At 41.8% G+C, this 72,089-nt stretch overlaps 1 protein-coding gene across 5 annotated transcripts; it reads left to right on the top strand.

The window, feature by feature from the left end:
• Window positions 1-25,646: 25,646 nt before the first annotated feature.
• OTULIN (OTU deubiquitinase with linear linkage specificity) lies at window positions 25,647-62,982 on the top strand. Of its 5 annotated transcripts, none has more exons than XM_072807300.1 (7): window positions 25,647-25,822; window positions 33,406-33,482; window positions 37,469-37,563; window positions 41,369-41,512; window positions 57,073-57,198; window positions 59,749-60,018; window positions 62,251-62,982. In XM_072807300.1, exons 1-7 carry the CDS (start codon window positions 25,671-25,673, stop codon window positions 62,443-62,445), a joined length of 1,059 nt encoding a protein of 352 aa, XP_072663401.1. In that variant the 5' UTR covers window positions 25,647-25,670; the 3' UTR covers window positions 62,446-62,982. The 5 variants fall into 5 exon arrangements, with proteins under 5 accessions (XP_072663401.1, XP_072663400.1, XP_072663404.1 ...); XM_072807299.1 differs by having other exon boundaries at window positions 37,466-37,563; XM_072807303.1 differs by lacking the exon at window positions 41,369-41,512.
• The last annotated feature ends 9,107 nt before the right edge of the window (window positions 62,983-72,089 follow it).

The raw sequence follows: 72,089 nt of genomic DNA, 5'->3' as shown, positions 1-72,089 counted from the left end.
AAGAGAGGAATTTAATATAATGAGGCCTTTTCTGATAACCTATGTAAAATGGTATATCTTATAACTCATGTCTACTTTACTCTGCTTTCCCCCCTCCATAGAACTTGCCACTAACACACACCCACACATCCCCACACACAAAAGTATTAGCTATTGTTCATTTCGCTAGTACAATATAAGATTCACAAGGAAAGGAAAATCACTATATTAACTGTTGTATTCCTAGTGCCTACCCTGAAAGATGTGACATGGGATGAATGAAGTGGCTAACTTAATAAGTGGACTTCAATATTGACTAAGATAGGAAATATAGAAACAAAGGTAAGTTTGCAATAGATTCAGTTTAAAACATGAAGATTTTGAGTTGTCACAGTGAATATATATGGTCTAGAGCTTAGTAGAGAAGATGGGGCTGGAGATTGACATTTGGAAGTCATGGGTGCTTAGGTATCAGTAAAATAACAAATTTCTAATTAAGGAGATATGATATATTTGGTGTGGATCTCAGAGTTTTGTGTGACTTCTGGCCACCAGAACATCTACCTCACTACACAGGATTTGAAGATAATGCTTGACAGCTGTTAAGGCCATTGGGAATGCTGTTCCTGTGGCCATGCCTAATACACAGCTGCCCAGCTATCCCTGTCTATTCTGGGATTAACTCTAGTTTATTTCAGAGGTGACAATATATGTATGTTTTCAGTCCTTTGGAGAGTTTTAATATTGTTTGCTGACTGTGTCTGTTTTTCCATAAATCACGTGAAATAACTAATCCCTAAACGTAAAACACATACACACACATGTCCATGGCGAATCATGTGATAAACCTTGAAACTAACAATGAATACCAATAGGAATAAGTAATTTGAAAACTCAAAGATTTCATGGAAATAAAGATGTTCCACAGTTCAATATTTAAGACACTTTAGCAGGCAGCCATGACATTCCTTGTTATCCAGTGTCAACTAGACCTCACATGGTTTTGTTCTTTAAAATAACAAGGGCATAATGGTTTGGTAGTAAGCATAACCCATGCCTACTCTCTTCTCAAGGTATTTCCCAATGTCACTTTCAGTTAACAATTACCTGGATGTGATAAGATAACTCTCAATTTGACTGCCGTTATGTATGCATCTTGAGCTCTCATGCTTCTCACAGTGATTTGATAGGCTTCACATGTTTCATTAGAAAAATACAGTATAATTCACTCCACTGGCTTTTAAGCAAATCACAATCATACAGTGTATTAAATCTCACTGGGAGTTGGATACAGTGAATATCAAACATTTATTATAGGCTAAGGCTGTTTAAAGTTAAGACTCATCTGCTGAGGTACAAATTAGATGGGTTATAGTGTTCAGTTATTAAATATTTTCATTAAATTTCAAATACCATGGGATTATTGTTTATATGACTATCAAAATATACTTTCCCAGTGACCTCTGTGTGTTATGCTCCTTTCAGGAAATGTCACTTTAGGATAGTCATGTCTATACTTAGAGCAAAAGTAGTTCTGAACCCTTTACAAATGTCAAATGATTACTCTATCAGATATCCTCTGATTGCCTCAACTGCCTCCTTCCCTCGGAAGGCACTGCTCACCTCCTAGACTGTGCTCCATCCAGCACTTTTGTTGCATGGGTAAGGATGGCTGAAGTCTGACTTGAAGGCCTAGGCTTGATGTCTAACATGCTATATCACCAGAAATCAACCCTGACAGTGCCTTGATATTGGATTTTAGTCTCATTGTGAGAAAATAAATTTCTATTGCTCGAGCTACCCAGCCTGTGGTATTTTGCTATGGCAGCCTAGCAGACTAATACAACTCCTAACACAACTCCTAAACCAAGTATAAGGTTCTGAAGACCTACATTAAGGCTGTGGCCATATGGGTGCCTGGGTGGCTCAATCAGTTAAGCACCTGACTCTTAGTTTTGGCTCAGGTTGTGATCACAGGGTCTGAGATCAAGGTTCAGGACAGGCACCAGGCTCAGCATGGAGTCTGCTTAAGTCTCTCCCTCTCCTTCTGCCCCTCCTCCCCTGTACTCTCTCTCAACTAACTAAAACTAACTAACTAACTAACTAACTAACTAACTAAAACTAAATATTTAAAAGAAAAAAAAAGAAAAGACTATAACCATAAAAGGGGTGGCTGGGTGGCTCAGTTGGTTAAGCATGCAATTCTTGGTTTTGGCTCAGGGTCATGAGATCAAACCTCTGTGTTAGGCTCCACACTCAGCAGGGAGTCTGCTTGAAGATTCTTTGCTTCTGCCCTTCCCCAATTGTGCTTACACTCTTTCTCTAAAATAAATAACTAAATCCTAAATATTTTTTTAAAAACCATATAAAAGGGCAGCCCGGGTTACTCAGCGGTTTAGCGCCTGTCTTCAGCCCAGGGTGTGATCCTGGAGTCCCAGGATCCAGTCCCACATCGGGTTCCCTGCATGGAGCCTGCTTCTCCCTCTGCCTGTGCCTCTGCCTCTCTCTCTCTCTCTCTCTCTCTCTGTGTGTGTCTCATGAATAAATAAATAAAATCTTTTAAAAAAAAGTATAAAAAAAAGACTATGACCATAATTAACGTAGAGGACAATTTTACTTTAAACTTTTAATCAGTAAATACCCCTTTAATGTGCAAATTTCGGAAGCTCAAACACTTGTCTGTATTAATGAAGATCATTTAGATTAGCATTCTCAAAATGTGGCCTGGGGACCCTTTCAATGGGTCTATGAGGTCAAAACCAATTTCAAGATCAGTTTTTAAGTACCAAAATGTCTTTTGCCTTTTTCGTTCTCAATTCCTCATTGGTGTATTATAAAGTTTTCCAGAGTATGGTATTGTAGCTGTTTGAAACCAGAAGTTCCATTCTATTAAGCCAGACATTAAAGAGATTTGCAGACATTAAAACAATGTTACTCTTCTCATCATATTTCATTGAAAATAGAGTTATTCTTCATTAAGATGTTATGCTGATGTATAATACATTTATTTTTCAAAAGAATAGTACATATTTTCAAAATCTATCAATTTTAATATCTAAAACAATAAATATCAGTATATAGAAGCTACATAACCAAAAGCTCATTGAGGTCCTCTTTTTATTTTTTTATTTTTTATTTTATTTTATTTTATTTTATTTTATTTTATTTTATTTATTTATTTTTATTTATTTATTTATTTATTTATTTATTTATTTATTTTTTTTGAGGTCCTCTTTTTAAATGTAGGTTTAATCATCATTTGGGTATAGTCAGGCCAACAGATCAGAAGATGACTGTCATTGAAGGGATGGTTTGTTCCCAAGAGTGGGAGGCATGCCTTGGCATATGAGGCCACAGGAGAAGCACCAGAGTCAGGAGACAGGAGGGAGGGGAAAGCATAGGTGAGAGCCTTTACTGTGTTCCTTTGGAACAGGTGAGTCAGGGTAAACAGATGTAGGGTTGGTTAGTTTGAATAAATTCAGTAACCTCTAGGGGTGGAGGGACCATCCTGTGTGGTCTAGTATCTGGCCCTGGGGGGATTAGGACAAGGGAATATTAGTCCAAATGTAAGAACCCTGTGAAAGCCTGATAAAGGTGGGGGCATGGTAGAGATTTTGGATTGCTTAGTTTGCATGTGAAAGGTGAGCTCACAGGGGAGTAGCTTGTTATCTCTAGAGATTACCTAGCCTGGGCATGCAAGGTCCTAGACGCCAGAGGGTCAAGAACACAGAAAACAAACTGGTGGTTGTACATGGGAGGCAGATAGAGGAGGGGAGAAACAGATAAAGGAGATTAGAACACTCATCTCGAGCACTGAGTAAGGTATACAAGTGTGGATCATTATATTGTACACCTGAAATGATGTTCTTGATTGTCTTTAAGAGTGTAAAGACTATAGAGATGTTCAAAGATAAAAAGTTTGAGTACAACGGGGATAGATAATGAGTAAGAATAACTCCTCCCCCCCCCCCCAGGCTCAATATCTCAACACAGCAAATGGGATTTTTCCCTTTTTAAAATTATTCTTTATATATTTTTTTAATTGGAGTTCAATTTGCCAACATAGAGAATAATACCCAGTGCTCATCCCATCAAGTGCCCCCCTCAGTGCTCATCACCCAGTTACCCTATCCCCCGGCCCACCTCCCCTTCCACTACCCCTTGTTTGTTTCCCAGAGATAGGAGTCTCTGATGGTTTGTCTTCCTCTAATTTTTCCCACTCAGTTCCCCTCCTTTCCCCTATAATTCCTTTCATTACTTCTTATATTCCTCATATGAGTAAAACCATATGATGACAGTCCTTCTCCGATTGACTTACTTCACTCAGCATAATACCCTCCAGTTCCAAACCCATCGAAGCAAATGGTGGGTATTCATCCTTTCTGATGGCTGAGTACTATCCCATTGTATATATAGGCCACATCTTCTTTATCCATTCATCTGTCGATGGACACCGAGTCTCCTTCCACAGTTTGGCTATTGTGGACATTGCTGCTATAAACATTGGGGTGCAGGTGTCTTGGTCTTTCACTGCATCTGTATAAAGATAAATCCCCAGCAGTGCAATTGTTGGGTCGTAGGGCAGATCTATTTTTAACTCTTTGAGGAACCTCCACAGTTTTCCAGAGTGGCTGTACCAGTTCACATTCCTACCAACAGTGCAAGAGGGTTCCCCTTTCTCTGCATCCTCTCCAACACTTGTGGTTTTCTATCTTGTTAATTTTCCCCATTCTCACTGGTGTGAGGTGGTATCATTGTGGTTTTGATTTGTATTTCCCTGATGGCAAGTGATACAGAGCATTTTATCATGTGCTTGTTGGCCATGTCTGTGTCTTCCTCTGTGAGATTTTTGTCCAAATCTTTTGCCCATTTCATGATTGGATTGTTTGTTTCTTTGGTGTTGAGTTTAATAAGTTCTTTATAGATCTTGGATACTAGCCCTTTATCTGATAGGTCATTTGCAAATATCTTCTCCCATTCTGTAGGTTGTCTTTTAATTTTGTTGACTGTTTCTTGGGCTGTGCAGAAGCTTTTTATCTTGATGAAGTACCAATAATTCATTTTTGCTTTTGTTTCCCTTGCCTTCATAGATATATCTTGCAAGAAGTTGCTGTGGCCAAGTTAAAAAGGGTGTTCCCTGTGTTCTCCTCTAGGATTTTGATGGATTCTTGTCTCACATTTAGATCTTTCATCCATTTTGAGTTTATCTTTGTGTCGGCTGTAAGAGAATGGTCTAGTTTCATGCTTCTGCACGTGGATGTCCAATTTTCCCAGCACCATTTATTGAAGAGACTGTCTTTTTTCCAGTGGATAGTCTTTCCTGCTTTGTCGAATATTAGTTGACCATGGAGTTGAAGGCTCATTTCTGGATTCTCTATTCTGTTCCATTGATCTATGTGTCTGCTTTTGTGCCAGTACCACACTGTCTTGATGATCAGAGCTTTGTAGTACAACTTGAAATCCCACATTGTGACGCCCCCGGCTCTGGTTTTCTTTTTCAGTATTCCCCTGGCTATTTGGGGTCTTTTCTGATTCCACACAAATCTTAAGATGATTTGTTCCAACTCTCTGAAGAAAGCCCATGGTATTTTGATAGGGATTGCATTGAATGTGTACATTGCCCTGGGTAGCATTGACATCTTCACAATATTAATTCTTCCAATCTATGAGCATGGAATATTTTTCCACCTCTTTGTGTCTTCCTCAATTTCTTTTGGGAGTGTTCTGTAGTTTTTAGGGTATACATCCTTTACCTCATTGGTTTGGTTTATTCCTAGGTATCTTATGGTATTGAGTGCAATTGTAAATGGGATTGACTCCTTAATTTCTCATTCTTCAGTCTTATTGTTAGTGTATAGAATTCCACTGACTTCTGGGCATTGGTTTTGTATCCTGCCGCACTGCCGAATTGCTGTATGAGTTCTAGCAATCTTGGGGTGGAGTCTTTTGGGTTTTCTATGTACAGTATCATGTCATCTAGGAAGAGGGAGAGTTTGAATTCTTCTTTGCCAATTGAATGCCTTTTATTTCTTTTTGTTGCCTGATTGTTGAGGCTAGGACTTCTAGCCTAGAAGTTGAATGTTGAATAGCAGTGGTGAGAGTGGACATCCCTGTTTTGTTCCTGATCTTAGGGGAAAGGCTCCCAGTGTTTCCCCATTGAGAATGATATTTGCTGTGGGCTTTTTGTAGATGGCTTTTAAGATGCTGAAGAATGTTCCCTCTCTCCCTACACTCTGAAGAGTTTGGATCAGGAATGGATGCTGTATTTTGTCAAATGTTTTCTCTGGGGCAGCCTGGGTGGCTCAGCAGTTTAGTGCCGCCTTTAGCCCAGGGTGTGACCCTGGAGACCCAGGATTGAGTCCTGAGTCAGGCTCCCTGCAGGGAGCCTGCTTCTCCCTCTGCCTGTGTCTCTGCCTCTTTCTCTCTGTCTCTCATGAATAAATAAATAAAATCTTTTTTTTTTAAATGCTTTCTCTGCATCTATTGAGAGGATCATATGGTTCTTGTGTTTTCTCTTGTTGATATGATCTATCACATCTATTGCTTTACGAGTGTTGAACCAGCCTTGCATCCCAGGGATAAATCCCACTTGGTCATAGTGAATAATCTTCTTAATGTACTGTTGGATCCTATTGGCTAGTATCTTATTGAGAATTTTTGTGTTCATCAGGGATATTGGTCTATAATTCTCCTTTTTGGTGGGGTCTTTGCCTGGTTTTGGAATCAAAGTGATGCTGGCCTCATAAAACGAGTTTGGAAGTATTCCATCCCTTTCTATCCTGTGGAACAGCTTTAGTAGAATAGGTATTATTTCTTCTTTAAAGGTTTGATAGAATTCCCCTGGGAAGCCATCTGGCCCTGGACTTTTGTGTCTTGGGAGGTTTTTGATGACTGCTTCAATTTCCTCACTGGTTATGACCTATTCAGGTTTTCTATTTCTTCCTGTTCCCTTTTTAGTAATTTGTGGTTTTCCAGAAATGCATCTATTTCTTCTAAATTGCCTAATTTGTTGGCATATAGCTGCTCAAAATATGTTTTTAAAAATCGTTTGTATTTCCTTGGTATTGGTTGTGATCTCTCCTCTTTCATTGATGATTTTATTAATTTGAGTCTTTTTTCTTTTGTTTTTAATAAGGCTGGCTAGGGCTTTATCTATCTTATTAATTCTTTCAAAGAACCAACTCCTGGTTTTGTTGATCTGTTCTGCAGTTCTTCTGGTCTCTATTTCATTGAGTTCTGCTCGAATCTTTATTAACTCTCTTCTTCTGCTTGGTGTAGGTTTTACTTGCTTTTCTTTCTCCAATTCCTTTAGCTAGTGTATTTGAGTTTTTTCCAACTTTTGGAGAGATGCTTGTATTGCGATGTATTTCCCTCTTAGGACTGCTTTTGCTGTATCCCAAAGATTTTGAACGGTTGTATCTTTATTCTCATTAGTTTCCATAGATCTTTTTAATTCTTCTCTAATTTCCTGGTTGACACATTCATCTTTTTTTTAGTAGGATGCCCTTTAACCTCCATGTGTTTGAGTGTCTTCCCAATTTCTTCTTGTTTTTGAGTTCTAGTTTCAAAGTATTGTGGTCTGAAAATATACAGGGGACAATTCCAATCTTTTGGTATCTGTTGAGACCTGATTTGTGACCCAGTATGCAGTCTATTCTGGAAAAAGTTCCATGTGCACTTGAGAAGAATGTGTATTCAGTCGTGTTCAGATGGAAAGTTCTCCAAAAGAAAGAATCAGAAACAGTACTCTCTGCCGCACAGTTACAGAATATGAATTACAATTCAATGTCAGAAAGCCAATTCAGAAGCAAAATTACAAAGCTACTGGTGGCTCTGGATAAAAGCATAAAGGACTTTAAAGACATTGTTACTGAAGAATTGAGATCTAATCAGGCCGAAATTAAAAATCAATTAAATGAGATGCAATCCAAACTGGAGGTCCTAATAATGAGGGTTAATAAGGTAGAAGAGCGAGTGAGTGACATACAAGACAAGTTGATGGCAAGGAAGGAAGCTGAGGAAAAAAGAGAAAAACAATTAAAAGACCAAGAGGAGGGCAGCCCGGGGGGCTCAGGGGTTTAGTGCCACCTTCAGCCAAGAGTGTGATCCTGGAGACCAGGGATCAAGTTCCACCTCGGGGTCCCTTCATGGAGCCTGCTTCTCCCTCTGCCTGTGTCTCTGCCTCTCTCTCTTTCTCTCTCTCTGTGTGTATTCTCATGAATAAATAAATAAATCTTTTTAAAAAAATCAAATGAGGGAGATGGAAATTAAAAAAAAAAAAGACCAAGAGGAAAGGTTAAGGGAAATAAATGACAGCCTCAGAAGGAAGAATCTGCATTTAATTGGGGTTCCAGAAAACGCTGAGAAGGACAAAGGGCCAGAAAGTGTATTTGAACTAATCATAGCTGAGAACTTCCCTAACTTGAGGAGGGAAGCAGGCATTCAGATCCAGGAGATAGAGAGGTCCCCCCTAAAATCAATAAAAACCATTCAACACCCCAACATTTAATAGTGAAACTTGCAAATTCCAAAGATAAAGAGAAGATCCTTAAAACAGCAAGAGACAAGAGATCCCTAATTTATATGGGGAGAAGTATTAGATTAACAGCAGACCTCTCCACAGAGACCTAGCAGGCCAGAAAGGGCTGGCAGGATATATTCAGGGTCCTAAATGAGAAGAACATGCAGCCAAGAATACTCTATCAAGCAAGGCTCTCATCAGAATAGGAGAGATAAAGGCAGAAACGGAAGAATATGTGACCACTAAACCAGCTCTGCAAGAAATATTAAGGGGGATTTTTTTTCTTGAGCATGCAGTCTTCACACTTTTAAAAGACACCGTAGTAGGAACCTGAGTGGCTCAGTGGCTGAGCATCTGCCTTTGGCTTAGGTTATGATCCCAGGGTCCTAGAATCGAGGTCTGCATCCAGCTCCCTGCATGGAGCCTGCTTCTTCTTCTGCCTATGTCTCTGTTTCTCTCTCTCTCTGTATCTTTATGAATAAATAAATAAAATCTTAAAAATAAGTAAAAGGCACCACACAGGGATCCTTGGGTGGCGCAGCGGTTTGGCGCCTGCCTTTGGCCCAGGGCGCGATCCTGGAGACCCGGATTGAATCCCACGTTGGGCTCCCTGCATGGAGCCTGCTTCTCCCTCTGCCTGTGTCTCTGCCTCTCTCTCTCTGTGTGACTATCATGAATAAATAAATAAAATCTTAAAAAAAAAAGGCACCACACAAAGAATAATTGAACACCAAAAAAAGGCTAAAATGTCAGAATAAAAGAAAATTGCTTAAATTTAATTACTTCAATTTACTGAGAAAATCCTTTTTATCCTTGTTTCTCATTCTCTCTTTTTTCTTCATGAATTTGTGAAATTTCATCACTTCTTGGAGTTGCAGGCCTGGATTTGGAAGTTCCTGATGTCGACATTAAAGATGGGGAAGACATGAAGGGAAGGAAAGACCCTACTTTGTCATTGGCTGAGAGAAAGAACTGGCAGAGAGAAGAGGTTGGAGGCATTGTGAAAGAGACCCTCAGTGGAAATCCTGGAGGAGTTGCAAGGACAAGGGAGGGAATGGTGTGAGACAGACATATCTGCCTCAGAAATTGGCTGGAAAGGAGGATGAGAAGGTGAAGTTGATGGTTAATTTAGTCGAGGGAAGGAGAGAAGCTGAGTGTGTCTGTTTTTGTTTGTTTGTTTGTTTGTTTTTTTAATTTGAGAGAGATTGGGGAGGGGACAGGGGAAGAAAGAATCCAACCAGACTCTCCACTGAGCATGGAGCCCAACACAGGTCTCGATCTCACGACCCTTGAGATCAGACCTGAGCAGAAATCAAGAGTCAGATGCTCAATTGACCGTGCCACCCAGGCACCTGGAGAGTCTTTCTTTCTTTTTTTTTTTAAAAGATTTTATTTATTTATTCATGAAAGACACAGAGAGAGAGGCAGAGACAGGCAGAGGGAGAAGCAGGCTGCCTGCAAGGAGCCTGAGGTGGGACTTGATCCTCGGTCTCCAGGATCACACCCTGGGCTGAAGGTGGCGCTAAACCACTGAGCCACCTGGGCTGCCCATCATGGAGTCTTTCTTGAATGACACTGGTTTTCTCTGTGAGTCACAGGCCAGCTCATTGCTAAACATGGGGAGGGTGTGGGGAGGAAAGGGATGCTTAGGGGCCACTGCAGGATTTGGGGAAGGAAGTGGACTGAGAACAAACAAGTGGCAGAACAGAACTGAGGCCCAGCTGAGTTTAGATGTTAACTAGTAATAGCGTGAAACCCATAGTACTTTTCTAACAGGGCTTCTTAGACCTGACATTTAGCAGACTAGGGATTGGGTGAGTGTAGGGAACTGACGTGTTTTGAAAGGCCATGTGGTATGATGGTTGAGGGCATGGGCTTTGAGGCTAGCTGACCTGGGTTAGAATCTTGACTCTGTTGTTTACTTTCCTGTTCTGTGAAACGGGCCGATAATACTCTTGTGGTGATGTTTTAATGTGGGTAATAATGGTTTTGCAGAGCTGAGTTAAGGACTTAAAGGACTTAATCTACTCTATGGATTTTCCTTCCAGGTCCCCAGCCCCAGATAGCTTTCATGGTTTTCTGCTTGGGTGAGTGTTGGGCTCTTGAAAAGCAACAAACCCAGCTCCTCTCCTGTCCTCACCCATTTTCTCTGAGGGCTGGTCCTGCTCAGGCTCCTCTTCATGGATGGTGGGTGAATAAGGTGCAGGTATACCCAGCTCTTTCCTATTGTCTTTTCAAGCTATGTTTTGGCATAATCTCTAAGTCCCACTTTCTTGGGGCTTTTGATTTTGCATCTCAGTTACCTATTTTAGAAGTAAACTACACTGCGCAGCCATTTGCACTCTAATAATCCTGGTCCACCCGTTCATCCACATGCCCTCTGGGTAGGTACCTCTGGATGCAGGGAAAGAGCACAGATATAAAAAGTGCTAAAGATAAAAGCATGAAAATATATTTCAAAAAAAATCTTGTTTCACCTGTTACCTCTCTTAATTCTATGAATAGATGTTCTCATCCCTTTAATATACCCAAGTCTGGTGCTCAGAGGGATTAATAATGTGCTCAGAGCTACACAGCTCTTTGTCAGTAGTAATTTAATTCTTTGTCTGTGCTCACTCCCCCAGGTGCTCTGCATTGCCTGGAAGAACCACAATGGTCCAGGTGGGGGACCCGGAGAAGTGGTGGGGGGCAGTTGTAGGAGTTGATGAGTGAGTAGCTTCTCACTGCAAACACAGAGGCAAGAAGAGAAAGGGGTTCTGTGGATAGAGAAAGGGAAACTGATAAACAGGAGAGGAGGAGGGGAATGAAGGAGCTGGAAGTCCCATTGACATTAATGAGCAGGGGGTGACTTCTGCCAGAGAGTGGAGTGTGAGGTTGACAAGTCTAATGGGCTTTACTTCCAGATGATGACAAGGTCTAGGGTGTAGCCATTGGACAAAGTTGCTGAAGAGAAGTTGGCCACCATCGGTGGGGCGGCCACTCTGAGCTGCGAGTTTTAGTCATTTTTCCAAGGGAATGTTGAAATGAAGGTATCTGACGTTGAAGTCCTTCATAAATGTTTGAGAGTGATCTTGGAGTTGATGAAGAATCTGCAAGGGGTCAGAGGAGGAAAGACCCAGAGCTGATGCAAGGCAGGAGCCTCCCCAGAAAGAACTTTGGTTTTTAATTGTAGAGCGTGGCCATTCTCATACGGTCCTCCTAGCAGTCCCATGGGAGGCACACAGGGCAGGAAATAGACTTTCTCCCCGAAAACCAGCTGTTAAGCATCAGCACCGGGATTCAGATTGTATCCTGACCTGATCCATGCTAGCTGTAGTTTTCTGTGAGAACCTTGTTTCTCTACATACTAGTTATGGTAGGAGTTCAATCCCTTAGAAAGAAAACCTATAGACTCTACCTAGAAAACGAAGAACATTTCTCTATGTTTTTTTTTCATCCAATTCTTTGCTAAAAGTGTTCAGGCTGTAAATAAATGGCGGGGACCAACTGTTGGATGGTCAGGAACTGGTCCAACAGCGGTTCTTATAGTGCCACCTAGTGTCCGTGAATGGACTTCCCACAAAGCTTTGACTATAAATACACACATACATATTTTTAAGCATGCCCATCCCCTATGTGGGGCTTACCTCACCTCCCCGAAATTAAAAGTCATATGCATGCTCTACTGATTGAGCCAGCCATGTGTCCCGAGGCTATAAATATTCTGAAAAATAATTCATTTAAGGAAACTGCAAGTAATTAATTAATTTTGCAAGAAAATAGCTATTAAAACACCTAATATTTCTCTCTCCCTACCAGGTAGATTTCTTAACCTGGTTTCTTAATTACCCTGAGGACTAGACCAGTTCAGTGAACTACTTCATTCCACAACACAGAAATTATGACCTTGCAAAGTCCAACACAGGGCTCAATCTCACAACCCTCAGATCATGACCTGAGCCGAAACTGAGCCATCCAGGCGCCCCTGTTTGTTAGTTTTTAAGGGAGCCCAGCCCAAGCTAAGTAAGACAATACCTACTTCCCTCAAGGTGCTTCAAGCTTGGTTAGGGAAATCAGTAATTAGATAAAACACGATCCAAGTTGCTAGGATAGATGTATGACTAGCTCATACTAGTAAGTAATTGCTTTAAAGGGATCCTGACAATGGGTGGGACTAGCACTGACAGGGTACTGCAGATGTACTCTGAGACAAATACATTTCAGAAGGATGACCTCTTGCTTTGAGGTCCCTCATCACTGAGAAACGTGACTTTCTCACAGAACCCCATGGGCCTTCTCTGCATGGGAGATGGAGCCAGTGATGAATGTGGTCTTGGGTTCTGGTTCAAGACAAGAACTTCTGGTCCTCAGTTGCCACATATATTAAATGAAGGGGTTTTCACTAGTTGCCATCTAAGGCATCCATCTGAATATTTTTGCCCACCTACCCCTGTAAAAGAGTTTTGGAAAAAGTCTGAAACCATTTCCACATTTGAAAACTGACATTTAAAATTTCCCATTAGAAATTTAAAGGATATAATTTCCACTGTATTATAAATTATTACTGATAATCAGGTGTCCCTGATTACTGATATTTTATAATAAGATCATCACATAACTCAAGTTTGCAATGGAATCTAAGTAATATATTTATTAGAAATTCACTCTCATTTATTAAAAAATACTGTGATTTTACATCATTCCCTTTTCCTACTGGAATCTCATTTCCATTCTCCTTTCCCAGAACTTTAACGCAGCATATTTTTATGTTTGAAAGCCTTTTATTATTTAAAATTACCTTAAAAAAATAAATAAATAAAATTACTTGAGGGACACCTGGGTGGCTCAGAGGTTAAGTGTCTGCCTTCTGCACAGAGCGTAATCCTGGAGTCCTGGGATTGAGTCCCACATCGGGCTCCCTGCATGGAGCTTGCTTCTCCCTCTGCCTGTGTCTCTGCCTTTCTCCCTCTCTCTGTGTCTCTCATGAATGAATAAATAAAATCTTTTAAGATTTTTTAAATCTTAAAATTAAAAAAATTACTTGAAAGTTTTAACTATACTTATAATTATTAATAGTAAAAATTTGATTACAATACATTGTGAAGTTTGATAATTATTACACATCCTTAGTAAGATTCTATTGATATATCCCTTTCAAAATCTATCAGTGAATGTTATTTATTGTTAGGAAGAGACAGGATTTAATCTCAGTTCTATTCCTAGTTTCAGGTTTTACAGATATAAGCACTGAGAAACACTGTTTTCATAGATAGATGAAAATGGATTTCTGTCATAACAAAATCATTAAATTCTTTCAGCTTCTCAATTGCATGCCAAAAGTATCAGCAATCTCTCATTAAGTATTTTATTTATTTAAATTCAATTAATTAACATATTGTGTATTATTCGTTTCAGAAGTAGAGCTTAGTGATTCATCAATTGCATATAATACCCAGTGTTCATTACATCAAGTGCCCTCTTTAATGTCCATCACCCAATTCCCCAATCCCCCCAACCACCTCCCCTCAAGCAACCCTCAATTTAAGTCTCTTATGGTTTGTCTCTGTCTCTGATTTCATTTTATTTTATTTTTCCCTCCCTTCCCCTATAATCCTATTTTGTTTCTTTTTGTTTTTTTCAAGATTTTATTTATTTATTCATGAGAGACACGCAGAGAGAGGCAGAGACATAGGTAAAGGGAGAAGCAGGCTCCCTATGGAGAGCCTGATGTGGGACTCCATCCCAGGACCCTGGGATCACAACCTGAGCCAAAGGCAGATGCTAAACCACTGAGCAAAATCATATGACAATTGTTTTTCTCTGATTTACTTATTTTGCTTAGCATAGTACTCTCTAGTTCCATTTACATTGTTGTAAGTGGAAAGATTTCATTCATTTTATGGCTGAGTAATATTCCGTTGTATACATATACCACGTATTCTGTAACCATTCATCACTGTCCATCAGGACATCTGGACTCTTTCCATATTTTGGCTATTGTGGTCATTGCTGCTATAAATGATGGGGTGCAGACCCTCCTTCTGATCACTATGTTTGTATTCTTTGGGTAAATACCTTAGTATTGCATTTGCTGAGTCATAAGGTAGCTCTATTTTTAATTTTTTGAGGACCCTCCATACTGTTTTCCAGAGTGGCTACACCAGCTTGCATTCCCACCAACAGTGCAAAAGGGAACCCCTTTGGGTTCTCCACATCCTTGCCAACATCTCTCATTTCCTAACTTGTTCATTTTAGCCATTCTGACTGGTGTGAGATGGTATCCATTGTGGTTTTGATTTTTATTTCCCTGATGCTGAGTAATGTTGAGCATTTTTCATGTGTCTGTTGGCCATTTGTCTGTCTTCTTTAGAGAAACACCCAGCCAGACATAGACTTGTCATGTCTTCTGCCCATTTCTTGACTTGATTGGATTGTTTTTTGGGTGTTGAGTTTGATAAGTTCTTTATAGATTTTTGGATACTAGCCCTTTATCTGATGAGACATTTGGAAGTATCTTCTCCCATTCTGTAGGTTGCCTTTGGCTTTGTTGACCATTTCCTTTGCTGTGCAAAAGGTTTTTAATCTTGATGAAGTCCCAATAGTTCATTTTTGCTTTTGTTTTCCTTGCCTTTGGAGACATGTCTAGCAAGAAGTTACTATGGCTGAGGTCAAAGAGGTTGCTGCCTGTGTTGTTCTCTAGGATTTTCATGGATTTTTGTCTCACATTTAGGTCTTTCATCCATTTGGAGTTTATTTTTGTGTATAGTATAAGAAAATGGTCCAGTTTCATTTTTCTGCATGTGGCTGTCCAATTTTCCCAACACCATTTGTTCTCCTAATTCTGGGAAACCAACAAGGGGTGGTTGAAAGGGAGGTGGGCGGAGGGGGGTGGGGGTGACTGGGTGACGGGCACTGAGAGGGGCACTTGATGGGATGAGCACTGGGTGTTATTCTATATGTTGGCAAATTGAACACCAATAAAAAAATAAAAATAAATAAATAAATAAAAAAGAAGACTGTCTTTTTATCCATTGGATATTTTTTTCCTGCTTTGTCAAAGATTAGTTGACTAGAGAGTTCAGTGTCCATTTCTGGGTTCTCTATTCGGTTCCACTGATCTATGTGTCTGTTTTTGTGCCGGTACCACACTGTCTTGATGATCACAGTTTTGTAGTATAGCTTGAAGTCTGGGATTGTGATGCCCCCAGTTTTGGTTTTCTCTTCAACATTCCTCTGGCTATTTGGGGTCTTTTCTGGTTCCATACAAATTTTAGGATTATTTGTTCCAGCACTTTGAAAATGTTGATGGTATTTTGATAGAGATTGGATTGAATGTGTAGATTGCTCTGGGTAGCATAGACATTTTTTTGTTGTTGTTAAATATTCCATGAGCATGGAATATCTTATTATTAAAGATTTGTTTTATTTTAAAAAATATTTTACTTTTTAGATTCTTCAAATCTATTCATAGCATGGAATATCTTATTTTTAAAGATTTATTTTAAAAAATATTTTACTTTTTAGATTCTTCAAATCTATTCAAAACAAGGAGTTACAATCAGAGAAGGACAAACATTATATGGTCTCATTCATTTGGGGAATGTAAAAAATAGTGAAAGGGAATAAAGGGGAAAGGAGAGAAAATGAGTGGGAAATATCAGTGAGGGAAACAGAATATGAGAGACACCTAACTCTGGGAAACGAATGAGGGATGGTGGAAGGGGAGGTGGATGGGGGGATGGGGTGACTGGGCACTGAGGGGGGCACCTGACAGGATGACCACTGGGTGTTATATGTTGCCAAATCGAACTCCAATAAAGCAAACAAACAAAAAACAACAACAAAAAAGACTTAGAAACCATCTGGATTACTGAAGAGTCTATTATTCAGTCATGAGAGCCCGTCCCCTTAAAACAGGTACTAATCTCATTCAGGAAAGCTCCAGGCTCCTGACCTCATTTAATTAATCTTAATTACCTCCCAAAGAACTGCCTCCTAATACCATATGGTATTTCAACCATATGGATGGGGGGCACAAATGTTTAAGCTGTGACACAAATATAGTCACTTTGGCAGTTAGGGCTTCAACATATGAATTTGTGTGTGGGGGGGTATATTTCAGTCCATAGCAGATGTTGAGGTATGTAAGAGTATGATATTCTATTTCAGAAGCTCTGTAAATAAATTAAGATTATTATCTATCTGGATGATTTATTTAGTATGAAATTCTATTTATCTGGAGGCCAATGACGAGTTTAACATTTTCAGAATCCCAAGTCTTTGAATAACATCATTCTGTCATCTCCTTATGTATGATAGATCAATGGAACAGAATAGAGAACCCAGAAGTGGACCCTCAACTTTATGGTGAACTAATATTCGACAAAGGAGGAAAGACTATCCACTGGAAAAAAGACAGTCTCTTCAATAAATGGTGCTGGGAAAATTGGACATCCACATGCAGAAGAATGAAATTAGACCACTCTCTTACACCATACACAAAGATAAACTCAAAATGGATGAAAGATCTAAATGTGAGACAAGAGTCCATCAAAATCCTAGAGGAGAACACAGGCAACACCCTTTTTGAACTCGGCCACAGTAACTTCTTGCAAGATAAATCCACGAAGGCAAGAGAAACAAAAGCAAAAATGAACTATTGGGATTTCATCCAGATAAGAAGCTTTTGCACAGCAAAAGAAACAGTCAACAAAACTGGGATCCCTGGGTGGCGCAGCGGTTTAGCGCCTGCCTTTGGCCCAGGGCGCAATCCTGGAGACCCGGGATTGAATCCCACGTCAGGCTCCCGGTGCATGGAGCCTGCTTCTCTCTCTGCCTGTGTCTCTGCCTCTCTCTCTCTCTCTCTCTCTCTCTCTCTGTGCGACTATCATAAATAAAATTAAAAAAAAAAAAGAAACAGTCAACAAAACTAAAAGACAACCTACAGAATGGGAGAAGATATTTGCAAATGACGTATCAGATAAAGGGCTAGTTTCCAAGATCTATAAAGAACTTATTAAACTGAACATCAAAGAAACAAACAATCCAATCATGAACTGGGTAAAAGACATGAACAGAAATCTCACAGAGGAAGACATAGACATGGCCAACATGCACATGAGAAAATGCTCTGCATCACTTGCCATCAGGGAAATACAAATCAAAACCACAATGAGATCCCACCTCACACCAGTGAGAATGGGGAAAATTAACAAGGCAGGAAACCACAAATGTTGGAGAGGATGTGGAGAAAAGGGAACCCTCCTGCACTGTTGGTGGGAATGTGAACTGGTGCAGCCACTCTGGAAAGCTGTGTGGAGGTTCCTCAAAGAGTTAAAAATAGATCTGCCCTACGACCCAGCAATTGCACTGCTGGGGATTTACCCCAAAGATCTGGATGCAGTGAAACGCCGGGACACCTGCACCCCGATGTTTCTAGCAGCAATGTCCACAATAGCCAAACTGTGGAAGGAGCCTCGGTGTCCATCGAAAGATGAATGGATAAAGAAGATGTGGTATATGTATACAATGGAATATTACTCAGCCATTAGAAACGACAAATACCCACCATTTGCTTCGACGTGGATGGAACTGGAGGGTATTATGCTGAGTGAAGTAAGTCAATCGGAGAAGGACAAACAGTGTATGGTCTCATTCATTTGGGGAATATAAAAAATAGTGAAAGGGAATAAAGGGGAAGGGAGAAAAAATAAGTGGGAAATATCAGAGAGGGAGACAGAACATGAGAGACTCCTAACTCTGAGAAACGAACTAAGGGTGGTAGAAATGGAGGTAGGCGGGGGGTGGGGGTGACTGGGTGACGGGCACTGAGGTGGGCACTTGACGGGATGAGCACTGGGTGTTATTCTGTATGTTGATAAATTGAACACCAATAAAAAATAAATTTATCAAATCGAAAAAAAAAAAAAAGAAAGTCTTATTTTCATGATAAATTTCATTATGACCCATACTTCTCCCAGGAAAACTCTTGGGGACAGTTTTGGGGCTTTCCAGGTAAATTAATACTGCTGAAAGATATTTTTTCTAATGAACTATTTCCCCTATTTTTTTCTATTTAAAGTTATTTCTTCTAGTTTCAGAACTGCCAAGACACAGTAGGTATCTCCCCCTGCCAAATCCTGTTTAAAGTGATGAGCATCCCACAATCCGGGGGTGGGCTGGAAAAAGGCCTGTCAAATTTTGGCTATTCCTAGAGTAGTTAATTTTTAAGCAAAACTAACAATATTTCCTTTCAAGCTTGAGAAGTATATAACCTATGAAACTAGAATAAACTAAAAAGTACCTTTCCTGTTAATACTTTTGAAATTGATGTACAGAATAGTTGAAATCTATTTTTTTATTGCTGTGACATCGGGAAATTCCATAGAGTAAAAATGGGAGCAAAATTTGACTTTGCTGTAAAATGTAAGTTTGTGGTATTGAATGGGGGGATATGCATCCAATTAAGTTCCTTTCAGAGAATTAATCAAACTAAGAAAAAAACCACTCTAATGGTTTGGCCCTGTTCCTTGGGAAGTTATTACAAATAAGGGCTGGTGTTTTCAAAGTAAAGGAACTTGGAGTCTTTCACGAATTAACTATTTTAGGCAAGGCAGCTGAAGAGGTAATTATATCAATTCAAGGTGATTAAAAAATGTAAGTTACCAAGTGTAAGGACTTACAGATTATAATGTCATCATATAATTTTTTATTACATTAATTAATTAATTAATTAATTTATTCATGAGAGACAGAGACACAGGCAGAGGGAGAAGCAGTCTCCATGCAGGGAGACTGACGTGGGACTCGATCCCGGGATTCCAGAATCACACCCTGGGCCGAAGGCAGGTGCCAAACCACTGAGCCACCCAGGGATCCCCAACACCATATCATTTTTAGTTATCAAATTAGGAAAGAATCAAAGGGGAAGCCAGAAACTAACTGGGTTTGTTCTAGCAATGTCACTGTATAGGCTTATAGCTTTTTGTTATTATTTATTCATCTTGACATAAGACTAGACTAGTTGTAATTATATCACAGTTCATAGGTTTACTTTTTACAATTTCCTCTAATTTTTGACTTAAGAAACTCTAATTTTTTAATTAAGTCTAACATACTTGCCCTCTAATAATTTAGTTCTGTGATGTCAGAAAAAATTCAGTGTATCTCCAATGTGCACATATATATTAAAAATGTATGTGTTCCTCTGTGTTTATTATGTTTATGATAAAAGATACACAATAGGAAGTTTAAAAAGGTTAAAGATGAAACGTTAACATTGAAAATTTTCTATTGAAGTGCAAAATAAGAACAATGTGACTAGATACTCTTCATTATTTAGGAAAGTCTTTGTTTAACAGTTTGTGATGTGATTTGATTTTTTCTGTATAATAGGCTTTATTTTTTTGAATAGTTCATATTTACAGAAAAATGGAGAAGAGAGTTTCTATATACCCTGCACCCAATTTTCCCTGCTGATAACATCTTACATTAGTATGGTACATTTACTACAGTTAATGAACCAATATTGCTACATTAATTTTTTTGGAATATTTATTTTATAGAGAGAGTGTGTGTGCACAAAAATGGTGAGAGGAAGAAGGAGAGAGAAAGAGTTTCAAGCAGGCTAAGTGCAGAGCCTGATGCAGGGCTCAATCCCAGGACCCTGAGGTCATGACCTGAGCAGAAATCAAGAGTTGGATGCTTAACTGATGAGACACTCTGATGCCCCAATACATTATTATTAACAAAGGTGATAGTTTACTCCACTTCTTTTAAGGAAGGAGGATTTTGTTTTGTTGTTTTGTTCCAGGATCCCATCCAGGACACATTACACTTAGTTGTCAGTCTATCTCCTTAGGCTCCTCTTCACTATGATAGTTTCTCAGATTTTTCTTGTTTTTGATCACCTTGACAGTTTTGAAAAATACTAGTCAAGTATTTTGTAGGATGCTCCTCTCATGGAATTTGTAATTTGTCCAATGTTTTTCTCATGATTAGACTGGGGTTATGGGATTTTGGAAGATCACATGAGTGCAGAGCCATTTTCATCAGATCACATCTATCAAGGTTACAATCCACTGACATGATTTATTGCTGAGCTCAGGTCACATGGTAACTTGTGACTCATGGATAGGCATTCTTTATCTAGTAAGGTCCAGTAACAGTCCGAGAGGTGTTTCTCAAAAGGAGAGTAATTTCCACGAAGGATAGCAGGGCTTTAGTTCCAAATCCTAGAGGTTTGCCTTGTGATTCACTTAAAAATGCTTGCTAAAGACTACAAGTAGCATCTCTATCTGCCACTTCCACTTCAAACTCCATTGATCTACTGGATCTTATGACCCAAATGGCAGAGCAACTTGCACAATAGACTGGACCTGTGGCCAACTTCTCCTTCCTCTTCCTTTAGTAATGACTTATTCTTCCCCTTAGAAGTGTTATTTTGATATTCCCCGTACCACTGGATCCCTGGTAATTTCACCATGGAAGAAGGCCATTGAATCCTGGAGGATTTATTTTCCATTCTCTAATGTGCAAATATCTTACCAATATGTGTACAGTAATCGCTACTTCCTGCCTACCAGGACTAATCAGTACTATCATCTTCAATGTAATGGGCTAGTATGATTTTCTGAGGAAGGGAAAGGAGGTCTTTGTAGATTAAATCATTACATAGGGCTGAAGAGTTGATGTATCCTGTGGTAAGACAGTGAAAGTGAATCACTGGCCTTGTCAGTTGAAAGTTAATCCCTTCTGGTAGACTTTCAACAGGTGTAGAGGGGAAAAAGCATTTGCCAGTTCAATGCCTACATACCAAGTACTAGGAAACAGGCTGATTTGCCCAAGCAATGAAACCACATCTGGAATAGCAGTTCAACTAGAATCACCACAGAATTCAATTTATGAAAATCCACTGTCATTCTCCATGAGCCATCTATCTTCCGTACATGTCAAATAGACAAATTCTTGAAAGGAATGTAGTGGCTATCACATCTCTAACTCTCAAGTCCCTGATGGTAGTACTAATCTTTGCAATCCCTCCAAGAATGTGGTATTGCTTTTGGTTTACATTTTTATAGGCAGAAACAGTTTTAGTGGTTCCCATTTGACCTTTTCTACCATAACAACCTTCACTTTACAACTCAGGGGAACAATGTGAGGATTCTGCTCGTTGCTGAGCAAGTCTATTTTAATTGCACATTCTGGAACTGGGGAAGTAACCATAGGATGTGTTCAGAGACCCACCGGGCATAATGTGAGATGAACCGGAGCTAAAACTCCATTAATCATAAGCCGCTACACTCTGATTGGTAGATACAATGATGTTCTGGGTTTCTATGAATCAGTGTCAAAGTAGACCCATTGTCTACTAATCTCTCAAAAGTCTGATTATTTCCTTTTCCCCAGTGAGCAATCACCCTGATAGATGGCCATAGGACCCTTTGGGGAAGGCTGGGAACAAATTAGTAATATACATTTTTGGCAGTGGAACAAGGTCCTTCCCCAAAAGGACTTGTTGGTCTCTCCTTCATTCAAAGAGTTCTGAGGGTATAACCTGGCTCAAGTATGAAAAATAGTGGAGGGGATGTGACACACTGTTCTGGTGGTGCAAGTTAGGACTTCTGTTTGCTAGACCTAGAACTCTTCTGCTCATACCAAGTATGAATTTAGTAGATTGTCCATTTCTTTTTTTCCCTAGGGACACTATGATCAAATGGCCAATGTCATAGGTCTCTGCAAGTCAGACAATTCTGATTACTCTTTTGGTTCAGCTGTCCATTACAGTAACCACACCTTTCTAGTTTTTGACAATTAAGTGCCGCCTCTTGGTTCCTGCATTCCTAGATTCCCTTATCCCCACTGCATTTAGGAATCTGAGTTTGATGGTGGTAGTTTCCACTGTAAGATGTATCTGACTACAGAAAAGAGCAATTGCGTATCTTCAAAGATGCTGGGGCTTCCCTCGTATATTTACTTCTCATAGTCATGGTGAAGGGTAGTGTCCTTTGGACACTCCAGGGGTGGGTGAGCAAGTCTTACATGATAAATCCATTCTAACGTGTCAACCCCACTTACCTCCAAGGCTTAGGATACCTTCCTCAATAGTCTCCTAGGCAGTTCTGGCATCTCATTTAGTGTAAGCACTTTGGGGTGGATGGAAGTCAAGTGATCAATAGGATTTCACTCAGGTCCTTCTTATAGTGGGCTCAGTGGGTCCCTAAACCCATCTTATGATTATTTTCCCAGATTCACATGCATAATAGAAAAAGACATACTCAGTAACCATTCAAACAAATTGTTAGCTTTCTAATCCCTGGAGGTAACATGTTGTATCTAGAATATCTGCTTGGTGGGCCCTTATTAATAAATTCAGCCTGATAGAATTTTATAAGTCTTCATCTGTTACTTTCCTAGAACTGCTACAACAAAGTACCACAAACTGAGGGCTTAAAAAATTAAAAATGTATTTTCTCATAGTTCTGGAGGATAGATGCCTGAGATCAAGTTATCAGCAGGGCCACGCTTCTTCTGAAGGCTCTTTGGAATTATCTTTCCTTGCCTTTTCCTAGCTACTAGTGGCTCCCAGCATTTCTCCATATATACTCACAACACTCCAATCTCTGCCTTTATCTTCACATGTCCGTACTTCCTGTCACTATGTATTTCAGCATCCTTTCCTAAGGATACTAGTCATTGGATTTCTGGCCCAGTCTAACCCATTATGACCTCATCTTAACTGATTACAACTACAAAGTCCCAATTTCCAAATAGGTCTCACTGAGGTTCCAAGTGGACATGAATTTTGGGAGACATTATTCAACCCACTATAATCCCACTTCCTTAATAGCCATTGGAAATATAACTCCTATATTCTTTTGTATGCTCTGAATATTTTTAGCACATGCATTTATTACTTTTTCGAATTAAAGGAAAAAATCCATCCCATGGTTCTTTCCTCAAAATACAAGTATTTTTTATCATTTTTTCCAGTTTTATTGAGAAAAAACTGGTACACATCACTGTATGAATTTAAGGTGTATAGCAAGATGCTTGGTTTACATATATTGTGAAATGATTACTGTAATTGGCTTAGTTAACAACTATCAGAGAGATACAAGAAAAATTCTCCTTGTTATTAGAATTCCTGAGATCTATTCTTTTTTTGTTTGTTTTAAAGATTTTATTTATTTATTCATGAGAGACACACACACACACACAGAGGCAGGGACACAGGCAGAGGGAGAAGCAGGCTCCATGCAGGGAGCCTGACGTGGGACTCGATCCCGGGTCTCCAGGATCAGGCCTTGGGCTGAAGGCGCTAAACTGCTGGGCCGCCAAGGGATTCCTGGGATCTCATCTTTTTTTTTTTTTTTTTTTTTTTTTTTTTTTTTTTTATGATAGTTACAGAGAAAGAGAGAGGGAGGCAGAGACACAGGCAGAGGGAGAAGCAGGCTCCATGCACCGGGAGCCGGATGTGGGATTCGATCCCGGGTCTCCGGGATCACGCCCTGGGCCAAAGGCAGGAGCCAAACCACTGCGCCACCCAGGGATCCCTGGGATCTACTCTTAAAAGCTTTCCTAGGTACCATATAGCAGCATTAGACATAGTCATCATGTCGTACATTACATCCCTACTAATTATTTAGATAAATAATTTAGATAAATAATCTTGTAACTGGAAGTTTGTGCCTTTTGACTACTTTCCTCCAATATTCTTGGAGGAGGAAATAGTCTCTTTTCCATCCAGTTTCTCCCTTTGATGCCCACTACTCTCCAGTCTCCCCAAAACTGGACTTCCAGCCTCATCCCTTTCCAACCTTTTCTCTAACAAAGTGGTCTTTTAAAACAGTCACCACCTCCCTCCCCCACAAGGGACACCTGCACCCCAATGTTCACAGCAGCAATGTCCACGGTGGCCAAACTGTGGAAGGAGCCTGATGTCCATCGACAGATGAATATGGTTAAAGATCATGTGGTCTATATACACAGTGGAATATTACTCAGCCATCAGGAAGGATGCATACCCACCATTTGCTTCCACGGGTTTGCAACTGGAGGGTATTATGCTGAGTCAAGTAAGTCAGTAGGAGAAGGACAAACATAAGGTTTCATTCATAAGCAGAGTATAAGAGATAACGAAAGAGATTATAAGGGAAAGGAGGGGAACGGAGTGGGGGAAAATTAGAGAGGAAGGCAAATCAAGAGAGACTCCTGACCCCGGGACACAAAGGGTTGCGGAAGGAGAGGCGGGCGGGGGACGGGGTGGCTGGGTGACAGGCACTGAGGGGGGTACGCGATGGGGTGAGCACTGGGTGTCAAACTATATGTTGGCAAATCGAATTCAAATAAAATATCAAAGAAACAAAAAGTAGAAAAAGAAGACTTCTTGGTATCTGCGTAAACAAACAACTAGTCACCAGTTTCCGATGTTTCAGCGAGGATGAAGCACAAGCTGCCTCCCCAGCCTCGGGAAGCCTTTCCCGCTCGGGTCCGTGGCCCCCTCTTCCAGCAGCGTCCCTCGGCAGAACCCCGGCTACTCGCCTCCTCGCCGAGCCGTCCCCGGCACACGGGCCGCCTCCCTCCGAGCCGCGGGGCTGCGCTCGCCGGTACTGCCCCGCGCTGGCTGCTGCTCCGCTTCAGAGGGGTCTCTGCTCTCTCCCCGGGGAAGAAACACTTCGCCTTCTCCCGATCTTTGAGGTCTCCTAACATTTTCCCTTTGCTCATATTCTCCTAACATCGAATTTCACTGTAAAGAATACGGCCCCCGAGCACACGGCGAGCGGCCTTCCTGCGCCTCCCCGGCCCCAAGGCCGCGTCCCTCCGCCGCGCAGGCTTCGCTCGTCACGCCTCGGCCGGGCCGCAACGTCCGGGGACACTCCGGCGCGGGCCCGCCGCGTGGAGCATGCGCAGTGCGCGCCCCCGGCGGGCGGCCCTGGTCGTCCGGGGCTGAGCCTGCGCAGCCGCGTGAGCCGACGCGGCGCGGAAGGGCTCCGCGGCCACCGGGTCCCGGAGGCCACGCCCCCGCCGCGGGTCAGAGGCCGCGGGGCGGGCGGCTGGGACGCGTGCGGAAGTGTTCTGCGCAGCCTCGGAAGCCGGCGGGCTGGGAGCGGCGGCGGCGGCGGCGGCGGCGGCGGCGGCTGCGGCCGGGCGCCCGGACGGGTGGGGCTCCGGGTCGTTCGGAGGCGGCCGCATGAGTCGGGGCGCCATGCCCCAGCCCGGAGCGTGGCCGGGCGCGGGCTGCGCCGAGAAGTCGGCGCGGGAAGCGGGAGCCGCGCCGCGGGAGGGCGGGAAGGCGGCGGCCGGCGGGCAGCCCCGGACCGCGGTGCGGTGCCCGGCCGAGCAGTGAGTCGGGGGGTGCGGCGGGGGCGGGCGGGGCTGCGGAGGCGCGGGCGGAGAGCCCGTCGCTCCCCGGGCCCGGGCGGGTGGTGGGCGACGGAGAGGAGCTCTCGGCCGTTGGCGCTCAGAGCCCGCGCTCTCCCGGGTCCGGCCCCCAGCGCCCTCTATTCTTATTTCTGCAAGGCTCCAAAGTTAAAGCGCCGGGAACTTGGGACACCAGCCGGAACAGCGTACTGTTGACTAACTCCCAGGGCGTCTTTCCTCCGACTTGGTTGGGGAAGAAAGTGAGGTTGCTTTTGTCGGAGCCGAGGGAAAACTGAGCCCTGCGACAAGTTTGTTCTCGGAAGGCAGGTCGCTGCTGGATGAGCTCCCCACCTGTGGAGCAGACTTTGGACGGAGTCTGACCCAATGCTCTCTGCCCATTAACGGCTTCACTAGCTATCCCCCTCCCCCTTTATTTTTAAATACGAAGGGCAGTGCTGGTTAGATCAACTGCTTAGTGAATTGTAAAGAAGGCAGCATAAATCGGAAGCGTTGATGATTTCAGCAAGGGTGTGGGAGTGAGGTGGAAGCCGAATATAGACTTGAAGCGTAGAAACTTTTTCTACACATTCAGGTTCTAGGCACATATAAATGCCTTTGAATTCCAAAATTGATGAAAGCACTCAGATAACTATTTTGACAGGTAGCTTATTGGCTGGCAAGTTGAATTATTAGGTGCGTTCAAATGTGACTTCTTTTTTTTTTTTTTTTTGGCATTTCCTATAAAGCAATCTTTGGCAGGCCTGTGCAGCTAGTGTATTATAATAACTTTCATGTGTATGGTTCTTTACCATGGGCATTGACTTTCTCATTTATTGAGCACCCAAACCCTCTTGGGATGGTATTATTATCCACTTTCAATGTGTTTATGGCTACTGGGAAAGATTTGGCGAAGGCAGTCTCAAACCCCGGGAGCTATGCAGGTGACCTGAGTGAGTGAGGTCAGGTGTGGACCATGGGTTTCTGGAGAGCTGTGTCCATCACTGTTGGGGTCAGAGGCCACTAGGTTCTACCCTCTGCTTCCTGGATTTTCTGTATTCAAAGCATCCGGGTATCCTGACTTTTTAATGAAATATCCTGATTTTTAAGTAGTATCATTTTACTTTTTAATTGAAACCACCGTGTAGGCCCATGTGTGAGCTAATGTGGTCTCTCGCTTCAGGGTTAGAGAAGCACCTCTGACTCTGCAGAGAGTAGAGCAGGCTGGGCTGCCGGGAGAGAGAGGGAGTGTCTTCTGCTTCTGCCCCTCCACAGCCCATCCTGGTTTCTAACTGTTGCAGCCTTGCTCTTGCCCTGGTGGTCGGAGCTATGACTCCCCGGTTAGAGACCCTGCCCCTCAGAAGCTGCACCTTAGCATTCTCATGCCCCTTTGAGATGGAGAAACTTTGAATCCAGAACCACGTTCCTAAAAGTATGCATAGTTATTTGGCAAGTTTTTCTGTTGTATGTGGTTTCCAGAGTCAGAACCTGGGGAATTAGGCCACGGTAGGAAGGAGGGCTCTTTGCTGATGAAAAGGTTTTGAGGCATACTTCTTACTGCTGTCAATAGATTTACAGACTTAGTCTGAAAGGAATAAAAAAAACAAAACAAAACCACCCAGCCTAGGTTTGCCATTTTACACATTAGGAAACTGAGTTGCAGATAACAGAAGTGCTTCTTGGCCAGGGAGACAGGGAGTAGGTTTCAGGGCCAAGTTTCCTGATGCCTCGGTGGGAACCTACCTCCATCTTTTTCTGGCTTTCTCAGCAAAACCAGGCAGAGGAGCATGATTTATAATGACCTTCCCCTTTCCTCCTCTAGCTCATTTGAGAGCTGGTGTTGGCTGGCATCCCCTGGACAAGCCCTAAGGATGGCTTACAGATGACTTAACGGTCTGGTTTGAAGAAGTCTTAGGTCACACCAGATTCAGTTGACTTCCTTGAAGCTGCCTCACTCTTCCTGTGAGCATGTCTTCTGTGCTCTTTCCTCCTGCCCCCCCCCCCCTCCGCATTTGAGGCTGAGACTGTGTCTACTTCTTGCCCTTAGCTAAAGTAAACTACCATCCTTAAAGACAAAGATGGTCCTGGGACATGGTTGGTGGCCAGGCTAGACATGCTTAGGGAATTGAGAAGCAAGATTATGGCAAGGCCCATCTTTGTCTGCCTAATGACGGGACATGGTTTGAATCTGGGGTCCATAGGTTGGCAGTGTGTGGTGAGGAACATGTTTGTGAACCCCTCTGAAATTGAAGGTAAAATTTTATGTATATTTGTTTTTCTGGGCCAAGGTTCTAATGAAAGCTTTGGATCTTCAAAAGGGCTGTGAATAAGTCATTAAACCATTGTTCTTGGATGTTGCTAAATATGTTGTCGTGTGAATGTGTTGTCCCACTTACCTCACTCCTTAGCTCCTGTGGGACTATGTTTGATGAGGTAACAGCTACTCCCTCCTATCCCTTCTCCCACCTGGAAGTAAAGACTGTTTCAAACCTCATCGTTGAGGATATCTGGGTTGTCCCCAGACACCTCTGGAAGTCACGTGGAGTAGCATGAGCCAGTCATGGAAAGTCCACTTGCGGAAGGGAGGTGGAATGTTGGCTTGGGTGTCAGTACTTTCCTGCATTTGATGTGTTGTTCACCTATCTCTAAAACTGCTAAGTGGTGGAGAAAGGCTGGGTTGAGTGGTCTTTGCTTTTCCTGTGCATTTGTGGGAAGGTACATTGGTGTCACAGCGGTTGACACTGTCTTACCAACACTGCCTGGGCCATTGGTCTTCTAGGATAGGCTAAGTTAAGCGTGAACTGCAGCGTTCAAGTTTAGAAAGCTGAATAAAGCCATACTCAGCTTAGCTTTTTTAGACAACTAAGGGGAACTTAATGCAAATGTTCAAAATGGTGAGTGATTACAATGCTCTCTTGTTAGTTTTGCATATACATTAGAATTGGCTTTTTTCATATTACATGTTTACTTTTATCAGAACTTGAAAAATTGGCTTTACAGAAACGCCTTGCTTCACTGAGCTCTATGACTTTAGTTGATAGCTTTTGTTCCTGGCAACAGTATAATTTTGTTTGTATGTGGTAACCATTTTTAAATTAAATTTTTAAACATTTATTCTTATGCAGGTCTTTGAACAGATCAAGAAGGGTTATAATTTGGTATGCAAAATCATGTAGTTGACTCAATCATGTATATTGCTTCGATGTTAAGAATAAGATATTTCATCTCTAGCTTAAGAGAATGGGAGCTTGAAAATACACATTTTAGGGGCGCCAGGGTGGCTCAAGTCATGATCCCGGGGTCCTTGGTTCTAGCCTACATCAGGCTCCCTGCTTAGCAGGGAGTCTGCTTCCTCTCCCTCTGCCCCTCCCCCTGCTTGTGTGCACATGTGTGGGTGCGCGTGCTCTCTCTCTGTCTCTGTCAAATAAATAAATAAAAAATTTTAAAAAAGAAAATACATACTTTGAAATAACAATATACTAAACTAAGAATTTTAATTTTCTAAGTAGGGGCACCAGGGTGGCTCAGTGGTTGGGCCTTTGGTTGGGCCTTTGGCTCTGGTCATGGTCCTGGGATCCTGGGGTCAAGTCCCTCTTTCTGCCTATGTCTGTGCCTCTCTCTCTCTATCTCTTATGAATAAACAAATCCCTTTTAAAAAAAAGACTTTTTTAAGTAGGACTTACTAGGATTTTGGTTTTAAAATTTAACTCACTTGTGTTATTGACCATGACTCACATGCAATGGTCCCCAAGATATCAAGTCACATTTAAGACTTCGTTTTACTTTTCTACCTATCTTTTATGTTTTCTAGAAGGAAACCTTTGGCCATGGTGATCATTTGAGAGTTTGAGCTTCAGTGGCCTCTTCTGTGTCAAATGGTAGACACTCCCCACCCCAACTTGACATGTAAACACAAAAGTTTACCAAATTTCTGAAACCAGTCGTGACGATTTTATCTTACAATGTGATATCCTTTTTCTTTTCATTATTTCACTACCTTCCCTTCTCATAAAAACTCAAACCTCTAGTTTAAATATAATGTATGATAAGCATAAATTATATAAATACAAAATATAAATATATAAATATTTTGTTGCTATTTTCAGCTTTAATATTTTGATATTTAAAAAGGTTAAAGCAAAAGATTATTGAGTGAACTATTAAATAATATTTTTATTTTTCTTGTCCTTACACATCTCTATCTCTTCAGTTGATTGCCCTTATGTTGAATGACTTATTTCATTTTGGCTATTAAATATCTTTTCTGACCATACTAATTGAACTTATTGCTTAAAATTTATTCTCTCTCCAAGGAATTACAGCTTTAGTATCATTTTAAAAGTGGCCTTTAAAGGCCATATTATACGGTTTCCTTGTGGCCTTGTAAAGTCAGCAAACGTCCTTGGATACTTGTCCTTGGTGGCCAGGGAAGTTAGCAAACATTTATGCACAGGATCTGAATGAAATCTGGTTGTGGTTTAAGTAATTTGAATGTACTCTGGCCTCCCATTCACCCATTTCTACTTTACTGCATTTGTATATCTTGAATAAGTGCTTTTTTATTTCCAATAATCTTCCTTTCTACTCTGTCTTCCTTTCACATTTAGTTCTCATGTTGATTTCTTTTCGTTCCAGTCCTATTGCCCTTTGTGGAAATTTGTATGTGTAGCTGTACTAAGAGATGCTTGTTTAGAGAACTTCCTCTGGGCACTGGTGTTGCAATTGTACTTGGGTTATTTTGCAAATTAAAAGGAAGAGGACAAAAGTGGAGCCACATGTGCCTGCAGCATAGCCACAGAATTCTCTTGAAGCACAATTTTTAACAATGCATAGGTTCATAGTTTGTTAGAACTTAAGCCCTGGAAGAGGAACCATGTAGATTGTACAGATCTTATCTGCTCTTCTCACTTTGAAGATGAGAAAAACCAAGGCCAAGATTAGGAAAGTGGCTTGCCCAAAGGCATGCTTCTGATGACGTCAAGAAAGTGGTTCACTTAAATGCTTATTTTATAGGATCAGAATTTCTCTCTTATTTGATAAGATTAGAATGGAGGCCAAAAGATATAATGAAATTATTAAAAGAAGAACTAACACATTTAGTCACTTTTTATTTTAGGCTTTTGATGTATAGTCCCTGTGAATCTGGTTTCTGTTTGCTTTTACCTCTAGTGTAGGCTCCCTGGGTGACACCATACCTTTTACTTGGAATCTCACAGGGGGTGGGAGAACATGGGAAGTATCTTTTCCTAATATGTCCCTTCAGCCCCACACTATTTTTAAAAGTAGGCCCGGGGATCCCTGGGTGGCCCAGTGGTTTGGCGCCTGCCTTTGGTTCCGGGCGCGATCCTGGAGACCCGGGATTGAGTCCCGCATCAGGCTCCCGGCATGGAGCCTGCTTCTCCCTCTGCCTGTGTCTCTGCTTCTCTCTCTCTCTCTCTGTCTATCATGAATAAATAAATAAATAAATCTTAAAAAAAAATAGGCCCATACACATTACTTTTATTTAGAGAGGAAAAAAGGAACAATAAATGACCAGTGGGTGAATTGTTTATTAGTATTCCACACCAGTGGTGTAGTATGAGAATAAGAAGAACTTTTTGGAAAGCTGGTATTTTACATGTGTCCATTTTCACAACAATCTTTAGAGATGAGTTCTCTTACTGTCCTTTTTACAGTGGTTAAGTTTAAGTGGTTAAATTTAAGCACCAAGAGGTATAGTTGCTTTATCTCCATAGTCACACACACACAGGGCTAATGAGACCTTGTAACTTTCGGGTCCTCACTCTAACCATGGCACTCTACAGCGGGATCACCCATATCACATGTGTCCTACTATGTTAGGCAGTGAGCCATTCTAGCAAAGGGAATGGATTGAGCCAAGCACAGATGTAAAAGCGTAGGCTAGTGTTGGTCAAGTATTTGGACTGAAGTGTGGGTATGTGTAGAGGAATTGTGGAATACAGGCTAGGTCTACATACAGACTTCCCTGCTTATTTGGGAGCCATTACAGGGTTTCAGTGAGGTGGGGAAGGTGGCTATGTTAGATTCTCCACTTCATCTGCTTCTCTCACTATCCCTTCTTCATCTGTCTCTTGCTCCTGCTCATCTCTTCTTTCTTTCCCCCTGCTATGCTGGGCCATGTACTAGGAGCTGGGGTGCTGAGGGAATTGGGGACAGGAGTATCTCAGGTCCTTCACTCAGGTCCTTATTTGTTATTAACTACTTCCTGTGTGTCATCATACCTGGAGCCTCTGTCTTGTGTGAAGATTGGAGATGTGCCGTCATGGGGAGGAAACCTAGGGACTTGGAGGTCTGATTACACTTTATGTGTACATCAGTCAGTTTCCTTGTTTTCCGCTCTGGGTGCCTCCTGTACCCTGAAAAGTACTTGACACTTCCAGTTCCTAAGTGCTTCTGAGGGTTCTGCAGGTTTACTGTCTTACCATCCAGCAGATGTTCCTTTTCTGGCATGGAGGCATGGAAGCTTCCCTGTCCTCTGTCATTTACTGTTTCTTCATCTCCCTTGAAGCTATTTGGGCTTTCACATGTCTTGTGGTTTTAGCAAAGATAGTTGGTATTTCGGTTTCTCATCATTATCAAATTGTGGCTTATCTTGAGGGGTTAAAGGAAATACCCTTTTTCAATCCTTGTCTAGCACCCAATGGGTTTTTTTTTCCCTTTCTAGTACATAGTAGGTTCTTGATCACTTGCTAAATGAGACTAGATATTTTAGAAACCTATTATATAAGTTGGTCAGAGTGGCAGCACTTCAGGTATGTGGGACAGTAGAGATATATTCTTTTTTAAAATTTATTTTTTGTTTTGTATTGTAGCTCAGTTTGCCTACATATAGTATAACATCCAGTGTTCATCTCGTCAAGTGCCCCCCTCAGTGCCTGTCACCCACTCACCGCATCCCCCCACCCACCTCCCCTTCCACCACCCCTTGTTCGTTTCCCAGAGTTAGGAGTCTTTCATGGATTGTCAACCTCTCTAATTTTTCATGTGACTGGCTGCTTGAATGTGGGGGTCAGGGAGCAGAAGGAGCCTTGGAAGGTTTTTTTGTTTTGTTTTTGTTTTTTAGTTTTGTTGAGCTTATAATAATTGCTGTTCTCCTATCCTTGTTTTTAAATTAGTGATTGTAAAATGTGCTTGTGACATAATACAATTGGCCTGCATTCCTGTGTAAATACTTTTATTAGTATTCTCTTCATTTATGGAACTTGATAGGATCATGACATGGCTTCAATGATAAGACACATGCTGAGATGCTTATGAATATAGTTGAGGGCCCATATTAATAAATGTTACAGTTCAAATGACCTCAGAGCTATGTAGCCACTAAAGTGATGTTTAAGTATCTCATTGAAATTAAGAAACCCTGAAGTGGAATGATAGAAATATGAACATCCAAGATTTAAGATTCATATTTTATCAGATCATCATCATGTAACATGAGAAAGTTAGACTTTTAGTGTCTAATAAATTTTTTAAGCACGTGCATAATGTAACAGGGAAAATGTCAGTGCAACCAATTTTTGAAATGTCTTAATTTGGTGTGATTTCAGTGAGGAGGATATGTATCGTGACGCGGATGAAATAGAAAAGGAGAAAGAATTACTTACACATGAAAGAGAGTTATCAGGTATGTTTGGAATTGTTTATTTGTGAGTTCTTACTATTTATAGTAGGAAATGCAGTAAGTGAATATATCCATTTTCATAAAATGCTGAGATGTCCTTCCTAGGAAACATTCTTATGCATATGGTCTTAGCTGCATCTATTATTCATTTTGCTGAGTATGTTTGAGGAATACTGTTTCCTGAGGTTTTAAAATTGTAATGCAGATATTCTCTCTGCATCCTTTATGTTCATGTCATTTTTGCACATGTGCGTATTTGTGTACCCTTGACACCACCCTCTCTCAGTTTGTGATTTCCTTTGTATTCTTAGAGGGAGAGTTTGGATTTGAAATGCACTTTTCATTTCAAATGGGAGGACTTCTCAAGAAGCTGGCTCCATGTGTCTTTTATGAAAATGGCCATGTGCACTTGATTGACTTAAAGCATGATTATGGGATCAGTAGCAGGAATTGTCTCATTGTTTCATGACCTTTTGTCCATGTTTCTTCTTAGTTATGCCTGCTCTTCTCATTCATCCTTCCCAGACCTTCATACCTATGGGCTGTTGCTGCTAGGGTGAGGCCCGACCCCTGGCGTCCTCTGCTGTGGGGAATGGCCAGCAGGGCTGTCTTCAGAGAAGAACTTCCCTACTAGCTTGTGCAGGAGCCAAGTGGGGATGTTGCACTTGCAGGATATGCCACTAGTGATTCCCAGGTGGCATTTCCTCTCTCATTACCTTTGCATGTACATGTTCTGCTGGTTGGTTTTGAGAACTAGTTTGTGTTTAGTTTATGGTTAAGAAAAATATTGCCATATGTGTAATTAGGAACAAATGACACACAGTGGGGTTTTTGATCATTTCCAGGTTTTTCTTGAGTTGTCCTCACAAGGAACTGGTGGAAATTTTTACTGTGGTAGAGATGAGCGTCTCTGTAATTGTTCAGTCAGGTGTGTCCCTGTGCCATCTGTGTTGGTCCTCCATGACACTTGAGAGGATGCTCTGTTTCTGCTGCTGCCATTGGACACCATTCACTTCGGGCGTGGAGTCCTTGTTAGTCGTATTCCTCAGGAGAAAGTGCTTCTTCCGTCATCCCGGGTCACTGCTGCGTCTGCGGGGACCTCCTGCTTTCCTGTGGCTCTGCAGGTGCTCTGCCGTGGGTTTCCCCTGTCTGCAGGGGCAGCCCTCCCTGTGCAAGTGTTTTAGCTTTTCAGGGAGCTGTGTCATTTCCAGCTTTTGTCCGAGGTTAAAGTGGGTCCCTGTATACTCCTTGCATATCAGTCCTTCTAGGTTCATTGGCCTTCCTGAAATGAGGCTTTTTGGAAGGCCTTTGTACGGGTCTGTCAGTGGAAAGCTCTGTTTGCTTGAAAATGTATCTCAACCTCTTTTTTAAGAACTCCAGATGAGTAGTTGTTTAATCCTTTTGCAGATGAGGTTGTTGACAGTACTGCAGTCAGACTAATCCTTGGTGGATAATGTCAGTTTTTTCTTTGGTATCCTGCACTTTCTTTCTGATGTCTGCTAAGTGTGGACTTTTAAAAACCTACTGCTTGAAGTCTTCTTTTTGGATTCCCGGAAGCCTAGTTTTCATTAGTTTGGAAGAATTCTCAGCCGTTATTTTCTGGAATATTGTCCTTTTCTTATTCTCTCTACTTACTCTTCCAGAACTGGAAGGAAATTTTGCTTGCCTCCCTCAGCCATCCAAAGCCCTTCATGACATGCCCCTTCATAGACTTTTATCTTATAGCCTCTGTTCCACTCTGGGCAGTTTCTTCAGATCTTTATTACCATATGGTGCTTAAGGACCAGACCTGTTGGTTACTTGAGCTCCTGTTTACCACTCTGGTTTTCAGCTTCTCCTTTGTTTTGTTTTGGTTTTGGTTTTTTGACATTAGTAGTGTTCTTTCTTGGAAGCAGTAACAGAGTCTGTGTAGTTTGTATTTCAACAAAGAAAGGAACTGTGGTGACCCTAAGCAGCTTGAGGTCAGGGCTAGCCTTGTCCTGTGCCCCCACCTCCTGTCCTAAAGGAGGGCATGCATTGGCTGCTGGAGCCCTCCTCCCCAACAACAGCAGCAGGATGGAACTTCAGGTAACATTTTGGTGCTGGCAGCTGTGTGGGTCCTCCACTTCCCCGCCCTCACTGTCCCCTGAGGCCTCTCAGCATAGGGCTGTGACATGTGGCTTGGCCTCTTGACTGACCCGGTGAGGTCCCCTGCTGTGTCCTCTCAGTTTGGGGGCAGTGGACCTGCCAGCCGGGCTCACAGGCTGGGCTTATCTCGTTGTGGGCAGGACTGGGGACTGCAGTGAGGATTGCGGCCAGGAGAGCAGGGAGGCTCCACTTTGTGGAGGGCCTTCCTGAGCTGGAAGTGTGTTGTCTGTTGAGGCTCCTCACGTTGCCTGGTGGGAAAACAGGGCCTTATTAGTGTCCTCAACTCCAGATGTTTGCCATTCCTTCTACTTTGTGGGGAAGTGAGTGAGAAGGCAGGTACAAGGAGTTCTTCCCTCCACTAAGTACATGTTCAAAAAATGTTTCTTGAATTAAAACACTGATGGGTCTCTATTTAGCATTGGCTGTGCAGCATTGGTATTTGTGGTCTCCGGGTATTACTCTTTCAGTGGTGTGTTACACTTGTAAAGCCAGTCCTAACTTAGGCCATAGAGTTGTCTGTAAGCTGCAAAGACTTTGTGCTGCCTCATCCCTGCATCTGTCACACCCTGGCTTGTCAGCACTTGTAGTCTTTTCTTTAGTCATCTGTAAACTGGCTCAGTAAGCTCAGTTTCTAGCTCAATGCCTGCCATATAGCAGACATTCAGTAAATACCTGTTGAATCAAGCTGAATGTGTTTTTAGTTTACATCTTTCCTCAGGAGTAAATACATTATAAGGTACTTCTGTGTTTATGTCTTAATTTCCTTGCTAACCTTTACTTCTTTAATAATTTAAAAAAGGAAGTCAAGATTTGCCTGAGAAGTTATCTTCCTAAAACACACATACCCATGTGCGTGCGTACATGTTTACCACAAAATCAGACCCCAGAGCCCATATGTTAAACAAGGAAAATCTAAAGCCCATTTTTTTATTATATAATTTGTCTGATTGGAAATTATATTTTTAATGTATTACTAGAATCCAATGTGAGGTCTGTAGCTCAGCTAACATTGAGAGCTTCATTAGTTTCTGGCTTCCTATCAATAGTTTATAGCCTTTTGGGATGAGGGCAGAGTATAAATAAATAAAGACATATAATTTCTGTTATGGTAGGTGTTATCTCTTTGTATAATGGTTATATAAAACTAATTAAAAACCATTAGATGTATTTTTTCATAGCTCTGACTGTTGCACAATTAGTTTGATTAATATTTTTGGACACCTTATGTCAGTGAAGTTCCAAGTGCTCAGGACACAGCTGAGACACAAAATAAGTCCTTGGGCTCAAGGAACTTATGTTTTACTGTATTCATGAGTGGGGGTTTAGGGAGAAATGCAGAAAAAGAAATATGTCAGGTGTTGATGAGTGCCTAGAAGAAAAACAAAACAGTAAAAGGGGAATAGAGTGAAGGTGTGTGTGTGACATTGTGACATATGAGTGTTGGGTGACATTTGAGCAGAGACCTGTAGGGAGTGCTGGAGCCCCACAGTGTGTGGAAGTACAGGGAGGCTGCTGATCCGGCCAGAGCAGTCCAAGTTTGGAGAGCTGAGGCCAGAGGCAGTGGGAGGCCAGGACAGGGGCCCTTGTAGGAAGTAAGGACATTGATTCCACTCCAGTGGGAGGTTCTGGAGCTCTCAGAACCCAGGAGTGATGATAATTGTCTGACTTCGGTTTTAAATGCATCACTCTGGCTGGTAGATCTCTGGGTTTCTAGGAGCGAGGGGATGGTTGTAGGTAGTGGCGGGGTTCTGGATCTTTTTGGAATGAAGTTATAGAAAAATTAACCTGAGTAAAGCAGTGCTGTTATTTTGATTATGCTTTCTTTCATTATCCACCCACCTTCCTTTCTGATTCTTCAGCAGAAGCTAGATTAAGTGTGGCTCCTGAAATGGACATCATGGACTACTGCAAAAAAGAATGGAGGGGCAATACACAAAAAGCCACATGTATGAAAAAGGTATGATCCCTAGATACAAGAAGGTTTCAAGTGTTTCCTTTTATTTTAAAGATTTTATTTATTTATTCATGAGAGACAGAGAAAGAGAGCAAGAGCGAGAGAGAGCGAGCAAGAGAGAGAGGCGGAGATACAGGCAAGGGAGAAGCAGACTCCTCACAGGGAGCCCGATGTGGGACTCAATCCTGGGACTCCAGGATCACGCCCTGGGACGAAGGCAGACACTAAACCTCTGAGCCACCCAGGAATCCCCTCAAGTCTTTCCAATAGTCTGTCATAAGTAATTATATAATATGTCCTTCAAACATTATATGGTCTCATTCATTTGGGGAGTATAAAAAATAGTGAAAGGGAATAAAAGGGAAAGGAGAAAAAATGAGTGGGAAATATCAGAAAGGGAGACAGAACATGAGAAACTCCTAAATCTGGGAAATGAACAAGGGGTGGTAGAAAGGGAGGTGGGCAGGGGTGGGGGTGACTGGGTGACGGGCACTAAGGGGGGGCACTTGATGGGACGAGTACTGGGTGTTATTCTATATGTTGGCAAGTTGAACACCAATAAAAAATAAAAAATATATATATAATATGTCCTTTTATATTTTTAGACATAGTTACAACTGTTCCTAGACTACATAAATATTGGTGGTCGAATTTTAGAGATGAGAAGACAGACTTCAAATGTAAGGGACTGGTTTCAAGTCACAGTATTAATATAGGGCCAGCATTAGTTTCTTTGAAAAATGCATCTAAATGATGCTGTGCTATTCAGAGTTGGGCCAATCATTGGTTGTCCTCTTGGGGTCATTTGGGAATGTCCTTCTGGCCTTGTTTGGTAAAAGCTTTAGGGATGGGACTAGCAGATGCCAAACTGAGGTCTCTCTCGGTTTGGTCTGCCCTCCTGTCCGAGGGGTCTAGGCTCTCCCATGCTCCCTGTGCAGGGAAACTACTCCCTTTGTTAGGGTGTCCCTGGAGCTGCCCCTCCTGGTCCCATCACATAGACTGACGACCCTTATGGAGTGTCCAAGGCTGTGGGACATTGGGGATTCCCATGACATATGGTCCTGCTGTGACTGGGCTGGGTCATTGTCCAAGTCAGACCGCTGGCCCATACCCATTGCACACTGGTCAAGCACAAGAACCCTGTTGGTTCTTCCCTCGAATGTCTCCTGTACCCAGCATTCCTTAGTGGGTTGAATGATGTGAAATTGCTACCCTTTGACCATTTCTGAGCTACAAAATGCCAGTTTCAACCTAAAACTTCCATCACCTTCTGTAACCTCTGGGTTTATCCTTTGCTCATTTTTCTCTTAGGATTATTTATGTTACGAATTTGAACATACTTGCTATATTAGAGATACTGACCTGTCCTATTTGATAGGAATATCTGTTCTATTGTTTAGATCTGTATTGTTCAGGGTTTAACATTTTTATTTATTTATTATTTATTTATTTTTATATAAATTTATTTTTTATTGGTGTTGTTCAATTTACCAACATATAGAATAACACCCAGTGCTCATCCCATCAAGCGCCACCCCCCCCAGTGCCCGCCACCCAGCCATCCCCACCCCCCACCCACCTCCCCCTCCACCACCCCCAGCCCATCTCCCAGAGTTAGGAGTAGGGTTTAACATTTTTAAACATCTTGTATATATCTGTTCTTTTCCTCCAAGCTCGTTTTTATAGAAAACATTATGCCTCTTTAACACACATTTCAGCTCTCACACCTGCCCTGAAATGGGCTGACCTTCCTCAGATTGTAGCTGCTCCTTAAAGCTCTGAGAGCCAGTCTTAGCTTTGCTCCCTGCCAATCTCTTTGTGTCTCAGGCACTTGGTAGAGAGGTTGATCATGAAATGCCTGGGACTATGAATGCTGACATTTGTGAAGCCAGCTGCTGAATGTGTATATTGGCCACTTATAGGTTTTTCAGACTCCAGCCCTGTACCAGACTCGATAACCAGGTTACCTAACATATGTTTTCTCACCTTCCCTAGAAATCGTTTCCCTGACTTGCAATTTTATCTTACAACCTCAGACTCTTTAAATGATCTGTTTTAACAGTTGACACCTCAAGATCCCTAATTCGAAAGTATCTATTAAATTATCCAAATATTCCATATTTTGGAACTCCTGCTAAAACCCTTTCTCTAAATAAATAAATAAATAAATAAATAAATAACCCTTTCTCTGTGATTTTAGTTTGAATGAAAGATTTGACCATGTAGTTGGACTCTTTTAGTGACCACATAAAAAAAGGCACATCAGTTAGACAAGTGTCACTTGGGACCTGTGGCAGTAAGGAGAGCATCTCAGTGGCCCAATGACAGTTTGGATCTTAATTCTCTTTTTGTCCTTATTGGTCTTACGGTTTATTTTTGTTTTGGATATTCTTTTGAAAGTAAGTGTGTATAAACCCAAATTTAATTTTAGAAGCTTGATTCATCTCTGAAATAACCTGAGTAATTTATGCATTTGAAAAGATGCAATTATGGTTGAGTCAGCCGTGGCGAGTATACAGGGTAACTGGGAGTCCGCTAAAGGGAAATGGTGCTTGACCAGCCCTCAGTATGTTGAAGCGATTGGAGCACTGAATGAAAACGCTGCTCACACCCACTGAGAACATCATTCTATGACTTGAGCCTTGAAAACAACTAATAACAAGGGTCCAGTGCTGGAGCAGAGTCTGCATGGTGCCCCACCCCATGGACCCCATGATGAGGGCAATGCTCCTTTCTTTGTTTAAGTGCAGGGAAGGAAGCAGAGATTCAAGGGACTGGTACTGATGAGCAAAAGGAGCAGTAGGCCCCATGGGAGGAAGCTAGTGAGGTGCAGGAGGCAGCAAAGTTGATTCTGATGCTCAAGCATCTTTCTGCTGGAGAAATCAGCTTGTCTACGTACCTGTGGACCATTATATGGTGGCTGTTTTTGGAGTATGCTTCCAAATGCTCCATTTGGATGGCTGTTTCTGGGTGACAGCATGTATGTCACTGAACATTTTCATTTCCTCATTTCACTTCCAGACCAAGTAAGAATGACACTTAAATCCACTTTTTAAAGAATCTGATAGATTTATCCAGATGTCTCCTAGCATGTAGACTTTTTTTTTTTTATAATATACTGTGAAAACTTGGGATTTTTATTTTATTTTTAAATACGGAGGTATAAACTTAGTACACCTCTCTGTTCTTTCCTATCTCTTCATTAGAGTTTGGGTCACTTTCAACACAGATTAACCCCCTCAGAATGTTGGTTATTAGTGAGTGTTAAACAACAGTTGTTTAGAACAGGACAGCTAACTCTCACCCTGGGGGGTGGCTAGTGTTTTCATGTTATTTGGTTTATCATTTATGGTTTTCTAAAAAAAATATTTTATTTATTTATTCATGAGAGAGAGAGAGACAGGGAGAGAGACACAGAGAGAGAGAGAGGCAGATGCAGAGACACAGGGAGAGGGAGAAGCAGGCCCCATGCAGGGAGCCTGATGTGGGACTCGATCCTGGGTCCCCAGGTCCACGCCCTGGGCTGAAGGCTGCGCTAAACTGCTGAGCCACCTGGGCGGCCCCTCATTTATGTGTTTTTAATGTTGTATCTGTTACATAAGCTAATGTTTTATATAGTATTAATATTTGTTTATTTCTTTTGATTAATAAAGGAAGGGATTAGAACAGCTTATATGAAGGACTCAGCCAGCCTTATTTTCTTTCTTTCAGTGATCAGAGGCACCTTTTTTTTTCCATAGGAATAAAACTTTCCCTACTGTCTGGAGTCAGTAATGACCATTTTGATTTCTCTGATGCTTTTACCCAGGGCTATGAGGAGGTGTCTCAGAAGTTCACCTCCATAAGGCGAGTCCGTGGAGATAATTACTGTGCGCTGAGGGCCACACTGTTCCAGGCGATGAGCCAGCCGGCAGCGCTGCCCTCCTGGCTGCAGGACCCCGAGCTCACGCTGGTACGCTGCTGCTGCAGGTTTGAGTCCGCAATGTTTCCAGTTGTTTTTGTGAGAAGGAACTCTCTTTACAGCCTGCACTGTATGCCAGTACTGTCAGCAGCGTGACATCAGCATGTGGGTTTGTTCAGTTTTGTGTGGCAGGATGGTGTTGCATAATAGAGTGACCAAGAATAATTGCTATTTCCCAGAAGAGAAAAGTGGAAAAATTTATTTAAATATTCAGTTCAGCTGAATTAGAGAGCTGGTGTTTATATTTTGTAAAAGGTACTTACTAGTATTTTGACCTCAGTGTTGGGGTCTGTAGTAAGTGGGCTGTGTGTTGTACCATATGAAAACCTGTCAGGGTTTTAGAATGCACACCCTGTGGTTTTAGCTCAAATTCAAGAACTGGGCACTTTCTGCATTTTGTTAAGAGGATTGCTGTAGTAGGAGGCTCATGTCACCCTGGGAGATGAGGGTCAGGGGATGTGTCTGTGCCTAGCCTTGTTTTAAATCTTCAGTGTGGTAGTGACAACCTAGAATGTCATGCCAGTGTGACTTGTATCTATGACCTATATCAGATGAGGTCACATGATACATTGGATGATAGAATATCTCAAAAAGAGTTTGGTGGGCAGGAATGATTGGGCAGAACTGATAATAAGATATTAATTGGAAGAAAATTGGAAGCCTTGTGCTTAAAAAGAAGCCAAAAGAACACAAACGGGGTGGGGCAAGATGGCTGAAGAGTAGGGTCCCCAAGTGACCTATCCCCACCAACTTACCTAGATAACTTTCAAATCATCCTGAAAACCTATGAATTCGGCCTGAGATAGATAGATTGATTGATTTTTAAAGATTTTATTTATTCATGAGACACACACAGAGAGAGAGGGATGCAGAGACACAGGCAGAGGGAGAAGCAGGCTCCATGCAAGGAGCCTGACATAGACTCGATCCCAGGTCTCCAGGATCACGCCCTGGGCTGAAGGCAGGTGCCAAACCACTGAGCCATCCAGAGATTCCCCTCGGCCTGAGATTTAAAGAGCGAACAGCTGGAATGCTACAGAGAGAAGAGTTCGTGCTTCTAACAAGTACAACTTGTTGTTAGCCACTCTGCACTGAGCAAAATGACTAGAAAGAACTCACCACAAAAGAAAGAATCAGAAACAGTACTCTCTCCCACAGAGTTAAAAATTTGGATTATAATTTGATGTTAGAAAGCCAATTCAGAAGCACAATTACAAAGCTACTGGTGGCTCTGGAAAAAAGCATAAAGGAATCAAGAGATTTCATGACTGCAGAACTGAGATCTAATCAGGCTGAAATAAAAAATTCACTGAGATGCAATCCAAACTGGAGGTCCTTTTTTTTTTTTTTTTTTTTTTATTTTTATTTATTGAGACACAGAGAGAGCGAGGCAAAGACACAGGCAGAAGGAGAAGCAGGCTCCACTCTGGGAGCCTGACGTTGGGACTCGATCCCGGGTCTCCAGGATCATGCCCCTGGCTGCAGGCGGCACTAAACCGCTGCACCACCGGGGCTGCCCCAAACTGGAGGTCCTAACGACGAGGGTTAATGAGGTAGAAGAATGAGGGAGTGACATAGAAAACAAGTTAATGGCAAGGAAAGAAGCTGAGAAAAAAAGGGAAAAAATTAAAAGACCAAGAGGAAAGGCTAAGGGAAATAAATGACAGCTTCAGAAGGAAGAATCTATGTTTAATTGGAGTTCCAGAGGGCGCCAAAAGGGCCAGAGGGCCAGAAAGTGTATTTGAACAAATCATAGCTGAGAACTTCCCTAACTTGGGGGGGGGGGGCCAGGCATTCAGATCCAGGAGATAGAGAGGTCCCCCCCTAAAATCAATAAAAACCATTCAACACCCCGACATTTAATAGTGAAACTTGCAAATTCCAAAGATAAAGAGAAGATCCTTAAAACAGCAATAGACAAGAGATCCCTAACTTATATGGGGAGAAATATCAGATTAATAGCAGACCTCTCCACAGAGACCTGGCAGTTAGTAAGGGTTGGCAGGATATATTCCCAGATCCTAAATGAGAAGAACATGCAGCTAAGAATACTCTATCAAGCAAGGCTCTTATCAGAATACAAGGAGAGATAAAGAGCTTCCAAGATAGGCAGAAACTGAAAGAATATGTGACCACCAAACAAACCAAGCTCTTCAAGAAATATTAAGGGGGACTGTAAAAGAAAGAGGAAGTCCAAGGAAACAACCCACGAAAACAGACTGAATAGGTATGATGACACTAAATTAATATCTTTGAGTAGTAACTCTGAATGTGAATGGGCTTAATGATCCCATCAAAAGACGCAGGGTTTCAGACTGGATAAAAAAGGGAGACCCATCTATTTGCTGTCTACAAGAGACTCATTTTAGACCCAAGGACACCTATAGCCTGGAAATGAAAGGTTGGAGAACCATTTACCATTCAAATGATCCTCAAAAGAAAGCAGAGGTAGCCATCCTCATATCAGATAAATTAAAGTTTATCCCAAAGATTGTTGTAAGAGATGAAGAGGGACACTATATCACACTTAAAGGATCTATCCAACAAGAGGACCTAACAATCATGAATATTTACGCCCCTAATGTGGGAGCTGCCAAGTATATCAATTAATAACAAAGTTAAGACATACTTAGATAATAATACACTTATACTGGGAGACTTCAACACGGCACTTTTGTAAATGACAGATATAAGCACAATATCTCCAAATAAACAAGGGCTTTAAATGATACACTGGACCAGATGGATTTCACAGATATTTACAGAACTTTACATCCAAATGCAACTGAATACACATTCTTCTCCAGTGCACATTCTCCAAAATAGACCACATACTGGGTCTTAACCAATACCAAAAGATTGGGATTGTACCCTGCATATTTTCAGACCATAATGCTTTGAAACTAGAACTCAGTCACAAGAAGAAATTTGGAAGAAATTCAAACACGTGGAGGTTAAGGACCATCCTGCTAAAAGATGAAAGGGTCAACCAGGAAATTAGAGAAGAATTAAAAAGATTCATGGAAACTAATGAGAATGAAGATACAACTGTTCAAATTCTATGGGATACAGCAAAAGCTTTCCTGAGAGGGAAATACATCGCAATACAAGCATCTCTTAGAAAACTGGAAAAACTCAAATACACAAGCTAACCTCCCACGTAAAGGAATTGGATAAAATAGAGCAAATAAAACCTACACCCAGCAGAAGAAGAGAGTTAATAAAGATTCGACCAGAACTCAATGAAATAGACCAGAAGAACTGTGGAACAACAGACCAACAAAACCAGGAGTTGATTCTTTGAAAGAATTAATAATGTAGATAAACCCCTAGCCAGCCTTATTAAAAACAAAAGAGAAAAGACTCTAGTTAATAAAATCATGAAAGAAACAGGAGAGATCCCCACCAATACCAATGAAATGCAAACGATTTTAAAAACGTATTATGAGCAGCTATACGCCAATAAATTAGGCAATCTAGAAGAAATGGACGCATTTCTGGAAAACCACAAACTACCAAAACTGAAACAGGAAGAAATCGAAAACCTGAACAGGCTGATAACCAGGGAGGAAATTGAAGCAGTCATCAAAAACCTCCCAAGACACAAAAGTCCAGGGCCAGATGGCTTCCCCAGGGGAATTCTATCAAATGTTTAAAGAGGAGACAATACCTATTCTACTAAAGCTGTTCCAAAAGATAGAAAGGGATGGAATACTTCTAAACTCGTTTTATGAGGCCAGCATCACTTTGATTCCAAAACCAGGCAAAGACCCCACCAAAAAGGAGAATTATTGACCAATATCCATGATGAACACAGAGGCAAAAAATTCTCAAGATTCTAGCCAATAGGATCCAAAAATATATTAAGAAGATTATCCACCATGACCAAGTGGGATTTATCCCTGGGTTGCAAGGCTGGTTCACACTCATAAAGCAATCAATGTGATTTATCATATCAACAAGAGAAGAAACAAGAACCATATGATCCACTCAATAGGTGCAGAGAAAGGATTTGACAAAATACAGCATCCATTCCTGATCCAAACTCTTCAGAGTGTAGGGATAGAGGGAACATTCCTCAACATCTTAAAAGCCATCTATGAAAAGCCCACAGCAAATATCATTCTCAATGGGGAGGCACTGGGAGCCTTTCCCCTAAGATCAGGAACAAGACAGGGATATCCTCTCTCACCACTGCTATTCAACATAGTACTAGAAGTCCTTGCCTCAGCAGTCAGACAACAAAAAGAAATAAAAGGCATTCAAATTGGTAAAGAAGAATTCAAACTCTCCCTCTTTGCAGATGACATGATACTACTTAGAAAACCCAAAAGTCTCCACCCCACGATTGCTAGAACTCAGAAAGCAATTCAGCAGTGTGGCAGGATACAAAACCAATGCCCAGAAATCAGCGGCATTGCTATACACTTAACAATGAGACTGAAGAAAAAGAAATGAAGGGGCCAATCCCATTTACAATTGCACCCAAGAGCATAAGTTACCTAAGAATAAACCTAACCAATAAGATAAAGGATTTTTACCCTAAAAACTACAGAACACTTCTGAAAGAAATTGAGAAAGGCACAAAGAGGTGGAAAATATTCCATGCTCATGGATTGGAAGAATTAATATTGTGAAAACGTCAATGTTACCCAGGGCAATGTACACATTCAGTGCAATCCCTATCAAAATACCATGGACTTTCTTCAGAGAGTTAGAACAAATCATCTTAAGATTTGTGTGGAATCAGAAAAGACCCCAAATAGGGGAATATTGAAAAAGAGCTGGGGCGTCACAATGTGGGATTTCAGGTTGTACTACAAAGCTGTGATCATCAAGACAGTGTGGTACTGGCACAAAAAGACACATAGATCAATGGAACAGAATAGAGAACCCAGAAATGGGCCCTCAACTCTGTTGTCAACTAATATTCGATAAAGGAGGAAAGACTATCCACTGGAAGAAAGACAGTCTCTTCAATAAATGGTGCTGGGAAAATTGGACATCTACATGCAGAAGAGTGACAGTAGACCATTGTCTTACACCATACACAAAGATAAACTCAAAATGGATGAAAGATCTAAATGTGAGACAAGATTCCATCAAAATCCTAGAGGAGAATACAGGCAACACCCTTTTTGAACTTGGCCACAGCAACTTCTTGCAAGATACATCTATGAAGGCAAGGGAAACAAAAGCAAAACTGAACTATTGGTACTTCATCAAGATAAAAATCTTCTGAACAGCCCAAGAAACAGTCAACAAAACTAAAAGACAACCTACAGAATTGGAGAAGATATTTGCAAATGACATTCAAATAAAGGGCTAGTTTCCAAGATCTATAAATAACTTACTAAACTCAACAGCAAAGAAACAAACAATCCAATCATGAAATGGGCAAAAGACATGAACAGAAATCTCACAGAGGAAGATATAGACATGGCCAACATGCACATGAGAAAATGCTCTGCATCACTTGCCATCAGGGAAATACAAATCAAAACCATAATGAGATACCACCTCACACCAGTGAGAATGGGGAAAATTAACAAGGCAGGAAACTACAAATGTTGGAGAGGATGCGGAGAAAGGGGAACCCTCTTGCACTGTTGGTGGGAATGTGAACTGGTGCAGCCACTCTGGAAAACTGTGTGGAGGTTCCTCAAAGGGTTAAAAATAGACCTGCCCTACGACCCAGCAATTGCACTGCTGGGGATTTACCCCAGAGATACAGATGCAGTGAAAGACCAAGACACCTGCACCCCAATGTTTCTAGCAGCAATGTCCACAATAGTCAAACTGTGGAAGGAGCCTCGGTGTCCATCAAAAGATGAATGGATAAAGAAGCTGTGGTTTATGTATACAATGGAATATTACTCAGCCATTAGAAACGACAAATACCCACCATTTGCTTCGACGTGGATGGAACTGGAGGGTATTATGCTGAGTGAAATAAGTCCATCAGAGAAGGACAGACATTATATGGTCTTATTCCTTTGGGGAATATAAAAATTAGTGAAAGGGAATAAAGGGGAAAGGAGAGAAAATGAGTGGGAAATATCAAAGAGGGAGACAGAACATGAGAGACACCTAACTCTAGGAAACAAACAAGGGGTAGTGGAAGGGGAGGTGGGTGGGGGTGGGGGTGACTGGATGATGGCACTGAGGGGGGGCACTTGATGGGATGAGGTGGGTGATATGCTTGCTATATGTTAGCAAATTCCACTCCAATAAAAAAATAATTTAAAAATATTTTAACCCCCCCCCAAATAAAAAAACACAAACACTAAGAAAACCGAAGAGTGCACACTGTGAAAGTTCTACCTTAATGGCAGCTTCCAAAATTTGTCAGGATTAATTGATTGGCAGCTTCCAAAGGTCATCAGGATTAATTGGCAGCTTCTAAAGATCATCAAGATTAATTGATTCCAAGCTCAGTCAGAGCCCACATGATATGTGATTGGCAGTGGGAGTGAAGCGTTGTCTTGAACCCTCCTACACCACAGGCAGTGACAGTCCCATGTTGAACTGAGCTGCTTAGATCCCGTCTTGAGGGTTGTCGCCTTGTGCCTGTATCCTTGGTACAGATTGGAGTGTGATGAAGATGATTCATGTTGTCCAGGAACTGTTGAAGGAGCTGAGGTATTTGCCTGGAACAAAGCCAAGCTAGAGATGAGCTATATGGAGTTTCACCTGTCCTCAGCACAACCAGTGCAGGTCATTACACTCCTGTTCTCAGTTGGTCCTTCCCGTGGTCTTCCCTCAGAAAGTCCACTCTGACAAGGGCCTTTCAAATGAGCAAGCGGTGGCACAGTGTGACTGGAAGACATTGGGGCAGAACCAGGTGTGCAGGTGGAGGGATGGAGTGGTTTACAGAGGCTGGCAGTGTGCCTGATGCTGGAACGGTGCGGGACCAACTCTCCTCGAGAGTGGGGTCTCTGTCTTCTAGTACTACTGGTGTTTATTCTAGTTAGTAACTTGTTTACTATAAAATACCTATTTGGTAACATACTTGCTCAAGACAAACACATCAACTGATACTTTATTGCTACAGAACAAGACAGTCATACAGTAATTGTAATATGAAAGTCTTTTCTTACTCATCTTCCTGATATATCAGAATAAGGTGTATCCTGTCATATTAAGTAAAATCCTGTTGCCATTAGAGCTTAGTCTAAATTTTTTTGTGTTAAAGGTGGCATAGGCATGCCATTGTAAACACTTGGAGCAGAGCCAGTGTTGGATCTGTCTCCATTTACCCTGATGCTTGATCTTTCTGAAATGCCTGGGGCCTCTTCTGATCACACCCTGTGCCCGGTGACAGTGACAGTCTGGGTTGGTTCACGGCCAAAGAGCTGTGGTTATTGTGTGTCCATGGGGCTTTTAGAATTGTGGGAGCACTGACCACTCCTGGAGACACAAAGAAGCAGCTGTCAGCAGGTAAGCTGTGAAGGGAATGTAGTTTTGCATTTTTAGGGCCTCCTGAACTGTGTGGGCTCTTGGCTAACCCACACAGTTCAGGGTCAAAGAGGTGCCAGGACACCTAAGCTTGTGCTGAGACTCAGAACCAGTGTCAGCCTGTGGCCTATAGGCCGTGCACTGCTGAGCATCTCTGACCTCATCAAGATTTCAGGCAAGCCCTGAGAAGCCGTATTTTGTCACCAAGGGACAGGCACCCTTCAGCTGGCTGATCTGCTTCTGTTTGCAGGTTGAAATATGTTCTCTGTAGCATTTTGCCACTTTCCCTCTTTCTCAGATCATAGTTGGTTTCAGAACATTAAAGGGAAAGAGGAGAGCGAGGCTGAGAGACCTTCCCCTTAACTGAGCTCGCTGGGAGAGACCGGTTTGTGCCCACACTCACCTCCTCAAGCCTTGCCTCATTTTCAGCCTGGGAGGCTGAGCTTTGCCCTGCTGCCCCTCTCGTCCTGCCCTGTTTGGGTTCCCTGTCTCCAGATCCCAGTCTTTCTATTTGACTGGAGTCGATCATCTGACCCTGACCCTGGCTTGGTCCAACTGTTCTTAAACTTGGGAGCAGCTCCTTGGCCCCTGCGAGGTGTCTTTCAGGCAGAGATCCTTTGGTTTCCAAGTTCACTAAGTTTTAGACTGTCTGTGAACAGGTGGGACCTGTGACAGAATGTGGAAGCTCTTTTTTATGAGTTATTTGTGGGAACTCATGTTTGTTATCCCACAATCCTTTTAGTCATGGTGGTGATGTCAAGAACTGTAGACACTTGCTAGAAAAAACAGGTACTTTTACAGTACGGGCTCAAGTGAAATTCCATCTGAGCTAATTACCTACCTTATTTTGAAATACTTCCAATCATGGTTTCTTATTTAAATCTTGTTACTTGAGGAGAGGGAGGGGCAATATGGCGGAAGAGTAGGGTCACCTGTCCCCACCAAATTACCTAGATAACCTTCAAATCATCCTGAAAATCTAGGAATTCGGCCTGAGATTTAAAGAGAGAACAGCTGGAATGCTACAATGAGAAGAGTTCATGCTTCTATCAAGGTAGGAAGACGGGGAAAAAAGAAATAAAGAAACAAAAGGCCTCCAAGGGGGAGGGGCCCCGTGAGGAGCCGGGCTAAGGCTGGGGTGAGTGTCCCCAGGACAGGAGAGCCCCGTCCCGCAGAAGCAGGAGCTGCACCAACCTTCCCGGGCAGAAAGGGGCTCGCAGGGAGTGAGAGCAAGACCCCAGGAGGGCGGGGATGCCCTCAGGTTCCCTGGGACAGTAACAGACAACTGCGCTCGCTCCCGGGAGACTGCGCCGAGCTCCCTAAAGGGCTGCAGCGCGCCCACGGCTTGACCCTGGAGCAGCTCGGAGGGGCTCGGGGGCGGCTCCGCGGAGAGGGGGCTGCACGGCCAGGAGCGCGAATCCAACAGCACAGGCCCAGGAGCACAGGGCGCAGGGACACAGCTCAGGATCCGACCTCCACCCGGACAGGCAGAGACTAGGAGGGCCCAGGACAGCAAGGACGCTCCTGCCCCAAACTGAGCAGGTCAGCGGCCCCGCCCCGGAGCATCCAGACCCCTGCAGACGGAGAGCTCTGTAGTTACTGCGGGAGCTGAATCCAGGTTTCCAGAGCTGGCCACTGCCACTGTGGTTGTTCCTCCTGGGGCCTCACGGGGTAAACAACCCCCACTGAGCCCTGCACCAGGCAGGGGGCAGAGCAGCTCCCCCAAGTGCTAACACCTGAAAATCAGCACAACAGGCCACTCCCCCAGAAGACCAGCTAGATGGACAAGTTCCAGTGGAAGTCAAGGGACTTAAAGTATACAGAATCAGAAGATACTCCCCTGTGTTTTTTTTTTTTTTTTCTGTTTGCTTCCCCCACCCTTTTTTCTCTTTATTTTTTCTTCTCTTTTTTTCTTTTTTCTTCCTTTTTTTTCTTTTTTCACTTTTCTTTCCTTCTTTCTCTCCTTTTTCTCCTTTTCCCAATACAACTTGTTTTTGGCTACTCTGCACTGAGCAAAATGACTAGAAGGAAAACCTCACCTCAAAAGAAAGAATCAGAAACAGTCCTCTCATCCACACAGTTACAAAATCTGGATTACAATTCAATGTCAGAAAGCCAATTCAGAAGCACTATCATACAGCTACTGGTGGCTCTAGAAAAAAGCATAAAGGACTTAAGAGACTTCATGACTGCAGAATTTATCTAATCAGGCAGAAGTTAAAAATCAATTGAATGAGATGCAATCCAAACTAGAAGTCCTAACGACAAGGGTTAACGAGGTGGAAAAATGAGTGAGTGACATAGAAGACAAGTTGATGGCAAAGAGGGAAACTGAGGAAAAAAGAGACAAAAGACCATGAGGATAGATTAAGGGAAATAAATGACAGCCTGAGGAAGAAAAACCTACGTTTAATTGGGGTTCCCGAGGGTGCCGAAAGGGACAGAGGTCCAGAATATGTATTTGAACAAATCATAGCTGAAAACTTTCCTAATCTGGGAAGGGAAACAGGCATTCAGATTCAGGAAATAGAGAGATTCCCCCCCCCCCAAAATCAATAAAAGCCGTTCAACACCTCGACATTTAATAGTTAAGCTTGCAAATTCCAAAGATAAAGAGAAGATCCTTAAAGCAACAAGAGACAAGAAATCCCTGACTTTTATGCGGAGGAGTATTAGGGTAACAGCAGACCTCTCCACAGAGACCTGGCAGGCCAGAAAGGGCTGGCAGGATATATTCAGGGTCCTCAGTGAGAAGAACATGCAACCAAGAATACTTTATCCAGCAAGGCTCTCATTCAAAATGGAAGGAGAGATAAAGAGCTTCCAAGACAGGCAGGAACTGAAAGGATATGTGACCTCCAAACCAGGTCTGCAAGAAATTTTAAGGGGGACTCTTAAAATTCCCCTTTAAGAAGTCCAGTGGAACAATCCACAAAAACAAGGACTGAATAGATATCATGATGACACTAAACTGATATCTCTCAATAGTAACTCTGAACGTGAACAGGCTTAATGACCCCATCAAAAGGCGCAGGGTTTCAGACTGGATGAAAAAGCAGGACCCATCTATTTGCTGTCTACAAGAGATTCATTTTAAACCGAAGGACACCTACAAGCCTGAAAATAAAAGGTTGGAGAACCATGTACCATTCGAATGGTCCTCAAAAGAAAGAGGGGTAGCCATCCTTATATCAGATAAACTAAAATTTACCCCGAAGACTGTAGTGAGAGATGAAGAGGGACACTATCTCATACTTAAAGGATCTATCCAACAAGAGGACTTAACAATCCTCAATATATATGCCCCAAATGTGGGAGCTGCCAAATATTTAAACCAATTACTAACCAAAGTGAAGAAATACTTAGATAATAATACACTTATACTTGGTGACTTCAGTCTAGCTCTTTCTACCCTCGATAGGTCTTCTGAGCACAACATCTCCAAAGAAACGAGAGCTTTAAATGATACACTGGACCTGATGGATTTCACAGATATCTACAGAACTTTACATCCAAACTCAACTGAATACACATTCTTCTCAAGTGCACATGGAACTTTCTCCAGAATAGACCACATACTGGGTCACAAATCGGGTCTGAACCGGTACCAAAAAATTGGGATCGTCCCCTGCATATTCTCAGACCATAATGCCTTGAAATTAGAACTAAATCACAACAAGAAGTTTGGAAGGACTTCAAACACGTGGAGGTTAAGGACCATCCTGCTAAAAGATGAAAGGGTCAACCAGGAAATTAAGGAAGAATTAAAAAGTTTCATGGAAACTAATGAGAATGAAGATATAACCTTTCAAAATCTTTGGGATGCAGCACAAGCAGTCCTAAGGGGGAAATACATCGCAATACAAGCATCCATTCAAAAACTGGAAAGAACTCAAATACAAAAGCTAACCTTACACCTAAAGGAGCTAGAGAAAAAACAGCAAATAGATCTTACACCCAGCAGAAGAAGAGAGTTAATGAAGATTTGAGCAGAACTCAACGAAATCGAGACCAGAAGAACTGTGGAACAGATCAACAGAACCAGGAGTTGGTTCTTTGAGAGAATTAATAAGATAGATAAACCATTAGCCAGCCTTATTAAAAAGAAGAGAGAAGAGACTCAAATTAATAAAAACATGAATGAGAAAGGAGAGATCACTACCAACACCAAGGAAATACAAACGATTTTAAAAACATATTATGAACAGCTATACAGAAATAAATTAGGCAATCTAGAAGAAATGGACACATTCCTGGAAAACCACAAACTACCAAAACTGGAACAGGAAGAAATAGAAAACCTGAACAGGCCAATAACCAGGGAGGAAATTGAAGCAGTCATCAAAAACCTCCCAAGACACAAGAGTCCAGGGACAGATGGCTTCCCAGGGGAATTCTATCAAACGTTTAAAGAAGAAACCATACCTATTCTACTAAAGCTGTTTGGAAAGATAGAGATGGAGTACTTCCAAATTCGTTCTATGAGGCCAGCATCCCCTTAATTCCAAAACCAGACCCCACCAAAAAGGAGAATTATAGACCAATATCCCTGATTAACATGGATACAAAAATTCTCAACAAGATACTGGCCAATAGGATCCAACAGTATATTAAGAAAATTATTCACCATGACCAAGTAGGATTTATTCCCGGGACACAAGGCTGGTTCAACACTCGTAAAACAATCAATGTGATTCATCATATCAGCAAGAGAAAAACCAAGAACCATATGATCCTCTCATTAGATGCAGAGAAAGCATTTGACAAAATACAGCATCCATTCCTGATCAAAACACTTCAGAGTGTAGGGAGAGAGGGAACTTTCCTTGACATCTTAAAAGCCCTCTACGAAAAGCCCACAGCATATATCATTCTCAGTGGGGAAGCACTGGGAGCCTTTCCCCTAAGATCAGGAACAAGACAGGGATGTCCACTCTCACCACTGCTATTCAACATAGTACTGGAAGTCCTAGCCTCAGCAATTAGACAACAAAAAGAAATAAAAGGCATTCAAATTGGCCAAGAAGAATCAAACTCTCCCTCTTCGCCAATGACATGATACTCTACATAGAAAGCCCAAAAGCCTCCACCCGAAGATTGCTAGAACTCATACAACAATTTGGCAGCGTGGCAGGATACAAAATCAATGCCCAGAAGTCAGTGGCATTTCTATATGCTAACAATGAGACTGAAGACAGAGAAATTAAGGAGTTAATCCCATTTACAATTGCACCCAAAAGCATAAGATACCTAGGGATAAACCTAACCAAAGAGGCAAAGGATCTATACCCTCAAAACTATAGAACACTTCGGAAAGAAATTGAGGAAGACACAAAGAGATGGAAAAATCTTCCATGCTCATGGATTGGCAGCATTAATATTGTGAAAATGTCAGTGTTACCCAGGGCAATTTACATGTTTAATGCAATCCCTATCAAAATACATGGACTTTCTTCAGAGAGTTAGAACAAATTATTTTAAGATTTGTGTGGAATCGGAAAAGACCCCGAATAGCTAGGGGAATTTTAAAAAAGAAAACCATATCTGGGGGCATCACAATGCCAGATTTCAGGTTGTACTACAAAGCTGTGGTCATCAAGACAGTGTGGTACTGGCACAAAAACAGACACATAGATCAATGGAACAGAATAGAGAACCCAGAAGTGGACTCTCAACTTTATGGTCAACTAATATTCGACAAAGGAGGAAAGACTATCCATTGGAAGAAAGACAGTCTCTTCAATAAATGGTGCTGGGAAAATTGGACATCCACATGCAGAAGAATGAAACTAGACCACTCTCTTGCACCGTACACAAAGATTAAACTCAAAATGGATGAAAGATCTAAATGTGAGACAAGATTCCATCAAAATCCTAGAGAGAACACAGGCAACACCCTTTTTGAATTCGGCCACGGTAACTTCTTGCAAGATACATCCCCGAAGGCAAAAGAAACAAAAGCAAAAATGAACTATTGGGACTTCATCCAGATAAGAAGCTTTTGCACAGCAAAGGATACAGTCAACAAAACTAAAAGACAACCAAATGGGAAGATATTTGCAAATGACGTATCAGATAAAGGGCTAGTTTCCAAGATCTATAAAGAACTTATTCAACTCAACAGCAAAGACACAAACAATCCAATCATGAAATGGGCGAAAGACATGAACAGAAGTCTCAGAGAGGAAGACATAGACATGTCAAATAAGCACATGAGAAAATGCTCTGCATCACTGTCCATCAGGGAAATACAAATCAAAACCACAGTGAGATCCCACCTCACACCAGTGAGAATGGGGAAAATTAACAAGGCAGGAAATAACAAATGTTGGAGAGGATGCGGAGAAAAGGGAACTCTCTTACACTGTTGGTGGGAATGTGAACTGGTGCAGCCACTCTGGAAAACTTTGGATCTAAAGATCTAAAGTTAGATCTATTTTTTCTTCTGAAGAAAGTGTTTCACATGAATTCTTCTTTCCTCGTTGCTTCTTCACACCTCATTTTTTGGACTTTCTCCAGGATCTCCACATCTCCTGAGAGGCCTGCAAACCTCAGCTAGGTCATTATGCTAGCCACGGTTTGCCCAGCACATGGAAGGAATGAGGAAACGGGCTTTTATCTAATGGTTTGCCCATTTGTCGTTAGACTTCAGGGTCTTCCAAGGGACTCAGTTTTGTATTGTGACTCTTGCCCAGGGATGTGCACCATGTCGCGGGAGGCTCAGATGGTCTTCCAGGCTTCTCTCTACCCTGTAGCTTAAGTTCCCCTGTTTCCTGTGTTGTGCACTTCTTTGTGTCCAGCTGTGATTTCAGCTGATTGCCACTTGAGGTATTTTAGGTTCTGGTGAGAAATCTGAGAACCTGAATTTAAAGTTTGTAGCCGAACTACCCACATGTTGCCAAAATGCTGAGCAGTGGGTATGGAGCTAGGCTGCCCTTGGTGGGGTCGTCGCAATAAGATGGGGAGAACACAGCTCCTCCTCTGCTTAGTGAGTGATTGTGGATCATGGTCCTCGTGGTAACTACACCTGAGGAGGATTGTACATCCCTGTGTGGTTTGTTTTTTGCAGAAATGAAACCACCTGTTTCATATGATGGCTGTAGATTGAGAAGGTAAAACTGGAATCACCATGTGTGATTGAAAGGGTCTTTAGAGTCTTAGATTCCCAGGGAACTGAACATGTGGCCTCATTTAAAACTATTTATGATTGTTAAACAAGCTTGAGTTCAACATAGGATGCTGTGGGAACTAATTCTTCAATATCTTTTGACTTGGTGGACTTTCTTTTCCTTTCTGGTTTTTATAGCAGTGAAGTGACATGCGTGAGCCTGGCCTAATGAAGAATTTTCTCCTGACACATCCAAGACTGTCGGGAGTGTTGGAATTCCCATGCTGTCATCCATCATGTTGTGTCCCAGCTTGCCTTGCAGACTCCAGAGTCTGTGGATGATTAGGGGAAAACAAAATAAAACACATTCCAGGAAAAAAAGGAACTGGCAAAGTGTAGCTCAGCAGCTGTCTCCTCTTTAATGAGCTGGGCCACTGTAGCTGTTGACCTCTGCTGCTGCTTCTCCATTGCTTTTTTATTTTTTTATCTTACAACATTGTTTAGGCAGTTAAACTAGATACACATTGTTTTTGTGAATATTAAAGCTTTTGAGGATATGTGGTAATATTGGAAATTAGGCTTTATTTTTCTCATCAGGAAAGAGTCAGGTTTTTACTTTATCCTGGACCATCTTGCATGGCCAAAGTGCCTTTCCAGGTTGGGCATTAGGGAGTGGCAGGGAGGCTGTCAGTGATCCAGGAGCTACCTGGGTGGTTTGTGAAGACATGGTGTGAACACTGCCTTGAGGTCCCCTCACAAAGTGCTGTAGAATTTTCTGGGTGTGGTCATTGCTGAGCAAGGTAGATTGTGCCTTTGTATCTCAGCCAGAACCACCATCCATTTCCCTCCAGTGGACAAATGTGCGGGAATCAGTTCTGGAAACAAAGGTAGGTTTTGTATTGTAGGCTTTGTGGTTTCTACAGGATCCTGTGATGGATTTCTTGAAATGTTAACACCTCTTTCTCTCTCTTTCTTGATAATCCAGTTACCAGAAAAACTCATAAGCAAATACAACTGGATTAAGCAGTGGAAACTTGGACTGAAATTTAAGGGGAAGAACGAGGACCTGGTTGATAAAATTAAGGAGTCACTCACATTACTAAGGAAGAAGGTTCGGAATCTGTAGTGTTTTTCCTATGATAAGTGTAAAACTCTCACTCCTGATTGCCCCAGCAGACCACATGCCTATGGCTGGTATTTAGACAATTTAATTTAAATGAACACAAACTCTTCCTGTTAAGTCTTTGGTAAAGTGTAGAAATAGCAACATCATTTATTATGTTCACTGAAATGTTTATCTTTCTTAAAAGGAAACCTTAAACGTGATCTTTGTTCCATGTCATATTGACAAGTTTCAGGGATAATCTGTAGTTTCTATTTCCTAGAGTAGTAGCAATGATATGGATGTGTATTTATTAAGTTCTTTGCAATTATGTTTGTGTTTTAAGTTTCTAAAAACTGTCCTTATTAGACTTGTTTTCATCTGAATGATTGTCCAGTGAGTAGGTTTAGTAACTTTTATCTTTTTTTTGAAGATTTATTTATTTATTTGGGGGAGAGAAGAAAGCGTGCGCGAGAGTGAGAAGTGTAGGGAGTGGGGAGAGAGAGAGAGAGAGAATGAATGAATCCCAAGCAGACTCCCTCATTGAGCATAGAGCCCAAAATGGGTAGGCCCTATCTCATGCTCCTGAGATTCGTGACTGGAGCTGAAACCAAGAGTCAGATGCTTAACCGAGTGTGCCACTTAGGCACCCCAGTAACTTTTCTTTTGAAGACTGTCATGAGGGTTTCTCTGAAACAATCATAGGGAGAACTTGGTTGACTGATTCCCAGTGATTTGGTTATTATAATGTATCCCTTTCTGGAGTATTCCATGGGTTTTGGAGGTCCTGCTTAGATATTGCCTCACATAGACCACTAGGTTGCTTGCCTTGGAAGAGTTTGAAGTTCTTACCAGGAACCCTGAGTTCAGGGCCTGCTGATTGCTCCAGGCTTTGTAGATGTCGGGGGACGGCTTTCAGGAGTCCTTTAGCACTTTCCCCTGGTGTTGCTCTGTTTCCTCCGGTATGATCTGCCAGCCAGTTAGACTTTCAGCTCTACGAGAGTCTGTCTTGCTCATTCCTTTTCACCCAGTATCCAGCACCAAGCCTGACACATAATAGGCATTTGGTAAATACATTGTTTAGTGAATGAACTGAAGGCCTTGACCTCCTGGAACCTAGTTTTTATTTACAAATGTAAGAAGTGTTTCATCAAAAGTACACTGTCAAAGCAAGTTTAGGGATTGAGAGATTGTGACAAGAGAAGGAAATAGAGATTCTGTTCTTGTTGTCACTTGGCGTGGAGCACAAGGTTTGTGGGGGCCAGGGACCCCAGGATCTAGGTTAGGTGAGGCCTGAGAGTAGGACTCTGGCTACATGAGTGAATGGGAAGGCTCTTCAGCTCAGCCACTGGTGACAATTTCCTTTTCATCCTTTTTAAGGTTTTGTAAAATTGCAATTTTTGCTGTATTAAGTATGTGTACTGTAACCAGATCCTCATTTTGATGAATGTTTAAGTGTTTCCAATTTATAATAACATTAAAATTATTCCTTAATAATCTGAGCCAGCATTACTAGTACTTTCTGTGTGCCAGACTGTGTCCTAAATGTTTCATGTGTAGTTTAATTCTCATAACTACCAAGGTGTTGTTGCTGTTATCCCCATTTTAAAGATGAGGAAACTAAAATCTGGAAGTCCTTTAATGCCCAGCAAAAAGTCACCACCTGCTTGGTAGCAAGGCTTTCATTCCATCCTGACTCTCCTGACTCTAGAGCCATGCTCTTGATTGTCACCTAGGTCTACTTCTGGAAAATAAGAGATACTTCAACTACATATTGAAGAGAATCCTTTGGTACAGTCATTACCATTAAAATTTACTATTGAATTTAGAATTTTAATGGTTTTTGAAAGCAACAGTTGTTACTGGTTTATTCATAAGGACTAGTTCACTTTGGAATCTCTTGTCCTCATTCACTTTAACTAAAAAGCGCATATATTTTAGAGTTTTCTCATTCACTTAGAGAGTTTGTCCATGTTATTTGAATACCTAGTGCTCTGCTTTATTCTTAATTGGAAGTCAGTAAAAATTTCCTGAGTAGATGTATTCATTTGAAACTCCATGTATATTTTAAGGAAGTTAGAGGGGTGGGTTTAGTAAAGTAACATTCAAGCGACCTCACAATCTTCCTTGCCCATCTTCATTTTTGCAAGTTGGCTTGGTGTTTCTGGGTGGTAAGTGCTCCCATTAGCCCCTGAAGGGAAGGTATAATTTTAGCTACCCCTCACAGCTTCACACATACACACCATATTTGCTCCTCCATTAAGTATTTCTGAGTGACTGGTTCAGTTTCATTGTCTAGGAGGTTAGGGGACTTGAAAATTCCATTCCATGGTATCACTACTTCTCAGTGCATTGTACTTTTGTTTTAAATTAATGGGAAATAAGGGATTTGTGTGGTCTATAGAGTGTACCATTGTTTGAGCTAGAAACTTGAATGTTGTGAGGATTGGCATGTGATCCATGGCCTCCTATTTTTGAAAATAATTTTGTGTTCATAGTATGGAAGTATACCAGGTTTTAGAGCAAACATTTCATTGTTATGTAACTTTCTTGTTGTAGTGGGCAGGCTTGGCAGAGATGCGAACTGCTGAAGCAAGGCAGGTAGCTTGTGATGAACTGTTCATGAATGAGGAAGAAGAATATAGCCTCTACGAAGCTATAAAATTTCTAATGCTAAACAGAGCCATTGAACTATATGATGATAAAGAGAATGGAAAGGAAGTACCATTTTTCTCTGTGCTTCTGTTTGCTCGGGACACATCGAATGATCCTGGACAGCTGCTGAGGAACCATCTAAACCAGGTGGGACACACTGGAGGCCTTGAACAGGTGAGTTGTGCTTTTGGATATGTATTATTCCAAAACAGCAGCTTTAATCATCAAGCATTATTTCACAGCTTCTGTAGGCCAAAAATTCTGGAGCAGCTTGGTTGTGTGGTTCTGCTTGGGGTCTCAAGGATGGCTGCAGTCCTGTGTTGTTCAGGGCTACAGTTGTCTGTGGGCCCAACTGGGCTGGAGGGTCCACTTCCCACATGGTGCAACTACCTGGTTGTTGGCAGAGGCCTGATTGGTAGTTAGAAGGAGGGTTTTAGTTTCTTCTTTAGTTTCTTGACATGTGGGCCCTTCCATAGTGTTGCTTGAGTGGCCTTGGGACAGGATGGCTGACTTCTCTCAACATATGAAGTGATCCAAGAATAGAGCAAGGAGGAAGCCACAGTGTGTTTGATGACCTCATCTTGGAAGTTATACACTGTTGTTTACACCAGTCTATTTATTAAGAACAAGTCACTAAATCCATCCCAAACTCAATGGAGAACATTGAAAAGCATTCCATCCAGCTTTTCAAGTGAGGAGTGCAAAAGAATTGTGGGGCTGTTTTGTAACCACCAGATTAATTTCAGCCTGGGCTTGCTTTTGTGGGATACTGGATGGGATCAGTACCCTGTGCCTGGCAGTTTACAAATAGATGAAGCAAAGAGTTTTATTATTTAATCTTGGCAGCCGTAGGCATATTAGATAGCGTCCTTTAAAAATAGAAATAGGGTCACCTTACCCAGTAGAGACCAGCCTGCTCTTGGATCTTTTACAAATATGCTAAGTTTAGAGTTCTGCACAGAGACCCAATGCAGTACTGTCCCATGACTTACCACACAATTGTCTATCTTTAGTGTCCTCATTATATTATCTTAAAAAGTTTATAAAGTCTTTTTTAGTGGAATAGCCAGCTACTAAAGTAGCATTTAAGGTTTTCCATCCAAAGTGCCACCTTTGTACTTAGGCAGCTGACTCTCCTGCTTGCCTTTTCCTGGTGTGTAGCAAAGGGCCAAGGCTGATGGTCACTGCTGGGCCAGGCAGAATTGAAAGTGACTGCTTAACCCACGTACCTGAACTCAGAGTGTAGGTTCCTTATGCCTCCCAAACCTCAGTGAGGTTTGCATGGTGCAGCATGGTTTGCATATTAGACCAAAGTTAGTTCTTTTGGAGTCCTCACAAAGTGTACTGTAATGGCGAGTCCATTTTTGAAAACATAACAACTGTATTGAGATACAATTTACATGCCATAAAGTTTATCCCTTTGAAGTGTGCAACTTAGTGGTTTTTAGAGTGTTTATAGAGTTTTGTGGTTGTCACTGTAGTCTATTTTAGACTATTTTATCACCACTAAAGGATACCCTGTACTCGTTAGTACTAATTCCCCCTCCCCTAGCCCCAGGCAGCCACTAGTCTGCTTTTCTGTTTCGGTAGATTTGCCTATTTGGGGCATTTCCTAGAAGTGGAATCATATAATATGTGGTCTTTTGTGACTCGCATCTTTCACTCAGCATAGTGTTTTCAAGACTCATTCATATTGTAAGACATGTCACAAACAATATTCCATCATATAGATATACCACATGCATTCATTGGTTGATGGACATTTGGGGTCTTTCTGCTTTTTTAGCTATTGTGAATAATTCTATTATGAACATTTATGTACAGGTTTTTTTTTGTGTGGGCACATGTTTTCATTTCTCGTGGGTATATACCTGGGATATACTTCTTTTTTCTTTAATTGAAGTTCACATAACATAAAATTAACCATTTTAAAGTATATGATTCATTGGTTCTTAGTACATTTACTGAGTTCCAAAATATTTTCATCACCCCAAAATAAAACTTGGTGCCTGTTAAGTAGTTATGCTTCATTTATTATCTGTTTGATTATAACTGTTCTGGTGGGTCTGAAGGGGAATCTCATTGTAGTTTTGGCTTGTGTTCCTCTGATGACTTTCATGTGCTTATTGTCCATTTGCATATCTTTTTTGGATTAATGTCTGTTGTATTTAGATCCTTTGCCCAATTTTTAAACTGGTCATTTTTTTAAAAATCGTTATAAAAGTTCTTTATGTATTCTGGATACAAGTCCCTTATCAGACAGTATATTTTGGATGATCTGCTTATTTGTAGCAGCCACTAGAAAAGTCTGGGGACTGGGCCCATGAGGTGAAAGAGACGTTGCAGCATAGCTGTGCTGTGCCCTGCCTGGAGCACCTCTGCATACCTGTTTGCTCTTTTCCCCAGGTTGAAATGTTCCTTCTTGCGTATGCTGTGCGCCATACCATTCAGGTGTACCGGCTCTCCAAGTACAGCACTGAAGAATTCATCACGGTCTACCCCACTGATCCGCCCATGGACTGGCCTGTGGTGACGTTGATTGCTGAAGATGATCGGCACTACAACATCCCTGTGAGAGTGTGCGAGGAGACGAGTCTGTGAGATGCGTGCCTGGACAGCCTGGCAACGTGGCCAAGGTGCACAGCCAACTCCTTGGCTCAGGCCTTGGGACTCCAGGTCTCTTACAATGACCCATGGGAACTCTTGGGCCCTATGAGCCAAGCTGGACTGGGCTGTTCTGAAGACAATTTTTGATAATAAGAGTTAACCAAGTGTTTTCCCTCATCTTTAATGCAATAACTTTCAGTGGGGGCCTTCAGAGCACTTTTGGAAGGTACAAGGTACATCTTCTCCATAAAGCAAATCATTTGTATCAGAGGAGACTCATTTTGGAGAGGAATCTGTTCTTTATGTCTCAAAATCAAATTCTCTTTAATTGTAAACTGGCTCTCAGTTTTTTCTTAAGATAGAGTTTTTTGTTTTGGTGGTAATGGGTCTCTTCAGTGCCCTTCCTATGCAATTCAGCTTACATGGCATAACTCTGGGATGCAGTCTGTTAATGGCACACTCATAACATCCTCTGACAGTCTTGTTGAGTGATGGTGTGGATTTACCTGTTAATTAAAGTTATTCTAAGCAGATTGTCTCATAGAAAATTAAAAACTGGGTCCAAAAAGGAGTTATTTGAAGGCTAGAGAAAGAGCTGCAGGAGGCATGTGATGGCACCTGAATTCCTGACTCTGAGAATGTGACAGGTGCCTGAAGTCCCTGGTGCTTCCTGCAGGTGGTGCACTGTCAGCCAGGTGAGCACTGCTCGTAGTTGAGTTCTAGCATTGGGCTCCTAGTGATTTTCCATTTCATAGACGTGCCTGCTTTATAGTCAGAACAGTGCTGAGATCCACCTGGTTTTTTGGGGGAGGAAGCCAAGGCTGGGTGACTTAAGGCACTGCTCTGAGTTCAGGAGGTGGTGAGCTGGATCTCAGTCTTCTTGTGCCCTTTTCATGGGATGGTTTTGAGGGTGCTTCCACTGCCAAATTCGTGTTCCTGCCAGAGGATGAGTAACACAGTGAAGTGTCTGAGATTTTTCATCAGTAAGATGAAGCAGAAACATGTACTAAACCTAAGTACGCAAGTGTGGCTGAGTGGCATCTGCCTGTGATTTGGTTCAGGAAGTCTGAGGGAGGAGGGTGTTCCTGGTGGTGAATGATTGCTGCCCAGAGGCCTGGTTGCATGTGGTTAGGGCTGTGTTATCCACAGGGGGTGTGGGCTGTGTCCATTGTTTTCAGGGACCAGACATCACTCTAGTGCTGTATCAACATTTGTGAAGGTAGTATCACCCTGAGGGACCCAAGCTTTATTTTATAATAATTAAAACCTCTACTTGGCTCAATAGTATGGTTAATAAGCTATTAAGTGTTTTTGGGGAGTGGCAAACCTTTTTTTGAAAATATAAGTTTTGCTTTATACTTAAAAATAAATTTTTTTTTGAGAAAATTCAGAGGACACACAAAACTATGCAGACTGTTACATTAGTATTTTCCCATTACCTCATCAGTAATATTCACCACATTTTGGGAGGTGTTTATTCTTCAGAGTGTTTGAATCAAGTTCTCCGAACGTGTGTGAATGTGTTGAAGAGGCTTTATGTTTTTCACTGTGAAATGTAATGGTGCTTCGAATAAGGAGGTACTGAGAAGCCAAATTAATAATAATGGCTTCTTATTGGCTTTGAGGCTTCATTTTAGTATTTGCAACTGTACAATAATAGGAAATGCTTACTGTTTATTCTTATGCATTTTCCAAAGCACACTTAAAACGTTTCAGCACAAGGCATGGGAGTCTCTGTCCTCCAGGGTGTACGCTGAGTTTGATGGTCCATACCTACTATTGAATTGAAGAATAGTCATGACCATCTGTCTTTGCATTTTGAAAATGTTCTGATCTTTGTGAACTTGAACTGGACTTCTGGGCAACTTAATTGTTTACATGCATACTTTTTTCTTGTTCCTGCCTGTGGTATTGTTTGAGTGTGCAGAAATTGTGGCCTTTACCACCACAATGATAGAAGTTTGAAAGTATGTGTTTAAGTGGCTTTCTGACCCCAGGCTTTCTTGGACTCTGCTCTCAGACTGTCACTCAGGCTTAGTGGGATCACAGCATCAGAGAGGCAAAGCTTTCAAAGAAACAGGACTTTGGGAAATAGAAAAGATTGGCCGACTTTATAGAATAACGTTTCTTTGTTGTGACATGCAACGTCAGTTGCCTAGAATCTTGATTCCATGAATCATTCCTGGTCATGGGCTGGTCGGGTGGCAGCACCAGAATAGAAATTGCATTGAGACTGAAGTGGATGCAGGATATCTATTTAGAGGGGGTCTCTGAAGTGATATAAGGTTCTAGAAGAAGAGAAAGCAGTGGTAACTACAGTGTGTTTACTTTAATTCCCAGAGCTCAGAGATTTTTGGACCCTATAATCTTGGCAGAAAGATGATCTCTATCCTAAGCAGGCATGACTTATGCCTTTGTGCTTATTTAAGGCACATTTAAATCTGAACGACTTTCCCTATGCGGAGTTCCCTGGAATCCCTGTAATGAACACTGCTTCTTCAGGACCTCTCCTGCCTCCTCCCCTCACTTGCTTAGCTCCTTCTGCACGTACTGATGGCACTCACGTCGGGACCAGTGATGATCACAGTGGGCGACTAGAGGCCAGGATGTCGTTTCTCACTTGTGATCCTAACCTAGGTGGGATTTGATCTAAGTGTTTGCAGTTCCTTGTCTTTAGAATATGGCATATCCTAAAATGCCTTCGATGCACTGAAGAGGATTGACTCTACTTTCCTGGTAGAGCCATTGACACTTGTATTAGATGTTTGTTATTGAGTTAAGTAAGACATGATGCTAAGTTTTCAGACATTATCTTTGTATCCTTTCATTATTTAGTTCCTTCTGGGTGTAGGGTTACCAGGTAAAAACTTCAGTCCACATGAGTCTTAACACCTCTGTCAGAGGAAACATCTTTTGTGGGTTTTTATGTGCTTTTTTATTTAATAGGCTGTGTTTTCCCTCCTGCTCTACCCCTCGCACCAAGGTGCTGTCTCACCTCTGTATCCATGGTCTGCTTCCTGAAGGTCTCCCTGAGAATGGCCTTTAGGTGCTCTGTCTCCTGCCTTTACTGCTCTAACTCTCATACTAGTGCTGCATATGCATCAGACTCAAATAGACTTCCCAGCTGTCTCTTCTTTTTGGTGTTAAAGTAACGTTTGATTATTTTCTTTTTCTCTCTTAGTAAGCATTACTTTGCAAGTACTCCCACTTGGAAGACCCAAAGTATTTTCAGAAATGTAAACCTCTAAGGAGTCTTACTTGTAGGCATACATAGAAATAAATGTCTTTGACAAACCATGAGAGACTCCTAACTCTGGGAAACGAACGAGGGGTAGTGGAAGGGGAGGTGGGCAGGGGGATGGGGTGACTGGGTGATGGGCACTGAGGGGGGCATTTGACGGGATGAGCACTAGGTATTACACTATATGTAGGCAAATCGAGCTCCAATAAAGTATATATATATATATATATATTTAAAAAGCCTGTGACTACTTAGAACACAATGAAAAGGAGGTTCTCTGTGTGTATGAAGCGCATCTGAAATGTGTGTGAAAGGCATAGAATCCCCACGTTCAGCAGAAGGTAGGGCACAGTATCAAGTAACTTACAAAACATGGCCGAAGGAACTGAAGAAGTGAATGGAAGAAGGAACTGATTTGAGAGTAAAAATGTCATTTAAAACAACATGGCTCACGGGGCGGGGGGGGTGGTGGTGCTCAGGTGGTGAAGTGTCAGACTCTTGATCTAGACCCAGGTCGATGCCTACCTTGGACTCAGTGCTGGGTGTGAAGCCTACTTCAACAACAACAACAAAAAGACAAAACAGATGCCAGACAGACCTCCTGGCCTGTTTTATAAGTGGATAAAAATCTGTTTCACAGAGTTAAGTATATTGCATTTCCATTGCAACTCCACACTGACTTTTGAGATAGGTTCTAATGGCCTATGTGAGAGGCTAGTTGTAAGCTGCATTCAAGGAATGCTTGTTTTTCACAGTTAAGTACAGTGCATAATCCCTTTCATTATTTCTTATATTCCCTGTATGAGTGAAAACATATGATAATTGTCCTTCTCCAGTTGACTTACTTCACTCTGCATAATACCCTCCAGTTCCAACCATGTCAAAGCAAATAGTGGATATTCATTCTTTCTGATGGCTGAGTAATATTCCATTGTATATATAGACCACATCTTTTTCCATTCATCAGGACAGTCACATTTCCAATGAGCCTCCCTTCAGAGATGTTCTAACTCTCTTATGTGGGAAGCTCGTTGAAAGCTCTGCATTCAAGGAAAGCTGGTTTCTTACAGTTGAGTACAGGGCATGTCCTTGCACCTCCATAACTATTGTTGAGGTAGGTTCTAGGCCCTTCTGTGAGATGCTAGTTGAAAGGTGCATCAAGGAACACTTGTGTCTCAGTTCTAAGTATATCGCATTTCCACTGTGCCTCCACACATTCTGTTGAGATAGGTTCTACCTCACTTATGTGAGGTTTGTTGAAAGCTACATTCCCCAAAGCTTGTCTCTCACAGCAAAGTACAATGCATATCCTATGTGCCTCCATACCTACTTTGAGTGATGTTCTAACTGCCTTGTGTGAAAGGCTAGTTGAAAAGTGCATTCAGGAATACCTTGTTTCTTAGAGTGAGGTATATTGCATATCCATTGCACCTCACAACCTACTTTTGAGGTAGGTTTTAACTCCCTTATTTGAGAGGCTTGTTGAAAGCTGAAATCAAGGAATGCTTGTTTCTCACAGTGAAGTACAGTGCATTTCCAATGTGCCTCCATACATACTTTTGAGAGATGTTCTAACTTCCTTAAATCAGAGGCTATTGGAAGGCTGCCATCAACAATGGTTGTTTCTCATACAACTCCATTGTGTGACAGTCTATTTGTAAGTTGCATTCAAGGAATGGTTGTTTCTGAGTATTAACTATATTACATTTCCACTGGGCCTCCAATAATTCTGTTGAGGTAGGTTGTAACTCCTTATGTGGGAAGCTAGTTGACTGCTGCATTCAAGGAAAGCTTGTTTCTCACATTTAAATATATGGCATATCCCTTGCACCTTTACAATTACTGTTGAGATAGGTTCTAAGCCTTATGTGAAATGCTAGGTGAAAGACGCATTCAAGGAACGCTTGCATCTTAGAGTACAATATATCGCATTTAGATTGCACCTCCATACCAACTTTTCAGATAGGTTCTCACCCACTTATGTGAGAAGTGACTTGAAAGCTGGATTCAACACCGCTTGTTTCTCAGAGTTTAGTATATTGATTTCCAGTACACCACCACATGTACTATGTAGAGAGGACCTAACACCCTAATGTGAAGAGCTAGTTGAAACCCGCAATCAAGCACCGCTTATTTCTCAGAGTTAAGTATATCTCATTTCCATTGCACCTCCACATGTACTGTGTAGATAGAGCCCAACACCCTAAAGTGAGAGGCTAGTAGAAACCTGCATTCAAGCAGCACTTTTTTTTTTACTTCTTAATAAAATAATTTTTATTGGTGTTCACTTTACCAACATACAGAATAACACCCAGTGCTCATCCCGTCAAGTGTCCCCCTCAGTGCCCGTCACCAATCACCCCCACCCCGCGCCCTCCTCCCCTCCCACCACCCCTAGTTCGTTTCCCAGAATTAGGAGTCTTCATGTTCTGTCTCCCTTTCTGATATTTCCCGCACATTTCTTCTCCCTTCCCTTATATTCCCTTTCACTATTATTTATATTCCCCAAATGAATGAGAACATATACTGTTTGTCCTTCTCCGATTGACTTATTTCACTCAGCATAACACCCTCCAGTTCCATCCACATCGAAGCAAATGGTGGGTATTCGTCGTTTCTAATGGCTGAGTAATATTCCATTGTATATATAGACCACATCTTCTTTATCCATTCATCTTTCGATGGACACCAAGGCTCCTTCCACAGTTTGGCTATTGTGGACATTGCTGCTAGAAACATCGGGGTGCAGGTGTCCCGGCGTTTCATTGCATCTGAATCTTTGGGGGTAAATCCCCAACAGTGCAATTGCTGGGTCGTAGGGCAGGTCTATTTTTAACTCTTTGAGGAGCCTCCACACAGTTTTCCAGAGTGGCTGCACCAGTTCACATTCCCACCAACAGTGTAAGAGGGTTCCCTTTTCTCCACATCCTCTCCAACATTTGTTATTTCCTGCCTTGTTAATTTTCCCCATTCTCACTGGTGTGAGGTGGTATCTCATTGTGGTTTTGATTTGTATTTCCCTGATGGCAAGTGATGCAGAGCATTTTCTCATGTGCATGTTGGCCATGTCTATGTCTTCCTCTGTGAGATTTCTCTTCATGTCTTTTGCTCATTTCATGATTGGATTGTTTGTTTCTTTGTTGTTGAGTTGAATAAGTTCTTTATAGATCTTGGAAACTAGCCCTTTATCTGATACGTCATTTGCAAATATCTACTCCCATTCTGTAGGTTGTCTTTTGGTTTTGTTGACTGTATCTTTTGCTGTGCAAAAGCTTCTTATCTTGATGAAGTCCCAATAGTTCATTTTTGCTTTTGTTTCTTTTGCCTCCGTGGATGTATCTTGCAAGAAGTTACTGTGGCCGAGTTCAAAAAGGGTGTTGCCTGTGTTCTCCTCTAGGATTTTGATGGAATCTTTTCTCACATTTAGATCTTTCATCCATTTTGAGTTTATCTTTGTGTATGGTGCAAGAGAGTGGTCTAGTTTCATTCTTCTGCATGTGGATGTCCAATTTTCCCAGCACCATTTATTGAAGAGGCTGTCTTTCTTCCAATGGATAGTCTTTCCTCCTTTATCGAATATTAGTTGACCATAAAGTTCAGGGTCCACTTCTGGATTCTCTATTCTGTTCCATTGATCTATGTGTCTGTTTTTGTGCCAGTACCACACTGTCTTGATGACCACAGCTTTGTAGTACAACCTGAAATCTGGCATTGTAATGCCCCAGGTATGGTTTTCTTTTTTAAAATTTCCCTTGCTATCGGGGTCTTTTCTGATTCCACACAAATCTTAAGATGATTTGTTCCAACTCTCTGAAGAAAGTCCATGGATTTTGATAGGGATTGCATTGAATGTGTACATTACCCTGGGTAGCATTGACGTTTTCACAATATTAATTCTGCCAATCCATGAGCATGGAAGATTTTTCCATTTCTTTGTGTCTTCCTCAATTTCTTTCAGAAGCGTTCTATAGTTTTGAGGGTATAGATCCTTTACCTCTTTGGTGAGGTTTATTTCTAGGTATCTTATGCTTTTGGGTGCAATTGTAAATGGGATTGACTCCTTAATTTCTCTTTCTTCAGTCTCATTGTTAGTGTATAGAAATGCCAATTATTTCTGGGCATTGATTTTGTATCCTGCCACGCTGCCAAATTGTTGTATGAGTTCTAGCAATCTTGGGGTGGAGGCTTTTGGGTTTTCTATGTAGAGTATCATGTCATCGGCGAAGAGGGAGAGTTTGACTTCTTCTTTGCCAATTTGAATGCCTTTAATGTCTTTTTGTTGTCTGATTGCTGAGGCTAGGACTTCCAGTACTATGTTGAATAGCAGTGGTGAGAGTGGACATCCCTGTCTTGTTCCTGATCTTAGGGGAAAGGCTCCCAGTGCTTCCCCATTGAGAATGATATTTGCTGTGGGCTTTTCGTAGAGGGCTTTTAAGATGTCGAGGAATGTTCCCTCTCTCCCTACACTCTGAAGTGTTTTGATCAGGAATGGATGCTGTATTTTGTCAAATGCTTTCTCTGCATCTAATGAGAGGATCATATGGTTCTTGGTTTTTCTCTTGCTGATATGATGAATCACATTGATTGTTTTACGAGTGTTGAACCAGCCATGTGTCCCGGGGATAAATCCTACTTGTCATGGTGAATAATTTTCTTAATGTATTGTTGGATCCTATTGGCTAGTATCTTGTTGAGAATTTTTGCATCCATGTTCATCAAGGATATTGGTCTGTAATTCTCCTTTTTGGTGGGGTCTTTGGTTTTGGAATTAAGGGGATGCTGGCCTCATAGAACGAATTTGGAAGTATTCCATCTCTTTCTATCTTTCCAAACAGCTTTAGTAGAATAGGTATGGTTTCTTCTTTAAACGTTTGATAGAATTCCCCTGGGAGGCCATCTGGCCCTGGACTCTTGTGTCTTGGGAGGTTTTTGATGACTGCTTCAATTTCCTCCCTGGTTATTGGCCTGTTCAGGTTTTCTATTTCTTCCTGTTCCAGTTTTGGTAGTTTGTGGTTTTCCAGGAATGCGTCCATTTCTTCTAGATTGCCTAATTTATTGGCGTATAGCTGCTCATAATACGTTCTTAAAATCGTTTGTATTTCCTTGGTATTGGTGGTGATCTCTCCTTTCTCATTCATGATTTTATTAGACTCTTTTCTCTCTTCTTTTTAATAAGGCTGGCTAATGGTTTATCTATCTTATTAATTCTTTCAAAGAACCAACTCCTGGTTTCGTTGATCTGTTCCACAGTTCTTCTGGTCTCAATTTCGTTGAGTTCTGCTAAAATATTCATTAACTCTCTTCTTCTGCTGGGTGTAGGATCTATTTGCTGTTTTTTCTCCAACTCCTTTATGTGTAAGGTTAGCTTTTGTATTTGAGTTCTTTTCCGTTTTTGGATGGATGCTTGTACTGTGATGTATTTTCCCCTCAGGACTGCTTTGCTGTATCCCAAAGATTTTGAAAGGTTGTATCTTCATTCTCATTAGTTTTTTTTTTTTATTGGTGTTCAATTTGCCAACATATAGAATAACACCCAGTGCCCATCCCATCAACTGCCCCCCTCAGTGCCCGTCACCCAGTCACCGCCACCCCCTGCCCACCTCCCTTTTTTCCTCTGCCTTTTATTTTTTATTATTTATTTTTAAAAATAAATTTATTTTTTTATTGGTGTTCAATTTGTCAACATATAGAATAACACCCAGAGCTCATCCATCAAGTGCCCACCTCAGTGCCCATCACCCAGTCACCCCCACCCCCCGCCCTCCTCCCCTTCCACCACCCCCAGTTCGTTTCCCAGAGTTAAGAGTCTTTCATGTTCTGTCTCCTTTTCTGATATTTCCCACTTATTATTTCTCCTTTCCCCTTTATTCCCTTTCAGTATTTTTTATATTCCCCAAATGAATGAGACCCTATAATGTTTGTCCTTCTCCGATTGACTTATTTCACTCAGCATAACACCCTCCAGTTCCATCCAGGTCGAAGCAATGGGTGGGTATTTGTCGTTTCTAATGGCTGAGTAATATTCCATTGTATACATAGACCACAGCTTCTTTATCCATTCATCTTTTGATGGACACCAAGGCTCCTTCCACAGTTTGGCTATTGTGGATATTGCTGCTAGAAACACGGGGTGCAGCTGTTCCGGCATTTCTCTGCATCTATATCTTTGGGGTAAATCCCCAGCAGTGCAATTGCTGGGTCGTAGGGCAGGTCTATTTTTAACTCTTTGAGGAGCCTCCACACAGTTTTCCAGAGTGGCTGCACCAGTTCACATTCCCACCAACAGTGTAAGAGGGTTCCCTTTTTTCCACATCCTCTCCAACATTTGTTGTTTCCTGCCTTGTTAATTTTCCCCATTCTCACTGGTGTGAGGTGGTATCTCATTGTGGTTTTGATT

The sequence above is a fragment of the Canis lupus genome, chromosome 31 (genome assembly GCF_048164855.1).
Source record: "Canis lupus baileyi chromosome 31, mCanLup2.hap1, whole genome shotgun sequence".
NCBI lineage: Eukaryota > Metazoa > Chordata > Mammalia > Carnivora > Canidae > Canis > Canis lupus.
The sequence above is the reverse complement of the archived record's forward strand: the minus strand, read 5'-3'. Positions and strand labels throughout refer to the sequence as shown.

Excerpts from the sequence above, each read along its gene's own strand:
- OTULIN (XM_072807299.1), top strand. The coding sequence starts at position 25,671 with ATGAGTCGGGGCGCCATGCCCCAGCCCGGAGCGTGGCCGGGCGCGGGC. Across the intron at positions 33,483-37,465 it reads ACATGAAAGAGAGTTATCAG|CAGAAGCTAGATTAAGTGTG; the intron begins GTATGTTTGGAA and ends CTGATTCTTCAG. Across the intron at positions 41,513-57,072 it reads AGGACCCCGAGCTCACGCTG|TTACCAGAAAAACTCATAAG; the intron begins GTACGCTGCTGC and ends TTGATAATCCAG.